The sequence below is a fragment of the Anopheles coustani genome, chromosome 2 (assembly GCF_943734705.1).
Source record: "Anopheles coustani chromosome 2, idAnoCousDA_361_x.2, whole genome shotgun sequence".
In the NCBI taxonomy this organism is placed as follows: domain Eukaryota; kingdom Metazoa; phylum Arthropoda; class Insecta; order Diptera; family Culicidae; genus Anopheles; species Anopheles coustani.
Window position 1 is genome coordinate 61,085,009 of NC_071289.1, and position 70,393 is coordinate 61,155,401.

The window sequence follows — 70,393 nt, forward strand, 5'->3', positions numbered from 1 at the left end:
GAAACCATTCCAGTTCCAATCGTCCGTTCGGGTTCCATTTCCAAATGGTAATAAAATAAAGTTAAAAATTCATTCTCACGGAGATTTTAAGTTTGACAAATTGTACCTTTTCTTTAAATAGTGTACTGCATTATTTTGAGATGACGAATGCTTTCGAACCAAGTTCGTACAGTTCAGTGTCTGTACAATAAAAATTCCCCGCTGATAGCGGAGTGGTCCGTACATCTTCATATACATATATATAGATATATATATACATATACAAACCGACACTCTCTAATAAAGAATATAATTCTATCCTTTTCCTTTATCTAATTCACACACGTAAACAAATGTTGTCCTCACGCAAAATGTTCAATCAAAATTCTCTTGATGAACATAAGGGGCAGAAAAATAATTAAAAATCGTACTAAAAACGGTGTGTAAACTAACGAAACGGTTAGCGAGCTGCATATATGTGCCGAATATAACAAATGCTCCCAGATACATTCGTCCTATGGAGCCCTATGACCCTATGGGATACATCCTGTCACACATTAATTGTAAAAGCCCCCCCCAATTTGACCACAGTCGACGATGTGGCGGAGAGGAGTACAATGAACAAACCTTTGGAACTTTGCTACAAAAATACAGCTGGAAAGTTGATTTTAGGATTAAATAAATAGGATTAATAGCGCCCTCCTAAACACTTTAAGCTATCCCCCCTAGGAAATACACCTCCCCCCCCCCCCCCAACACCCCACCCCACTACACTATTCCATACTTTCCCGCCGTTCGTCTTAATCCCATCCCATTCGTCTGCACCTCAAATTTACCAATCACGTTCCTGCTTAATCTGAATGCTTAAGATTTCCATGGGTGGGTACTTTTCTTCCTCCTGCTTCATTCGAGCCAACGTACGCATCGTCCGCTTGCTGTCACCGTAGTACGCGTAGTTGGTACACTGACGTTTGGGGCGATTTTCGAGCTCTTCGTAACACGATATTTCTCTCCGCCGTTTGGTAATGCGTTCCGGCAGCTGTGGTTGCCGTTTTCGCCGTTTCCCATGCTTGATCGCTAACTCCCATTCGTAGTAGCCAAAGAATCGATAGCACTCTTCTTCACTGAAGCCAGCAAACGGGCCGTCGGCCTCCCACTCGTCGAAGCCTAGCAGCATTCCGGCGGCGTCATCGTTAGGGTCATCGCTGGGGCCGGGGCTACCGTCCGGTCGAGGAAGCCGACGTTCGGTATCGTAGCAGACAAAGGCGAACATCTCGTAGTCTCGACAGGACCGAAATTCTGGCTCCTTCTTAACCATGCCTTCGGGCGATAGGTCCACTAAACGCCTCCAATCCCGCACGCCATCGGCTGCTGCTCCGTAGCGAGGTGGCGAAGTGTTTTTCGATCGCCGTCGACTGACCGATTTTCGAGCATCCTCGAAGCGAACTTTCATGCGTGGCCGCTGGTTGACGATCTTCTCCTGGGGCACGTGCAACGATATCACGTACGGGCCTACGACTATCTCACCCTCGCCTTGTGTTTCCAGTGGTATGCTAATGCCGTTTTCCTCCGAAGGTTCCGCGGCACTCAACGTTTCACCTTCGGTAATATCCGCATTATCATTTGCAACCATCGTCCTTTCGTCGCTACATTCCTCGGTGAGGTTATGTTGATACTCCATTTCCATTTGGCTAGATACCAGTGTACACGCCTCCATTTCCTCCTCTGGTATCCGGTATTTTTGCTCCTTTTCCGTCGTGACCTCCTCCATCACTACAACCACCTCATTATTGTTGCTTTCCTCTGTGGCGGTCAATTCTTCCGTACTGCTACTTTCTGTAACCAGCTCGTCCGGTTGTTGCGTTTCTTCATTGGTCGTTCGAACGTTTGCTTCGTCGTCCTCAACGTCCACCACGATTTCGTCAGTCTCCTCCTGTTCCTCTGGTAGTGCGGTCACCTCCTCACCCGATTCCTTGTGTGTCTTCAGGTTCTGGCTGTGGGATTGTTGCTGCTCCGGCTGAGACGTTAAAACCGCGTCCGCTGAAACCTTCGGGAGTGGCGTAACCACCAAATCACAAATTGGGGTAACAACATCTGTCGTCGGAGTTTTGATTTCGACGTGTACCGGCGATTGCTCTTCCTCATCTTCATCATCAAGAATGACCACGCATGAGCCATTGGACAAATTCCGGTCACGCATTGGGCTGCCGGAGAGCGATAGCGAGCTTTTACTGCTCTTACTCCGACCGATCCCGCTCGAAGTGCTCTCCTCAATCGAGCTGCTGTACTGTGATTCGATCGATTTTGTCGATGACACCTCCGGAACGGTGGTCGTCCGCTTGCCCGAGACGGCAGTGGTGGAGGGTTGGTGGTGTGTTTTAGTTGCTGGTCGATCGCCGTTTTTCCGATTGCTGCTGCTGCTGCTGCTATGGTTAGGCACTGTGGTGGTGGTCATCGGTTTGTAGCTGTTGTTCTCCGGGGCCGTCGTCGCAAGCTTTAACCGGGGCGGTACTTCTCCCTGCAGCCGGAAGCCCTTCTCCTCCGCCTTCTTAAATGCGTCGAACGTGTTACGCACGGCCTGGCGTAGTTGTTCGAACGGTTTTCTCGTTCCGTGTCGTTGCGACGAGCTCGACACGGGAATGATGTCCGAGGCGTCTTTCTGCTGTAGCAACCAGTTGTGGTCCTGTAGCTCCTGCATCGTGATACGTCGTTCGGGGTTAACCGTCAGCAGAGAGCGCACGAGATCCTGCGCACCGTCACTGACGCCGTGCCACGTGCTGGTGCTGAGGTCGAACAAGCCGCGTCGAATGTTGCTGGTAATGATTTCGGTCTGCTTCGCCGTCGACGCCAGATTGTCGTGCCCAACAAAGTTCTGCGGAATGAAAGGTGGCTGACCGGAGAGCATCGTATAGAGGATGACACCGAGTGACCATAGATCGGCGGCCTCTAGCGCATACGGCTGCACGGACGACGAAGCCGAAGACTGCACCACTTCCGGCGCAACGTACCCTAGTGTTCCGGCTGGTTCCCACGATGCTATCCGGTCCGATGCCTCGCCGTTCAATGCCTGGGCAAAGCCAAAATCTATCACTCGTAACCGCACCGAACCTCGCTTTCCGCCCCGTTCCAGGAGGACGTTCTCAGGCTTCAGGTCCCGGTGGGCAAACCCGCATCGATGGATGAACGCAACTGCGTCGACTAGCTGATGGAAGAGTGGCCGCACCTGGGCCTCGGTCAGACGCTCCGGACAGTCGTTAATGTACTGCAGCAGCTCGCCTCCGTCGACCAGCTCGAGCACGATGTAGACGTAGTGCCGATCCTCGATCAGTTCGACGAACCGCACTACGTTCGGGTGACCCTGGCAAAGGCGCAGTGCAACTGCTTCGCGCTGTGCGTATCCCGCCGTTTCCGCGTGATTGAACAGCACCTTCACGGCGTAGATGGTTCCCTGCTGGTCGAAGCTTCCGAGGCGCACCGGCCGGCACTTGAGGCAGACTGAGTACGTGCCGACACCGATCGCTTGATCCCCCGTCAGTTCGTACTTCTTGAAGAATTCCGAGTATAGCTGCGCGAAAGACAAGAAGTAGTGTGGTTTACAGCAATGGGTACACGAGAGCGGGAAACAATTTATAGACCTCTTACCTTCGAGGCATTTTTTCGAATTAAATTCTCCTGCGGCCGCGTGTTGTGAATTGGCACAAACTTGTTGCGATCGTAAACTTTACATGACAACAGCTTGGGCGAAACAAATGAGTATCCTAAAAGAAATAATCAAACAGAGAAGATGTGTTAACACCATTGTGGTTTGAAAAGTACTGATGATTTTAACTTCAACAATCTACACGCTGTCCAATATATTGTCAAACAAATTGTTTCATAACACAACGTCGGATTTTTTGGTACTAAAAACAATGAAAGCAAATAATTTTATAGTTCAATTACAGCACATATCGTTTTGAAATAATACTCCAGTCAATGTTTTACCAAGTTCAAACGTTTTTCAAACCCGTTTCATGCGACACACAAGGCTTCCATCGACATTTTGTCTCACATTCGAAGGATTATGGCATTAGAATAAGAAAAAATATGGCCACCTAAAATAATTCATTGGATTGAGGTCTAGTAAATTGGGAGGACAGAGTCTGGATTAAAAAGTCAGTTAAATTATTTTCGATTTTTGACAATTTAGATCCCTGACGTCTTTCACAGGACTACATGAACGACTTCGGGGTGGACCTGTTTTGGTCATCAATCCAGTAAATCCTACTATACATTTTAGTGGTTCGATACACAAATTATGTGTTCCAGGATTCTTAAATATTCTTAAAATAGTGTATGATTGCGTTTCTTCTAAGATCTTTTTTTCTTCATCTCAACCTGGAACATTTTCATCTTTCATTATAGACGAACATAGAGTGATAATAATCAAACAAAACTTTCAATTGCATCTGTAAACACAGTAAAATGTTAAGAAAAATATATAGAAAGTATGGTAACTGTACATGGAAATATATTGGACACGGTTCAATTTTTCGCATTTATCTTGCTCGGAAACATGCCCTACGGCGTTACTTAGCAAGCAAAACTCACCTCTAAATAACCGATGGCCGTTCATTGGTGGCGAGCAAGGTTTATCAACCGATTCCTGCTGCGTGAACTCCTCGCTGAAGTACGTCGTGTCGGTTTCGCTTGCGACGACGGGTTTGAACGGTGCCGCCACTTGCTTCGCAACGAGCAGGTCCCACTTGGTCTCCCGCAAGAACGGGTGCATCTTTAGCTCGTTCGCGTCCTGCTTGCCGCTGCCGAGGCGCTTCCTCGGGTCCTTCGTCAGCAGCTTGCGAATGAAGTCGGTCGCTGCATCCGACAAACGGAGCGGGATGTTTGCCTCGTCCTCCATGATGCGCCGGGAGATCTCTTGCTGGCCATCGTCGTTGTGGAACGGCGAGACGCCGGTCAGCAGCTCGTACGTGAGCACGCCAACCGACCACCAGTCGACGGACGTGTCGTGGCCGTCCTTATTGCGCGACTTTACGATTTCCGGCGCCATGTACTCGATCGTGCCGCAGAAGCTGTGCGCACGTTCCTTCTCGTGTAGCAGCTCACGCGAAAGGCCAAAGTCGGTCAGCACGATGTGCCCGTCCGCATCGATCAGTATATTCTCCAGCTTGATATCGCGGTACAGGATTCCCAGCTGTGCATAGATGGAAGAGGGGGGACAAGTTTGTTAGTTGTGAGATTCACTCATTTCGCCTGTTTTTCAAGCTCACCTTGTGCAGCTGCTCGATGGCAACGACGATTTCGGCGATGTAGATCCTTACTTCATCCTCTGTAAAGCTTTCTCGCTTGAAAAGATGCGTGAAAAGCTCACCGCCAATCACGAAGTCGAGCACAACGTACAGCTTCGAGTCGGTCTGGAAGGCGTAGTGCATTGTGGCCAGGAATGGCGCATCTATTATTGCCTCTAATATCTAGAAATAAACAGAGTACAAATTTTAACTTAATATGACGGATTTTATACAAATGCTTAAAGTAAGTATAATATTGTTCGTAAAAACCACACTAACTGTAAGGCCTTCTGCCCGGACCTTCCATCAAATCCATCCTGTTACGTCGTCATCACGATGTACAAGCTCCACCCGATTCACTTTTTAGTTTCCTTCCTTTACTTCATCCGGGAACACTCACGTAACCCATTTTACCAGAGAAAGTTAATCGCACGAAATGTGCGCTCCACAAAAACACATTCCAACCATTCCGATCGGGCAAGTCTACACACGATCACGAAGGTAAACTTGAAGCACTCCAGAGAGAAGAAAAAATACAAAATTTCCATCCAAAAAAAGGCTTCCCACAAAGATGAGGCCTTCGAATGGGACGTGCGATTTTACGCTGGCTCTGTGCGATTGGTTTAAATTGTGTAAGCATTTGTGCACGTTCTTGACGATCTATTTCCCCTTTTGCATATGCACCGGAATGAATAAGACTTCGATGCCTTACCTGACGCTCGGTTCGCGTGTGCTCCGCCGTCTTTTCCTTGAGAATCACGACACACTTCCGAAGCACCTTCATGGCGTAGATTTTATTCCTGTCGATACCGGTAAGCTTTCGCACCAGGAAGACCGTGCCGTATGCTGTGAAAAACCGAGAAAATAACGTTAGAAACGGGGATCCTTCGAGAGGCACAGAGCGGGGAATAAACGCCTCTTACCTCCAGTTCCAAGCACTTTCAGCAGCTGGAAGTCGTTTAGACTAACCTTGTCTTCTTCGCATAGTTGAACTGTGAATGAAAGAGGCAAGGGTAAAAATTCAGGAATTAGTTTGGTTTGATTTGGAAAAAGGTTAGGTTAGTTGAATTGGGTTAGTTGACTCCCTAAAACCATATTGGACAGACAATAGATATTGATTACAATAGTATTGTTTTTCACACACTACAATACAAAACAGTTGGTGCTCGTAACGTTTAACTCTTGTATACATTGTTTTGGAATTTTGCTCGAAAGCTTTTTAACGGTATTTTTGACCGCTCTTCTAACTTCCTAATTTTTAAAGATTTTTTAAATCCGTAATAGACCGGGTCAAGTTTGTTTGATTATAAGAAAACCCCTGTTTTGTTTAAAAAAAAAATTCAGCCATTTTCGAGATAATGAAAACGAAAATGTTAAAATAACCGCTATTTCGATTCTAGTGTTTAATTAAAATACGAGATTTAAAAGTAAATATTAACGAAATTGAGTTTTCAGATCCTCAACAAAGAACGGTATCACGGCACCAATCGATTTCGAACATTTTTTTAAGACAAACGCTAGTGTTCAATAGCCAGCATGACAATTTTCCCGATCAGTTGGAATTCCTCTAACGGACTCGAAAAGTAAACTGGCTGCATGCCGGTGTGGCACATTTTATTGGCCGGCCTACAGTGTGTCAAACGGAACGAAACCGGACAAAATGACTGTGCATTAAAACTGTGATTGAGAGCGAGAGTGTGAGCAAAGGAAGAATTGGATGAATGTTGGCTTTCAGATGTGCTTCGAGAGGCGGGCAACACGATGTTTCGGTGGGCGCAGTGAGAAGAAACATGATTTGATGACCTACTTTTCTGCTCTTCGACCACCTTTGGTGTGTCTCCACCGGCTTTACGGTGGTGCTAGTAACAGTAATGGTAGTAGTAGTAGTAGTAGTAGTAGGAACATTGGTGCACATACAACCACAAAAACGTGCCGTCACACAACCACCCCACACCGCCACAAAACAACACTACAGACCATTAGTTTCATTGAAGGTTGCACTAAATGCACTCAAGGTAACCGAGCTGCGCGCATGTATTATAACAAACCATATTTCGTTACGCAGTATTGGCACACTTATCGGTGCGGGAAAAAGAAAACATTTGGGGAAATGATTACAACATTTTTCGTCAAAACAACCTTTGCCTGTTGCTTTAAACAATACACAATAAAAAGGGGGATTTAAAAAAATGCACTAAATGTTCCGGCTCACAATACGGTAAAAGCAAAACAAAACAGAAAAAATAATCGCTACAATAATCGAATGGAAAATTTAAAGAGACGTTTTCGTTCAAGAACTGTTACTTCCTAGAACTAGAGGAAAATACAGAGCACATGAATGGGAGAGGGGCAGCAGCGTACATGTTTGCGATGGAGCGGTAAAACTCTACCCTCTTTACATAACCTCGCCAACTTCCCTTGCTTCCGCCGATAGAGACGGTTGTTGTTTTCTGTTGGAAAAGCGCCACGCAAAAACATTTTCCGCCGAACGAACGAAGGGAGATAGACATTTTCTCATTGCTTTTCATTGCCCAACGTTGTTGGGTCGCACACCGTCACAGGCGGCAATGTTGCAGTGCAGAGCAGTGTGCGTGCGAGCCGTCGGGGTTGAAGCAAACAAACAAAAAACACCTGTAGCGCCACCCTTCTCAGTGGCAAATACTATATACACCGACCAACCCCCACCCGGCGTTACGAGTGTTTCTGTGTGTATTGACCACACACACACACAACCGCAGGGAATTCCGGTTTGAATTCCTGGAATGCAATGGGGTGGACCAGGCGGCGGGGCGTCGGTGTTCCGTTGTGCGATCAAAACAACTTCGGGGTAGACTAGCCGTCAAAGCAGAACAGACGTTACATGGTGTTACATGAAGAATGATCTGCGCTGGCTGACGGTGGACTACGTTCCAGGAAAATATTATTTAAAGAAGATGGATCACTTGTCATATTCGACCATCTTCGTCTATGCGAATAGTATAAAATGGCGCATCGCAATAGTATAAACTCGGCATCGTTAAACGTTAAGCTCTCTTTTTTCCGTTCCCTCCCATCACAACATTACACAAATTCACCGTTTCGCTATGTCACGTTCTGGTTTTCTCTTTTATTTTTAAACCCCCGTTTTGCGCCCAGCCGTATTATTTGCTTTCCCGTGCCCAGGGGTTCATGAAGGTCGAATAAAAAAGTTAGACAAACAGAAAAGATTCAAACGACCGATGTGTAACCGCCACTACGCCACCTCCTGGGTCGCGATGTTGTGGGTAGTTATGCAAAACTGTGCCTTCATCCAGGCCGCAACGTAAAGAAAACGTATATTTGTGCTTCACAGCGACTTTCGACAGTGGCCGAAAGATTATCCACGGAGAGCGCAAGTGACGGCGGTAAGAAAGTGAAAGTTAGAAGATGACCAACGTTCGCAAAGATAGCAAATACCTTGGACGAAACAAAAATGCAATGGAATGGAAAGAACTGAATGGTGGGATACCTTTAATTTTTTTTTTCATTTTTATAAAAATGTTCTCAAACACATGCGATTTTATCCACAAAAAAAACTTCATTTTTATACAACCAGGAAATGATAAAATAGCACCAGCTTTTTCAACAGTTTCATCTTTTTTAATGCAAAAAAAAGGAAGGAAGAAAATTTTACTTTCATTTGAGGCGAGCCCATACGAAAAGGAGTGGTGAAAGCAACGAGAGTAAAAGCGTTATTTTTTCACAAACCGGAAGGAAGTGTGGTGCATTGACGTGGTGAAATAAGCGGGTTTGTTTTTAATTCCGCACCCATTGCGCACAGCTGTGGATTTCTTTAAATTATATGTCAAAATAGGGGGCTAATAGAGATGGACTTTAAAGCTTGAACGCGTTGTCGTCGTGGAGACAATATGGTCGATTTGTTTTCAATGACGCACTTTAAGATGGACAGAAAACTAGTAGCAACCGGAATGGAATCGTTGTTTTCCTTCTTGAAACGTGTACCAACCCAGCATACTCACTCATCTGCCGCTGATAGGCAGACGAACCTGATAGACGACTTGTAACTGGAGGTGGCAATAATAACTTGTTTTGTTCTGTTCTTGCGTAGAGTATGCAGATGCGGGAGGCCCCTTACCCCGGGAGTAAATAGCTAAGACCGGAAAAATGAACATCGATATTATTCATCACTTATATTTCTCGCTTTGGTATACTTTAATCATAAATATTTTTGGTATACTTTGATAATGCTTTATCATTGTTAATTTCCACTTTTAAAGCCTTGGTAGAATATGTTTTCGATTGTCTTGTTTCCGCCCGACCTTACCGTATGGCTCAAAGTGTCTTCGATTCACGGGCCACCATCAAAAGTATGCATTGCACCTAGTAATTCCACCTAGTCTTATGTATGTTTCATTCATATGAATCTTTGCTAAACCTAAGATTGATTCAGATTGATTCATGATTCTTTTGGAATTCGAAACTCAAAACATTGATGAATCTTTCGAAATCATAATGCATCATCTTCATGAATCTTCCACGAATCTTCATGATTCTTTCATTGACGTGGATCAAGGTAGCAAAAAACGATGTCCCTCTCCTGTTTTTGGTCTTTACTTTTCTGTTCTTTTAACATTATTGGATATTTAGGATTCAGGAATCTCTCTTCACAATATTCGTGAATCTCCAAAACGAAGCAAAGATTCATTCATGAATCTGAATCGAAATTATACAACTCTAATTGCTACCCATTTGAAATTGATCAAAGGATTTAATAATCTTTCTGCTGATATAAGGACGTAAATGTATGTGTAAATAAAAACGCAAGCAATAGCAGTAACAAAAGCTTTCCTTTGTACGTAAACTACTATAAAGAAGAACTGTGTTTGAACTGAACTTGAAAATAAAAATTACTACTACTAATACATTCCCGACATTTCGAATAAAATCTTGCATAGCTGCAAAATCGGCGTTTCTTTATGCGTCTTGCAATTGCTGCGAAAATGCGAAAGCTTCACACACGCATACACAAATGCGGCTGTTTACTACCTCTAGTAAACGACCACTAAGCCACTAAAATACACAAATATGAGTTACAGAGCTGCATCGAAACTCCTGCAATGAACAGAAAAAGGAGGAAACGAAAAAAAAACAACCAAATAAAGCAACCAAAGCAGCAAGTAACGGCGGACTACGGATGCATGGGGCCTCGTATACGCAAACCGCACAAATGGCAGCAGATTTTGTCTGTTCCATCGACGGGATATTTTTAGATACCTTGCGATACCCCACGGTCAGATTTGCACCCTTTATCACAGCTCACTGCGACATGTTTCCAATGGTAAAAGATAATTTCCACCATCTGCATCGAATAAGCGCTCCCTACAGCGAATTTCGCTCCAAACGCATGTAGGGGAGTTGTTCACATTTATAAAATTCAACATTATAAAGACTTCGAGCCAAGGTGGCTTCTCTCGTCTCTAAACGCATGTAGCAGATTCATTGGTAGAAAAAAAAGCAAGCAATTTTCGACAAATTCTATAGAAAGCAAATTATTTCAATTAATATTTTATATACATCCAGTTCCACATATTTTTCCTCCTCTTTGTTGTCTAGGTCCACATGGCTGGGGTGAACTTAAAGGGAACCAACTTAAGAAGAGTACGAAATACTCTTTACCGAATGAGACGTCTATATTCACAGATAGAAAAGCTAAAAACGTCTAGACAAGGTTAGTTTCGAAAGGTAGCAAAGACTTCACAGACGCAAAAAGGCCAGGCCTTTGCCGCACGAGATTCACTTGCCGGTGGTCATGGTTTTCACCGCTGTAGAAAGATGACCTGAAATCGCTCTGATTTTTTCCTTTAATGTTCCTCCCTCGTCGCATTTTAGTTGCCCTTAGGGTAAAGGCTACTTTTTTGGATGGCGATGTGTTGGTGTCTGCCGATCGGGTTGTGCTAATCTTGACCTGGGAGACGACAGAGCACACCGACATTAACCCCTGTGCCCGGTTGCCCACAATCAGACATACCCCGGGTTTAAACGAGCATCCCAACAACCTTGACGAAGGTTGTCTGGCTCATCACCACCACCGTCCACATGCTACTCTCCCAATATCGTACACCTTTAGCTACCACCCTTTATCGAAATGCACCGACACAGCGAGCACTAAGTTTTCCAGACAAGAGAGTAAGCTCTTAAAAAGGTTTCCCTTCGGTGCTGGATGGACTGCTTCGAAGAAATATAATTCTGCAAACCATAACGTCCCTATCGCCTACGACATGCTGTCTAGACGAACGTCTCGAAAGTTTATGTTCCAAAATTGCTACATAACAAAGCGTATAGTCGACTCGGGGTGGATCATATTCTGAAACAACTCAAGTTCTAATTAGTATTAGAACAACTCTGATATTCTGGTTTACAAAATGTGGGAAATAAATGCAATGTAAAATTATTTGATTTTTTTATTTCTATATTAGTAAGTCAATAGCAGATGTTGCCTAAGAGCAAGATTTTATTAAGCTTTTCGAAAAAAAATTTCCGGCAACATAATAAACAATGATATGAGGGGGATTTGTTCTTCTTAATTAAAGTTTCAATATTGATAATGAAAACAGCGAAATGGCGACGGATTAATCGATCGTACAATCTAAATTAAAAAAAAAAAAACATAAAACCTCTTGGTGGGGAATCCCACTACGGTTAAATGGGTTAAACATTATATTCTTTAGCAACCTTAAACCAAACGGATAGTTTCAAACCAAGCAAAGAATTTATCAAATACAATCTGCATAAGCCTTCTTGTCTATCAAAACAAAGCATGGTCACCACTACTTTTATCGTTATCAGTTGCTTGCCACATCCAAAACCGCGATTTCGATTCGACGGCACATTGCCTTACAGTCAACATTTATGATTAAAGGCCACCACAACATACGTTAAACGCGCTGGGTGATGTGCACAATACAATGTTGTAGCCTGGCGATGACCCCAGAGACACCTCGACGGCTTTGGTCGACGGACAAAAACTTCTGCCTGATCGAACCGTTTAGCCGAAGGCCGAAAAACTTAAGGTCAATGAACAACAAAATTATGCACACGAAGGTGACGACTTGAGATCGGTGGTGACAGTTTGCCAAGGGGAAGGGAAGTGTCACCTAATCTATGAACCTTTTACAGTAGTGTTTACTATCATGTACGGGAGTTGGCGCTGATAGTAAGATGTGTGAATCAAAAATGTGTTACTATCGACATTCTTATTTTCTACAGTACTACATTTTTTAAGTAGTATTTCTCTCCTTAGCAAACGTTTGCGTTAATAATTTTACATCGTATTTATTTCCCACATTTTATAAACCAGAATATCAGAGATGTTCTAATACTAATACTTGAGTTGTTTCAGAATATGATCCACCCCGAGTCGTGTTGCACGGAGCACAAAGATCAATAAATTACTATTTCTGATCTATTGTACGGAGGTTGCAAAGATCAAAGACAACACGCCACAATTTTTCCTAACTTGTGTCGCTTTTAAAATAAGCGCAAACTCCTGAGAAAACCTTCGCGATGCTAGCCCATCGAAAAAAAAAATAGATCATCAACGTGTTCGTTGTTTTGCAAAACACGTTGCATTACACTCACAAAACACCTGCAAAGCAAAAGTAAATGGCATACACAAGTTTCTCCTTAGATCTTGCTCCATTTTGTCAAGAAAACGTGAGCCTGAAGAAACAACCAAAACAACTAAAGCAATGTTGAAAGTCAGAAGCACATAAAGAACAAAATAATAAAAATACCGCAACATTGTGTTGGCCCACGGAAACTAGCGGTACCCGTAGGGGTTGGCCACGGACGGGCGGAACGATACAACCGAAGCCATAATCCAACAGAAAGAGGCCACGATGACGGACATCTGGGTAGGCCGGGGGCTTGGAAATGGTGAACATAATTTGCTCCCAAGTGAATTTTAAAGTGAAAATAACTGTTATTTTTATAAATCTTTCCAACCACTTTCTTCTTCTTTGGTTTTGCTCCCGCACACCCATACATTTAGCGGAGGGTGTTGTGAAGGGTTAAGAAACGAATTCCAACGCCAAGAAAACTTGAAAAAGCAAAACCCAGCACAAATTCCCGCAGCTTTCTCACTCACAGCACCGGCTTTACCTCTCGCTCACATGCGCACACATGTACGATTATGTTGGATCCGATGTTGTTTTTCTTTTAAATCACGTTGCAGTGACGCTGCTAGCCCCGCCTGGCGCGATTGTAGTTGTATACGCGCAGCATAAACACTACCGCGAAATGCGTTACTAGATCAATAGTAACGAATCTCTTCTCTCGGAATAACACAACAGGCGTGTGTATGCGTGTATGCTGTCGGTGAAGTTTGACAGCTGGCTGCAGTTTCCAAGAGAAGAAGGCGCCTCTCACGACGAGTGTAGCTGTGTGAAATGTTAGTGCATTTGTTTAGTGCATTTGCGTCGTGTAAACTGTGCTACTAGTAGTATTTGTTGGCAGCAAACATTGCTTGGTGTGCGTTTATCTCTAGTCGAGCTACTATTATGACCTTTTTTCATATTTTCTTATAGGTAGCGAAATGTAAAATGATAAACGATTCACGTGAAACAACTTTTTCTGTAGAATTGTTACAATCAAACATGAATTTGAAATCAACCATCAACCATCAAAGATGAAACAAATTTCAATGTCATAATGCTTAAAAAACTTCCGACAACAATATATTAAACTTAAAAGGCGAAAAGGGACTTGCTTTAAAGTCTCAAAGCCGTATCGTAAATTGCCGATAATTCTGTTCTGTTTAACATGTGGAAATAAGTACACCAAGGCACGGACATTATTTTCTAACCTTCATCACGCGCACAAATACACATCTCATTCTGCAACGATGTGTGGTTTATTTTTATAAAAAAAAAGTCATATCGAGGTCAAAGTCAATTTTATTTCTTCAAACTACCGAGCGAGTAAGTGAGTCAATACTACCGTGGGGGAGTATTCCTCTGAATGGCTTTGAATACTACGAGCCTCCAAGAACATTGTCAGCCTGTTCCCTTTAGCTCGAATCTACACTGCTCGCATCAGCACCTTCATCATCGTTTTGTCCAACCAACACCGCCAGGGGTAATGCGCACTTCCATCCACGGATTCATATGCAGGTTAGAGGACAGGTTCACCGATTTTGGGACGTTGAGCTCATTTCTACTGCGTAAATCATAACTTTTGGGGCCCACTATACAATTACGTTATTTAGACGCGAAGACCAGGAGATCGGACAAATGAAAGGCAAAAATAATGTTTAGCGTTTAAGAACTTTTATGATAGTTTAGCATCGACACCAATTATGCCAAGAATCCCGATTCCTATTTTGCTAGCAAATGGCCATGTACTCGTAAGAATTGGTTTTAAAACCAGTTTGATTTCGACTGAGAAAAATCCAATTAATTTTGAGTATAGTTATAACTTGGAGCCATTCTTGTGAAGTCTAGTGAAAAACATTCCGTTAAGATTGGCGAACGGAAAACTCAAAATAAACCCTCGGCAATTTTCCAAAAAATTTAAAAGATTTGCAAAGAAATGTTGATTGTTTTAAGCATGTGATTGAAATTTATAGTAATTGATTACTGATTAAGAATCAGTACAAATAAAAAACAACTGTTATCAATCGCTCCACAATGCCAGCACCTTCTAACATTAACCTTAAAGCGAAATTACTTTACTCACCTTTGGTATTGATCGTGGTAATTCTGATCATCTCCTGGTCCCGGTCCCGATCGTCTGGCGCGTTGGTTCTGGTGCCGGTGTAGATAACGTCCTGATCTTGCTGCGGAACATGCTTGCCGTTGATTGTATTGTTATTGGTGGCTCCCATGCCGCTGCCACTGGCCGTACCACCGTTCCACTGATGCTGTCTACCCCCTGTCGCATGCTGGTTCATGTATTTTATCTTGAGGAGTTGCGCATCCTCGTGCTCCTCTACATCGATCACCTCCTGCACATCGTCGTCCTCGTCCTCCTCGTCATGTTCAGCAAATTCATTAGCATCTTCTTCATCGTCCACTTCAATAATGCCTTCCTCTTGCTCCTCGTCTTCCTGTTCCATCCCGTTGGTATAGTAGTAGTCATCGTCTTCTTCACCTTCGACCGTTGCATACTCTTCACCTTGTCCTTGCTCGTACTCTTCCTCCTCTACCTCCTCACAGTCCTCCACAACTTCCTCCTCCTCGCCACCATCCTCTCCGTCTTCCTCATCTTCAACTGGCCAGTTATCCAAAGCATCGTCCGGCCCAGCCTCCACACCATCCATGTCATCATCCAGCTCATCCTCCTCGTCTTCATCCTCGTTGGCTTGGAGCGACGATGTGGTGTCGGCCGTTCGGCGTGCCGTTCTTCGCTTCGAGGAAGGATTCACGAGTTCCTCTTCCTCGTCCGCCTCCTCCTCCTCGTCACCCTGCTCTTCCTCCTCATCCACCTCCTCTGCCTGTTCATCATTATGCTCTTCGTCCACGCAGTCAACATCTCCACCGAGCTCTTCATCCTCTTGGACCGACTGTTGTTCTTCCTCGTCACTGCTTCCGTCCGTATCGATCACCAGCTGCGTTGGTCGTACCATGGCCATCGGCCGGTACTTGGTCCCTTGGCTACCACCGGCAGCAGCACCTCGTGCAACCATCGCGGGTTGTTGGGGTTGTCGCTGCAGTTGCTGAATCTTGTCGGCGACAACATGCTCCACCAGCAGCGCCGGATGGATGGATTCCGAGAGCCCTTTGCGCGTAGCTGCTGCCGCACGTACTTTTCCTCCTCCTCCTCGGGCCCTTCCTTCCGGACGCATCGGCACATCGAGGGCACGAAAATTTTCACATAAACTCTTTTCCGGTTCCGCAATCCTACCAGATGGGGCTGGCGGCTTAGTGGCAATGGCACCAGCACGCGTACGACTTTTTGGCCGCATGATGATTCTCAGTTAGTAATCGGGATGTATCGGAATGATCCGCCGTCCGGACAGCGGATATCCGAACACTTCTCGGCAATATGTAACCAATAGCAACCACAACAATTTGGGTACGATTTTTAAATGTTTGTTTCTTCTTTTATGCACGAGATGATCACACTACGGAACACGAAGAAACCAATTTCCCCGCACGCACCGTTTCAGTTTGGCCCCCTCGCGGCGAACGAGGACACACACCACTTTCCCTCACTTCCTCTACTGCTGCTTGCTTCTATCACGAATGGGACGTCGACGGACACTGTTGCGTACGGTTTCTTTCGTCAAGTTGTTTCACGTTCGCGCCACGATGGCAAGGCATTGTGTTCACCAAGCGCGTTTGCTGCCCTTTCCTTTTGCGCACCAAAACCACGTTCGAACAAAGCACCACACAGCGCGCTTTTTCACACTCTATCTGAATATCGGCAAACTAGAGGAAACATACGAAAGATTAGGAGTTATGCCGAATTTCTTACGCACTACACGATCAGCATGACTCGTGACTCAACCACAAGTTTTCTGGTAGGATATTATTTTTTACGTGTGCTGCTACCGACTATCAACTTAAGCCAACCTCTTCTCACAACTGTGATTAAGCAAAGCAAAACAAAAGAACTTTTCTTTTTTTTGGGAAACTAGAGTGTCTTCTACGGGGAAATCCGTCCGTGGCGGTACTGCGCGCATCTACAACTACCGAGCATCGCAGAAATTCCGACCGCTTTCGCTAGTCTCTGACTGAATGGAACATGTTTTCCTGTACCCTCGTCGCACACACATCGCGGTATCGCAGCCGAAGGAGTAAAATCTCGCTTACTACTACTGAAAACTCTTGGCATCCTCTCTCTAGGGGTTCGTTTTTCTCGCTTGCTCGCATACAGTGTGTCGCGAGAACCGCGCGCGGTGTAACGGTATACCTCTCGCGGAATTCCCACAAACACTGATTAAATGGTCTAGGGTTACAAACAGGAACCGGAGGGTGGAAAAACAAAGGTGGGTCCGAGAGGTGGTTGGAAGGCAGCAACAGAGAGGAAACATCCCTCAAACGCGACGAACCGCGAGTGGTGGGCAGTTTTCCGCTGCAGCACCCGAAAACAGCAGGTTGCGCGGAGTGGACATGTGCGGGTTTGCTGTGTGTTAGTCTGGCAGCACACCAATACGGTAGCGCTGTTACCAAGAGACACATATGCTGCTATTTTCGCGCTGATCAAACAACAGAGCATCGCGAGTGAAAGAGTCCTCTTTTTGCACGGCATGCAACCTATTGGGCCGATAGTGGTGAGCATAGAACTGCAACAATTGTGCCATTGTTGGCGTGGGTTAGTAAAGCCGGTCAACCTTTTGATTTTGCATATAATTTCACCCGTCGAAACCGAACGTCCTCTTCGGTGATCAGCGTGTGTGCATTGGAGCATGTATTTTAAATTGCTCCTTTCTTCACCGTTTCAATGAAGCTTCCTTTATTTGCTAAAAATATATAATAAATAATATTATTTGCATCTGCATCCTATAATGATAGCGAGATTTGGAGTATTTTGGAATCTTTTTCATATTCCCGTGAAAATGCTTCTACGGGACGATTGCACTTTATGCATGACATATACCATCGAAATGCATTCACCCATACACCAATGATGTGTTACCTACCACCATATATTCGATATGGCCAAAAGTACCGCGGGTGCAATAAGAGAAATTAACCTGAACGAATGGCATCCGAAAGATCACGTTCAACTCGCATCGGTATTTCATCATCGCAGTTAACCAATTTATTCCATCTAGTGGGATTTCTTTACCTTCGAGGGTTGAAAAAAAATACCTGGCTTGCTATTCTTGTTTGCAGCTAGAAACAATCTACAAGAAAGCAAATTGTATTGTAAGATATATTAAGGCATAAATAGAGCTTATCAATCGGTCAACGATACCAATAAGTTTGAATGAACTAGATAAGTGCACTGGCAAGCTTGACCCGAACGGGTTATGGAAAACCCTTTCCAAAAAGGAGCAGGAGCAAAATAATATTCTACATTTTATCCTGATGCCCCTTCACAAAAGGAAAAATTCAACATTCGCACAATGATTTTCCAGCTCCTAATTCGGCACTATTTTGTCAGCAAATTTTCACTACTTTCTGAAGAAAAACTTAGAAGGTTGCAGATCGATTTCCTCGAACGACCGTTACACACATAAACAAACGTAGCAGAAGATGGCTTCGTTGGCAAATCTTCGGTATCCTAATGGTGTCCCGTACTTCCATTGAATGCACGAAACGGGAGTGAATTTTATCAACATTATTTTCTTCATAGTACACCACGAAACGTTTATTCACTTGATGAATAGTTAACAGACTATAATTGAATGAAAGTTAAACTAATCACTCGCGAGAAGCACTTTACCGAGAATCTATAAAGGTGGAGAGCATTTCGCGTTCAAGAAATCTACCTCCGGGCGATTTCACTTTACAGCGCACATTTTCCTAACCGATCATTACAATAACAAACGATAGGCACAGAAATTATATTCTTTGCTAAAAATTTTCCTGCTTTGTAGTATCAGCGGCGCATTTTAACACTTTCTTTAGAAAACTGAAAACCGAACTGTCCAAGATGGCGTTACAAAGTTCGCTTTGACAACTGACAAGATTTGTGTAAGTTTTTAGAGGCGAGTATACATGTCTCACTCTTGCACAAGGGATATAACGGAAGAGAAAACGAGAGAGACGTACCAGTAGGTATCAAAATATAATTCTGTCGCTCACCTTGTCCTGCTTAGCATTGAGGCATACTACATCCTTTTCGCACACACTGCACGCACACTCTAGTCATACGAATTCGAATAACAACACAGTGCAAGTGTGTGCGTTGTCCTCGTTTATTCTTTGGGAATCTTTTTTGCACCGCGATTGGAAAAGGCCGAGCGAACTTCACAGACAAATCCGCGATATCAAGACGAACTAAGCGCCCATGCCATCACTAACAACTACAGTTTAACCTACCAAGTATTTACGTTTGATGAAATAACTTTTAGTTTAATATGGATTAAAGCACGAATTTTAAACTTGAGAACGAGTGTGAAACCGAACGGTGAACTGACCAAAGTGATCAACATTTCAGGTAGAATAATATACAATTATTTGACGACTCTCGAAACGACCTTGCTGTCATGTACTCACTCAGTTCACTCGTCGTATATACTGTATGTTTTGATTCTTTTTGCTGTGGCGGTGTTCGAAAAAAAGATCACACAGTTTGTCAACCATACAATGCTAAAGATTATTCCACGATGTTTTATCATATTCACAAAAGTTTAGTGGAAATTAATATTCTGATCGTTTGCGCCAGGAATACTCTACATAAGATAGCAGATGGCAGTGCAGGTTGCATTTCGATCTATTACTTTTGCCTTACATAATGCAAATGCATCCAACCAATGGGTGCCTCCGCTCCCTCTCCACCAACCGTTAAACGGTGAATGGGGCTCTGGCAAGATTCAAGAACTACAAATTACTGCGTGTATGCACATGCAAGTCTATCATTTCATTCACCGCCTTCAGTTGCACACGTAGGAATAAAGGTTATGACACCCCCGTACCTCTAGGGCTTGGCCCGCCATGGTCAAACGTGGTACTAACGGTCGTGGCCTTGTCCCAGAGACGCTCTAACTTGGTTCAAGCGCAACCTCTATCACCAAATGCGCGCTGTAAATCCAAACACGAATGGCAGCAGCAAGCGAATAGAAAAAAGATAAGATATTGCAAGCGCAAAAAAGATGCAAAAGCGCGGTGAGGTGTGTGGCATGGATGTGGATGATAATGGTTGGTCTGAGATTCTCGATGGAACTTGCCAGGTACATACATATCAGCAGTCAGTTCGTAAACCGGTGTCGTACAGTTTAGTTTGTTCGCCTAGTAGAGTTCCAAGTTTAAACGAAAATCATGGCTTCCTATCTCGAGGATATGGTGGACTGGTTCCTTAGCACCTCGGCTTTGGTAACCTATTGGAACTACATCTTTCCCGTATTGGTGGGCCTATATTTGGCCATATCGTTGTATGATAAGCATCGTTACGGAAGCAAAAAGCAGCTCAGGATAACATCTTCGCCGAGAGACGGTTCTCCTGCAGTAGGCAATGGGGCCAAACTGGATGGCATGGAATACGTTGGTGGTAAGTTAACGTGGCCAAGTCTATAACTGATCATCAGTCTTGTTTTTGAACGATTGATACGATATTTTTTTCTATAAGAACTTGAGCAGGCCGACTACGATCCCTTGCCGGCTTTGGAAGAAAAGCCGCACGTTCCGTACGTTGGCGCTACCGTTACCCTCGAAAAGGATCCGCTTGAGGCAGCCAACCGTTTTTATGAGATCCTGAATGACCGGCGCAGCGTGCGGCAGTTTAGCCGTCGGCCTGTAGACACAGCCATTGTCGAGCGATGCATCCAGGCCGCAGGGACTGGACCAAGTGGAGCACACACGGAACCGTGGACATTTTGCCTAGTGTCGGACAGTTCGGTTAAGCAAAGCATCCGCGAAATCATCGAAGCGGAGGAACTGATCAACTACACGCAACGTATGGCGAAGCAGTGGGTCACTGACCTGCGGCCAATTCGCACTAATCACATTAAAGAGTATCTTACGGAGGCGCCACATTTGATACTGATCTTCAAGCAAACGTACGGGTACAAGACGGATGGTGGCAAGAAACAGCATTACTACAACGAAATATCGACCTCGATTGCAACCGGAATATTGCTCTGCGCGCTGCAGAGTGCCGGGTTGAGTTCGCTGGTTACAACGCCGTTGAACTGTGGGCCAGCCTTAAGAAACCTTCTGGAACGTCCACCGAACGAGAAACTGCTGGTGTTGCTGCCAGTAGGTTATGCGGCGGAAGATTGCACCGTGCCTGATCTGCACCGGAAACCGAAGGAAGAAATTATCGTTCGATTTTGATTGTTTTTTTTTTCTTGATAAAATATATACCGAACTGGTTAACTCTTGGCTAGTCCAAGTTAGCTGATAACAGTGTACCGGTTAGATAAAGTTTACTAAAACTCGATAACACCGCTACATCTGATAATAGAAATAGAAAAACAAGCAATATGTTGTTAGGCAGACGCGATTTTTTCTTCCAATTTAATACTTTATGAAACTCTAATCAGATAATGTTTGTGAGAACAATTTATTACAAAATAAAAATGCTTTGCATGTATGTTTTTGTGGTTATTGCAACACAAGAAAAAAAACTTTTCTGAACGACCGTGACAGGACTCGAACCTGCAATCTTCGGATCCGAAGTCCGACGCCTTCTCCATTAGGCCACACGGCCCGTTACGAAGACCGGCGCTCAGACACAACGAGCTTCTCTGGGCCCTTCTAGCTTATTTGGAGTCATATCTTTAGCCGTGTACGCTGTGGAACGTGATTCACTTATCGTGATGTATTTTATCGGTGTGCAACCGTGTTGCATTGTTTTCCATTTGAACCGCCATGTACATATATACAAGCGTACCATTAATTAGTGCGCACCAGTCTTCATATCTGAACCATTAACAAGGAAAATTCTAGCTTCTACTACTTCTTAGATCTGCTTTTGCTTCCCTCGCCTTTGCTGGAAGATGCCTTAACGCGCTCCTTTCTGTCCTCCTCCTCATCGTCACTATCGTCGTCCTGAAGCAATTCGTTCAAGTTAACTCCCACCAGCTTATCCGCCTTGGCTTGCGCTTGCGTGAGAAACAGTTCCTTGAGAAATTTTAGTTCCTTTTTTTGGTTGTCGATTTTGTCCTCCAGCAGTTGGTTCTTCACCCGCAACTCGTTCACGCGCTGTTGCGTTTCTTCCGTTTTTTGCTTTGACTTTACTCGGCTTCTTTTGACGGCCTACAAGGAATGGATAACAAATTACTCAGTTAAATGTTGGAGGGAGCTCCCGTTTCAAGTGTGACTAGAAACATTTCAGCACGATGACGAAATCCTTGTGCATGATTACCTGATTATTCCGATCCCGTTTGCGACGATACTCGTCGTCCTCCTCATCGGTAACAGATTTTCGCTTCGGTGGCATTTTGATAATACTCTTGGTACTATGATTCCGAATATTTCTAAACAGTAAACTTTGAAACCTTTTAGGCGGTCTAGAGAACTTATACCTTGGGAAGGTATTTGTAAACACCAGCAAAGATGCGTCTCTCTTGACAGTAGAATGTTTTTTTCAACTGAATGTTTATCTTGACTTCAGCAAGCCTAGTGGTTGAAAAATACTTCGAAAAAGATAGGCAAGTTTGTCTCACCGCTGAGAATAGAAGGAAATGTTACAATAAATTTATTAACAAAAACTTCATTTGTTAATTTTCTGAAGTGTTCGTTAATGATTTTACATTCAATTCTCTATAAAAATAATAAACCAAATCAGTTCGAAAATTCTTTGTACGGGTAGCTCTCTGACCACTAGGCATAACTTCTGTCAATTGTGACATGTAAACTTTACCATGCGGTAGAGAACCGTCCCGGCGTGATCGTGAAAATAAATCGGAATACGGTGGATTAAAAAACCTGTGCTACAATGGCCATCGCGAATGAGAAGGTTAAGAAAAAGTCTGACCAAAAGTCCGAGAAAAAGGAAGCAAAGTCGAGTAAAAACACAACGACAGAAAAGGATACCGTTGAAAAGAAGCCGACCAAAATTGTGTTCACCGATGATGGTGAGCAACGTGTGGTTCCAGTAGACTACAGTGAGAAATCCGCTGACACCAAAAGTGGCAAAGGGAAGAATAAAAAAGGTGGAAACAGCAGTATCCTTAGTCGCCTCACTCAGGATGATGGCGACATTCCCAAACGTTGGTACCAGTTGTACGAAATGTTTAACACGCAGGGCGAGCTGATCGAACTGAAGGATGCCGAAATAACGGAGCTGAAAGGTCTCTGTCGGGCAGCTTTCGATGCTGAATGTCACGCACGGCTTAAGGACAATCCGTCCGATGCCAAATGGTTGCAGAGTGCCATGGAGAAGGGAACAACACGCGATCGAGCCAGCTCCGGTGCACTGCTGGTACAGACGAACCCATTCTGCAACCTGCCAGCGCTGGAAACAGTCATAGGGATGGTGAAAACTTCCAACAAGGGCCATTTGGACGTACTGGACGTGCTGACGGAGCTGATGATAAAATCGATGATGCCATCGCACCGAAAGTTGATCCCCATCCAGCAGCGCGGTGCAGATTGGAAGAACCTCAAGAAGCAGGAAATCAGCAAGGATCTTCGCGATAAAGTTTACGCACACTGGCACTTTGAGGAACAGCTCTACGAGCTGTATTTCAGCTTCCTCACCAACATCTCCATGGTACTGCACAGTGCCCAAGAAGCCAGCAAATGTAAAGCGGTCGTTCACTCGGCGAAACTTTTCGAACAGATACCGGAAAAGGAGGCCTTCCTACTGACCATGCTGGTGAACAAGATGGGCGATCCAATGAAGACGGTTGCGGTAAAGGCACTGTATCACCTTACGAACGTGGTCAGAACACACCCGGCCATGGCGTTGGTGGTGACGACCGAGACGGAAAAGCTGCTGTTCCGTAACAACGTGTCCGCCAAGGCGCAGCACTACGGTCTCTCCTTCCTGTCGACGATCAGCGTGTACGGTGATTTCGCCACCTGCCAGAAGATGATCAACGTGTGTTTTTCGTTCTTCAAAATTCTCACCGAAAAGGGAGAGGTCAATTCGCGCATGATGCAGTCGATCCTTAACTGCCTGCGTCGAGCGATCGGGAACATCAAGCGTGACGTCAACCTGTCGGATATCGTCAAACCGGAGCTGCTGAATGTTATGTTCCGGTTGATTCATCTGTCGGATATTTCTATCGCGTGCCAGGGTCTTTCGCTGCTGCTCGAGGTGACTGAAGCGGAGGGTATTGCGCAAAACCGGTTCTACAATGCACTCTACCGGAAGCTGATTGATCCGCATTTGTTCATGGTGGGGCCGCGTATTGCAAACGTCTTGTTCCACATCCTGCACCGGGCCATACAGAACGATCCGCGCCCGGAGCGTGCGCAGGCTTTCGTCAAACGTCTGCTGCAGGTGGCGTTCTACTTCCCACCGGCACTCGTCTGTGCTGCATTGATCATAATCAACAAAATCCTACGTAAACGTAGACAGTTGCTGTTGGATGGGCTGCCAGCGGAAGAACCAATTGGCAGGGAGGAACCAGAAGCCGACGCGCAAAGTGATGATGGCGGGCAAGATGGCGAAAAGGAAGCAAAGCCGGCGGTAGTACGTAATGTGAAACGGTATGATGGGTTCCACCGGGCGTCGGAGTTTGCCGGTGCGCAGTACACGTTGAAGTATGAGCTTACGCGATACTTGTACTACTTCCATCCAACGGTACAAAAATTCGCCGCGTCCATCATCAGCAGTAAGTATTATAGGAAGAAAATTATCCTACATGGGAAGAAAGATTGTTGCTGCTCTATCTGTTGGATTTTTTTTTTATTTTTGGAGCATTCGACTTTAAATCATCATATTTGCAATTCATTATCCACATAAACGCTTTCTGTTTCTCAAACTAGCTCTTGTAAACTAAAATTACCATGCCAACGGATTAAATAGTTCCCCTGGGCAGGAATGAGTCCGCAAAAGAACACATCTGAAAATTGTTTCCCGTTTTCTCAACTACTAGATACCGCCTTGACCTACTACGGTGACCCGCTGCGTGATTTTGCGTTAAGCCATTTCCTCGAGCGATTTGCCTTTAAGAATCCGAAGAAACCCAAACCGGTGACCCTTGACGAAAACGGGCAATCGAAACGGGTGATGGTGAAGAAACGGAGCGACTACGTGGCGGTGGGTTCCCGGGCCCTGCCGGTCGATATGCTTACGAAGGACCAGTGTACCGAGGATGATCAGTACATTTTCCAGTAAGTAGAAGTTTACGGAATGATTTTTTTTAAATTTTTTTGTTTGAGATTGAGACTTTGCTGACATGTTTTTTGACTTCGTTGTGTGTTTCGTTTAAAGTTTCCTGGAGCAAAAAAGGGAACGGATGCAGCAAGCCCAGGTGAGAAAGAAGGCTCGCGAGGAGCTCAAGAAGCAGAGAAAGAAGAAAAAGGGTAAAGGCATCGATGACGACGATGACGATGAGGAGCTGGATTCCGATGTGGAATCGATCGACGACGATGAGTTCGATGCGTACCTGGATCGGTTGGGTGTTCCTGGTGGACAGGACGACGGTGCGAACCTGGACCGGGAGGAGCTCGATTTCATGCAGGAGCTAGAAAAAGATCTTGCATCGAGTAAAAAGAAGGGAGGCAAAAAGGGTGCGGAGGACGACGATGACGATGACGAGGACGAGGACGGACTGGATGATTGGGATGAGGTTGAGGGTGATGAGGAGGACGATAATGTTGGTGACTCGGATGACGAGTTTGGCGCCGGCGGTGACGACGAGTTTAGTGACGGTGGAAGTATTTCACTGGATGAAGATGGCGAACAGATGGATGATGATGAAGACGATGAGGATGATGATGAGGAGGAAGCACCGGTGGCGAAGAAGCGCAAGAAGTCGGCGTCCTCGGTGGCGCACGTTAGCGATCGTGCATTTGCCAAGAAACTGAAAACGGCCGACATGAACTCGCTATTTGCGGCTGCGGACGACTTTTCCGAAATGCTGGAGGGCAACGCTGATGAGAGTCTTTCGGCGAAGGGAGCAGAAGGTAAACGAAAGAAGCGCTCCAAGAACGCGATCGCAGGCGCGCACGGTACGGAGATGGAGGTGTTCAATCAGGACAAATCATCCGTCAAGCAGATGGCCTGGGAACAGACGAGGTTCAGTGGCTCGAACAGCAAACACTATAGTGGTGCCGGAAAGAAAAATTTTAAAGCGAAAAACTTTGCTGGCGCTAAGAAACCATTCAAAGGCGCCAGTAAGGGCAAGGCGAAAAATCGAAAGTAAAAACTATACCATTGAAAAACTTGGAATGATGCCTGACGCTGAGGAAATATGTCACACACAATAAAAATAAGGCTTCTACATAAATCTGTCCCTGACTTAAATGGATTGATTTTCTCGTTGATGATAGTTTGAGAAAAATGTGATCGATTACTAAAAACAATCGATCAATCAGTACAACAAATCTGTTTCAAGCTGAGTTGTTTGTTGATATATTAATTTAGTATTAACAAATCCCATTGTTTCTCCGTCTACGTAAATTATGTAAAGTTCCCGTTCAGTTATTACAGATACAAACAGGTGTGTAAGCTAACAATATTGTATTTTCAAACATTTTATTAAGTCTCAGGGGGCATTCAACCATAAATCCTTATTCCATTTCTTAAAAAATAAAAATAAAGACTTTTTCGTTAGGGTGAAGTTGATTTAACTACCAAGATTCCTTAAATGTTTGCTGTTCTGGATGTGTCAGAAACGAGCCGTTAAGATAGATCATGAATTAGAAAGTAATAAAAAGGTGATAGCAATCGATTTACTACTAAACAAACAGCTCATCAAAATAAAAATTTTGTAGCTCTCGCTAATACAAAAAGAGTCTTTGCATCGGCCGGGAATCGAACCCGGGCCGCCCGCGTGGCAGGCGAGCATTCTACCACTGAACCACCGATGCTTCTTGGAACTGGGTATTGTAAGGCTAAATATAAATATAGTATAGACACAAGGAAATGTCCACGGTGCGTGTAGGTACTTATAGTTTACTTGTGTAGCAAGAGGAGTTCAAAGGTTCAAATACGAAAAGATTGAGACAAACCCTATCCTTTTCACCCTTTCAGAGGTAACTCCAGACAGCTAGGGACTCAATCCGTTGATGAATAATGTAAATAAACAGTAGAGATATTTCTTTCTTCAGGAAAGCAAAAAATTCAATATAAACGAACCCCATCGAATATCAGAATAAGGAAACCAGTGACGTATTATTTGTTCATTAATATATATATATATCATTTATTGATTGATGCCTATATAAGAAGGGTTTAAGTAATCGTCAATCTATTTTTAAATGAATGCACTCTCCACTCTTCGCATCCACTCACCACGCATATATACGCACAGTATCTATTTCAATGTTTTTGTTCATGCATTGTGTGTTTTAATTGTTTTTTTTTGTTCATTATTAATTCAAATCCCGACTTTTCGTGTTGTGTTGTATATCTTCACTCCTTACATTTCTTTGATATTGCGCTTTTGTAAGATTTTAAATTTGTTTTATCGCTTTCAGCACAATTATTTCGTGCGAAAGAGTGTTCGATGGTTTTATTGATTTTTTTTCGCCCCTATTTCCCATCATTGCGTGCCGCACTTTCACAGCTCGCGTTTGCTAAAATTTTGATTTTGATTGAGTTGAGATGATGCGTTTGTTTTTCATAAACAGTTTTTATCGTCTGAAAGCAGCGTGTGTGTGTTGTGTTTACTATCTTTTTCTAGTTTTGTTTTTGCTCCATTTTTCATTTGCATGATCTATCGTTTGTTTGCTTGTGTTAGGTTTTGCAATATTTTATATTTCGTGTTAGCTTATGCGCAAGCTGTCTAGTTTGTCAATTTGGTTGCGTGTTCTCGGGTTTGTTAGCGTTTAGTAACCACTTTCGGTCGTTTTGAATCAGCTTTCTATCGTTTTGATTTCGTTTCGTCTATTTCTATCTTGAGGGTAGTATACTATAATTGAATGCACTCGTCGTGTGCACGTTTGTGTACATGATTTCCGTAGGTTTTTTCGTTTCGTGCTTTTCCACGGCTCGGGCAGTTGCTGTGTAGAGTAGAATGTGGTGTGAATAATCGGTTAGTTTCTTCAGTAAGCAAACATGTTTGGTTCACTTGTTGTGATACGCGAAGTTTGGGATCTGAGCATGCAACCCTTCCGTTTCTCTTCCGGTTTAGTGGTGAACGAGTGGTGAAAAGACCAAGTAGGTAAGAAAAGTGGAAAGAAAGTGATCTAGCGTGTTCTCTAAGCTCAGCCTACGGAAAATTGGGTTTAGGGCGGCTTTCCGCCACCGAGATTGAACGAACACCGCACGCGTCAAACACTAGAAGGGTGCTGCTAAACGCTAGGAAAACAGTAGGCGCTTCTTTCGCGGTTTTGGTCGGTTATTACAATCCGTTACAGTAGTCATATATGTATCTATGCATGTATGTATGATTCGTTGATTATTGAAATGTGAACGAGGATCTTCTTTTAGGGTGTTGTTTAGGTGCACAAAGAAATTCCCTTTCGATCGCGGATGAAAATTCCATTGGCTTGTACGAGTCCCCACCGTTCGCTATGTGTATATATGGACGTCTTATTGTATCATGTATGATTGAGTAGGATTTTGCTAGTGTATATGCTTTTGTAATCATCGTCTTTCATCGAAGATGGCGGTAAACTGTTTCAGTTACGGTTCGCTTCTATTGCTTAGGTTACGGGTCGAGAGATGAAGTTCTCATTGAATTGGATTTTTGCGGCTTAGTTATACGCTTTGAGCTGCTGTTGGCGCAATTGAATTACTTTGGTTCGTACGCTCCTACATTTTACGAGGGGCCAAGAGTACATTTTTACCTTACACGATTTCAGACCTCCGCAATCGATTGTCTACAACGATTTATGTTCCCGTCTTTAACTCTCGCTCCTTTTTACCGTTCCGTTGGTTCGATTCCCTCCATCTAAAGCGCGAAACGGATGTGTCAGTTTGCATTAGAGTTTTGAATTATTTGTATTGAAGTTTTGTAGCGCTCTACCGATCGTTTCCCAAATCTGCTGTTCGAGTGATCGTAGTAGGTGGATTAGGTTTTCCTTGTGTGATTTTTATGCGTGGGGTTTTGATTCTGTTTTCCTTAAATACATTTCCCTATCCCGCTAAGATTAGACTAGAAAACAGTATTTTCCGTTCGCTGGTGGTTTTATCCTACAGAGTAACGACTAACAGACTCTCTAGATGAGTAAATGTGTTTGTGGTTTTTCCCTATTCAAATTTGCAACTGATCTCTTTTCTTTTTATCTCGGGTATCGTTCAAAGTGTTTCATTGTTATGTTGACTCTCTTCTTCGGTTCACAGAAGGAAACTGTGCTTAGTTCAGTGGTTGTGAGATTCTAAGAAGTTCTTTTACGTTTGTCTTTCGTTCTTATGATTTCCTCTTTGCCGGATTTTATTTCCATCTTTAAGCTTTTCCTGTATTGCATGTTGCCGAGTCGGTAGTGTTCAGTTTGCAGTACTGGAAGTATTCGTGGCCGAGGCTTACTGTCTAGAACTTGAGTGATACAAAAACATTATAAAAACGTGTCTTTTCGGGGGAATTTTCCTCTACGATGGTCGCTTGGGTTTCCCGACTTCTCGAGATTTTCGCTCTTTCTCTCTCTCTCTCTCTCTCTCTCTCTCTCTCTCTCTCTCTCTCTCTCTCTCTCTCTCTCTCTCTCTCTCTCTCTCTCTCTCTCTCTCTTCTCTCGCTTTCTTTCCCGATCGAAGATTGTATCGTACAAGTTGAAAGAACGAACAGTGAAATTGACGAGTTATCTGTAAGTCTCCCACAAAACACACTATCAGATATTCTGAAGAGAAGCAAGTCCTACACTACCTTTCGTTCTGTTTTCCTTTGCTTTACTCTCGTTATACTTTCTTAGTTTATGTTTCACTTCTGTTGTCTCATCAGCGCTATACGTTGTTTATCGTTTTGCTACAATTGTGCCCACCGTTTTGCTTCTTGATTCTTGAAGCTCACGAACGTTTGTGGTAAGAAATTGGTTAGTTTAAATCATCTTTTCAATTTACTTTTCTTTTTGCAATTACTCATACAACAAAAACCAGAGTGAAACACAAAGGAAAAATTCTGTTAAGTCACATGTTGACTAACATTCACACGCTTTGGGAAGCAACTGAGCGTTAGAACTCCTTACCCTCAGTAGCTAAAACCACTCCCGATTTCCCGTTCCCTATGTCCGTCCAGTCAGTCTTCATCGCTCAGTGTAAAACCATTCGGGGGCCGAACACACATCTTTTAAAATGGTATTCAATCGCTCCTGTACCCCCTATGCCCAAGGTGTCTGTTTACTTTTATAAAATCACAAACAGTGAAGGAAGAATGCAAATAATAAAATTCGTTCAACCTTCTGCCGCATTTGCCTTCATCAGATCGACCCTGCTTTTATCCTTGTTTAGTGCGGAAATTTGCTAAGTGTTGTAGAGCTATGCTACCGTTAAATGTTTCTCCGCTCACGCTCCGTTTGGTTGTTCTAATCTAATTAACTACTTTATCATTTACATCGCTAGGAGAATTCGTTTCATTGATTACACACGTACACGAGAAGTTTTGTTTATCGAAATCGAACAAGTATTTTGTGTTTTATCCTTCCGTTCCGGTTCTGGAGAATCGGCGAACGAAATGAAAACACCTTTTTTCGTGGTTCTATCGCACCGCAAGATATTTGACTGCTCTCGTGTTGCCTTGTCCATTTCGACAGTGTTCGCGTGGCGTACGGGCAATGTGTTCTTATTAAATGCTAGTCCCTAAATTGTGAATATTTTATGTAATTTTTTTCCGTCACAGCGCATCCAAAACAGCATCCTAGGAGCTCAACTTCTACAGGGTGCTATCAACTGTTTGCCTCAACTAAGTGAACTGATGGGGGAGGTGGACTCTCCTCCTCAGGATAGTCGCAGTCCCGGGGGGAGATGTCCATCATCCAGACCATCGTGTCTTTGGTTCTTGGTTGAATGTTTATGTTGTTTTGCGCTTCTCAAGACGCGAACGAAACGCGAAGGACGCACGCGAATTTACGCGCATCCTGTTCTATGTATGGTTCGGTGTCACAGCTCATCAGTTCCGTCGGCGCCGGTGGTAGTCGTCGTCGTGGTGGCGATGGCGTCGATCGATCGTACCACCACCACCACCACCACCATCGTACGAAGCCACCGGCCCGTCCGGAGAGGACCATCGCGGCTGCTGCGGCCGCCTCCGGGCCCGTCCCTAGGTTAGCTGCATCTTCTTGCAGTTGCACAGCCACTTAATGATGCGCGCGTTGCGCTCGATGATCGACGGTGGTTCGCTGGTGCGGTAGAGCGGTGCCCCGCCTACACCACCACCACCGCCGAGTAGTGGACCTCCGGCTTCCGGACCGCCAACTCCAGTCGGACCACCAACCACGACAGTCGCACCGACGACAGCTTGCGGCACACTAGCCGCAACACCCGCGCCCGCCGTTTCCGTACTATCGGGCAGCTTGGTCGAGTCGATCGTCGATACGTCGGAGAAGAACACGGCACTGGACTCATCCGAGTCGGCTCCGGCGCCGCCGACCGGCGAGCAGTCATCCGACAGGCGGTGGATGTCGGAGGAGGTGGAATTGCTGTGGTGATAGTTTCCACCACCGGATGTTCGCCGGTGGTCGCGCAGGTTGTTCTTCGGTCCGCTGGGCGCGATGTAGCGATCGTACGTTTCCTCGTCCAGCCCGAGCCGATCGAAGAACCGTTCCAGCTGCGTCAGACTGTCCGAGCGCGATCGTTGCTTCTCCTGGTGCGGATGGTGATCCCGATCGCGATCCCGCTCGCGCTCCCGATCACGGTCACGGTGATCCCGGTCACGCTCACGCTCCCGACGCTCCCGATGATGATCTCGTCCATCCGGTGCACCACCACCACCCGCACTGCCGACCCCACGATCGGGTGGGGGTTGACTACGGTTCCAGTAGCGATCGCTAATGTCACTCTTCGAGCGCAGGATTGGCCGTCGATCGTCCTCCATCGTGCCGCCACCTCCTGCACCGGCGCTTGCACTCGAGCCTCCTCCCCCCGGTCCGAACCGCGCACCGGCCGACGGTGACGGGTTGCTGACGGCCGACTGGCGACCACTGCGGTTCTTAAACCGCAGACACTTTTGCCTCTTGAACGTACCCAACGGTGGGCTGAGATCGAGCTGCTGCTGCTGCTGTTGGGGTAGCGGTTGCTGCTGATCCGGCGGGGAAAGGGGCGAAACGGGCGACAGAGGCGACATGGGTGGTGCTGCAGCACTTTTGTAGTACTTTCGACTGCCCGCACTACCGCCACTCCGATCGTCGTAGTACTTCTGTTGCTGACTCTTTTGCTGCTGATGCTGCTGCTGCTGTTGTTGTTGGAGGATCTGGTGCTGCTTCTCGCTGTAGCCATCCTGGAAGGCTTCCGGCACCTCCGGGGTGGTGAAGTTCAGCAAACAGTCGGCCGCCTCCTCGCGGATCTTTGCCCGACACTCGATGCAATCGTACCGGAGCGGAGGAATGCCGTACGCGTAGTACGAGTTGCCACTGTGCTGCGTTGAGGATCCGCTATCGCGTCGGTAATCACCCAGCATCATCATGGAGTCGTTCGACTGCTGCTGCAGCGGGTGCTGGTGTTGATAGTGTTGCTGCTGCTGCTGCTGCGTAGAGTGCGAGTGTTGCAAATGCTGCTGCTGCTGCTGGTGTTGCATCATCATTTGCGAGTGAGAATGATGCGACTGCTGATGCTGCTGCTGCTGATGCGGGTGATGCTGTTGCTGGTGCTGCTGCTGCTGCTGTTGCTGTTGTTGCTGCTTGCAGCAAGGTTCGCTGTGGTGCGTATAGTGCCCGGAGGAACCACCCGAGTCCCGGTTAAACGAGCTGCCGGAGCGGTTCGAACGGTTGCCCCGGCTGCAGCAGCTGAGCGCCTCGGAGTGCGGCGAATGGCGACTGCTTTGGGAGTGCAGATCTGGCAGCGATTTGTGGCTGTTGATGTTGTAGGACTGTGTCGGCGAGTAGTCCGACTCGTCGGTCGGATGGTGTCCCGAGCCGGTGACCACAGCCTGTGAGTGCGAGTACGATCGTTGATAGTTGTAGCGACTGCTGGAAGGAAAAAATTAGTAGCAATGATTAGTATAACGAAAACCAATTATGAACGATCGCAAAGGGACCCCGGGATGAAACCCCACGACCATGTTAGAAGCAAATGATTTGTTGTTTATATTTCTTTCTTTTTATGTATCAGTTGTGTCCTTGCGGAACCTGCGATTTAAGGTGCCACCAGTTAAAGTGTGTGCAGTAGTACATACACAATTATTTTCCTCATTGTAGTCGAAATTTTCCAAAGCATTTAACAACCATTGACCATGTTGCAAACTTGTCGAAAGAATTACAAGCTCTTATAAAACAAATTAGTCTAATTTTGGTTGGAATGGATTGATCCGCCTGTGCAGAACAAAACGTACCTATGACCACCGCCGATGGGATGCTTGCCCTCTGGCGAACCTCCATGTTGTTGCTGCTGCTGCTGTTGTTGCTGTTGCTGCTGTTGCTGTTCGGCGTACTCGGCCGGTGGGCTGATGGCGTGGTAGTCATCGGTCAGCACCAAACTGTCGTGCAGTCCGCCGTACAGGTAGAGATCGTCGTCGCCGCCCGGATGTGGCGGCAACGACTGGGGCGACAGGAACGCACTCGGGAAGAACACGGACACGTCGCTCGGCTGCTCCGGGTGCACGGTCAGCTGCTGCTGGTAGTTTTTCGGCGGCTGAATATACCCGATATCGTCCAGCCCACCGCCACCGACCATTCCAGTGCCGATGTAGCTCGTCTCCAGCGGTTGGCCGAATTTAGAATTGATTATGCCCACATCGGTGGGTGGTATTATTGTCTCTTTGCTGTCGGCGGCGTTGAGCAGCTTGCGCAGCTTGGTCTGCAGCAGATCGGATCCGGATGAGGCGCTCCGGCGGCTGGCCGGCCGTTGCTGTTGTTGATGCTGCTGCTGTTGCTGTTGCTGTTGAACTTGCTGCTGTAATGCCTGCGCTACGGCTGATGAGGAAAGCGTCCGCGAGGGTGATACCATATCTGTATGGAAAAGGAAGAAGGAAGATTAGTAGACAAAACAAAAAGAAATATGTTCCATTGCATCGGCCGGGAATCGAACCCGGGCCGCCCGCGTGGCAGGCGAGCATTCTACCACTGAACCACCGATGCTTGATGCGTTAAGGACGATACAGAACGAGCGGGCCTAATCATAGGTTGAAGAGCCAAACACGATCGATTGATAAAAATACGATATGATTGAAAAAAAAAAATTACCATCAGATTCAGCCGACTGCTGTTAGATTCAGGTAAATATAAATCTTCATTAATATCAACGCAATAACGTTCTTGTGCCTTTCGAAAACATTGTTCTTCGAGTCAAACGGTATATCTTCTAACGAATAATGACTTGTTTTGTTCATATTCAAAAGAGACGCTTCACTGCTTCACAACACCTACCACCAATGTGGTCAAAACTGGGTTCCAAGGCCGGATCTTATTCCCATGGGCGTTGTTCAGTAGCCGGTAACAGGTATGAATAAAAAAAGGGTGTTGATAGGTACAAACTTCAGTGTAGACATCAGCGTATTCGCGATGCATCTACATTTCCTGCTCGTCCTGTTCTTCGCCATCCAGGCGGTGGTGTGTGGTTTGCGGAGGGCAACGTCGACAACAACAACCTGTGGGTTGCCACTGGTGGACACGACGGTCGATCAGTATACCACAGTCGGCCTAAGGTACTTATGGGATGATTAGTTACTAAAGTTTAAATAACTCTGCACCCAACAACGGCAACGAGGAGGTGGCAAATAACCTTATGTTCATCATAACAGGTAAAAATGTCATTTCATCATTTCAAATGTTCCAAAGCGTATCTGAATTTTTGAGAGGATCAAACGGATCATAGTAGATGCGTCTCCCTCATCTTTTTAGTGTTTTATTCGAGTTCTGTGAAAATAAAGATCCCATTGTGTGTAGTCCATATTTTCGAGAAGAAAACATCCGTGTTTGAAAGAGGTTGTTGTTGAGTTTGCGCACAACACGCAGCTTAAGTTCAAATTTGGCTCTTCCTCTTGGTAAGTATATAAAGATGGCAGTAAATTCTTGCGATCAGTCATTTCCGTAACGTACATCTGACAAAGCCGTGTATTTGAGATGAAGCTACAGTTGGTGCTTTGCCCTTTATTTGCCGTGCTGGCGTTGGTCTCGGGCGGTGCGATACAGCAGTCGTTTGTCGATTCATCACTTTCCGGATCTATTCCTGGCAAGCCAAGCGTTTCCGAACAAACCGCTCTAAGGCATCGGTATGATTAGATGACATGCAGACATGATCGGCCGTATGAATAACCGAAATAAAATGAGTACGCGCAAATAAAGTACACGCCGTTGTTCTAGGCTTTTTAGCATTGACTTGTCCTTGACTTCCACCTCGGGAGAAAAGATTCCCTAAAACTTACATGATCCACTAAGCGTTCCGGTACTGCCGCATCCACCGTCGACTCCTCCTCTGCTCTGCTGGGAACCAGATCCTCCACCACCACCACCGCCTCCACCACTACTACCACCGCTCCCACCGCCACTACCACCGCTGGACCGTTTGTTGAGTAGTTGCTGCTGCCGGTCTAGAACCGTTTCCGATTTCACGTAGAATGGCTTGCTTTCGGCGAGCAGCTCCACGGCGGACTTCCGCTTCGAGCTGCGCAGCTGATGGTAGTTGCTGAGCGTTTGGGAATGCTGCGGTGGGAGTGACACCGACTGCGAGTGATGGTGGTGATAGTAGGATGCTTGCTGCTGTTGCTGTTGTTGCTGCTGCTGCTGCGAAACGGACTGCTGCGAGGAGATGGCGGTCGTAGCAGACGAAAGGTAGGATGTCGGCGGGGTGATGATCTGCGATGGCGGGGAAACGGACACCGACGACGAGGAGTGATGGTGACCGACCGGTGGCGGAGGCAGTGAGTGATGCTGAGCCGACACGACACTTTGTTGCACCACCGCCGATGGCGTGTGGTAAGGTGAATGCTGCGACAGCAGGTGACCCTGGCGAGAGGAGATCAAGTAACGTTAATGCGTTACCATTATCACTCGTAACGCTTGTGTGAGACGGAGGCTCGTGCTACTCACCTGATGGTGGCGACTGCTGTGTCGCGGACTATTGCCATAAACAACCGCAGCCATGATTGAAATGGGACTCTAGAACTTCTCAACACCGACTTCTACCGTTACTGACTACTTTGCGGCCCGCGAACCAGGCCACTTGTTCGTGCGTGTCCTTTGCCTTCGACAACACACTCCTGTATCACTGTTTGTTTGAAGGCGTGGATGGCCACAGTTTTGCTAGGATTATCTACCGTCCGGTGGTCCTTCATGAAAATCGATTCGTGTTTCAGTTCCAGACGAGCGTTGCGATGCCCGTAATGGTCCTAATAGCTGGGACTTTTCTAGTGTTTATTATTCTGAAAATATAAAAAAAATAGACAAGAAATTTAGACAATTATCACTTTACCGATACATTGATAATGTACAGAAAATTTACACAAATAAAAAACTTCTGTTGCATCGGCCGGGAATCGAACCCGGGCCGCCCGCGTGGCAGGCGAGCATTCTACCACTGAACCACCGATGCTTGTTGAAAGGGGAGCATCTAATTTAGATTGCGCGCTATAATGCCAAGCATCAGTCTAACGATCAACCATTAATCGAATATTCTCCATTCGTTTTCCTATTTCATCAATAAGATTCAGAACGTTTAGAAACTGGATAGATTTTTGAAAAATTGACGTGCACCTGGGCTACCACATATTCTGCCCTTAATATGAAACTGACACTATAGCACACTCGGAACAAAATATCAAACAAACCTACCTAAACACGGGTGGCCTGGATAAGTAACGGAACGAACTAAAATTCGTCTGTACTATTTTTAGCTATCCACAAACGGTACGTGGTTTGTTTAAAGCTGCCTTCTGGTTCACTTCTCGATGGCCAAGAAAAGCCAAAATAGTTCCATTCCGCATGGCGTTTGGGCAATGACTTCGTCGTCTACAAGCTCCGACGTAACCTAAATCGTTTGCCGGTGCTATAAAATTATTTTGGCAACATACTGAGCAAAGCAATCCCAGAGTAGTTATTTTTCCATCGTACGATCATTTTGGCATGTGTTTGATTTATTTTGCAAAAAAGGGGGTGACACTTTTGCTGCCAGCATAGTTTTTTATTTAATTTTTTCTTTTGTACTGCACTCCCTCCCCACGAAATCGGACCTTCCGGAAGGGGCGAAGGGGCCATTCTGATGTATGTTCACCGACCTGGCGGCTTTCCTTTACAGCCGACGCCTTTTATAGTTGTCCAGTCAGCCCTACTTTGGACGGACGCTGTTTTTTCGTGCTTCCTCCAAAAGGTGTTGGAAAGTTTCCGTTGGGGCAGCACCCCGTTGTTTATGATCGTACGATTGTACACTGTTAGAATCGGTTCCTCAAATTTCCCTGAGACTAGCAAAATCGGAGGATCGCAATATATTGCTTGCTAATCAAATCCAGGCACCTTAATGCAACACGTTACACGATCGTACGATATTACAAAACGGCATCGATCACCGAAGCTGAATTTTGCCAACAATAAGTACCTTAAATCCACGCTTCTGTTTCCTGTAAACATGCTTCAAGGGAGCCAGGTGTGTTGGCCCCCAAAACACAAGTAGCCAAATTTGAAAACAAATTACAAAAAAAAAACACATTTAGTAGATTATCACAATATAAACACCTCGTGCCATTGGAAGAGGAACACACAACATTAGAATTATTAGATTAGAACAGCAAACGTTGGCGATAGTAAACGATGAGCTTTAAACGTAATCGTTTAATTCTTTTTCCGACTTTGTTCACTCAAACGAATGAATCTATTAATACTAAGTTGATCAACATCAGTATTTGCTTTGAGATTACAATTTAATTATATTTGTTCATACGACATACGAGTATTTTATGGAGATTAAAGTCCGACCCATTACGCCACTATCAGTTCCTTGTCGGATGACCTTTCAAATGATCTTCATTGATTTATAACTGAATAATGTTACATTTCCAGCCTCTATTTGCTCTATTCCCATATGGATTTATGTGTCACTAAACAGATACCCGATTGCACAATATGAAAGCAATCGAACTGCTCGTCCGTGAAAACAAAGTAGGAAAAAAGGCGCGAGTCAACCAAAGGCGGAGTAAACCTTTTTCCTCCGCATCGACCATTGTTCGTACGTGGAAGGAAGACAGTTACAACATCATCATGGCAGCCCGGTGGGGTTGTGTTAATTTAATTCTATTGGATCACTAGCCCAATGATGGAATCGATCTTGATCTGACAGCGATGTTAGGAAAGATATTGGTTTTAAGTAGCTAAAATAAATTAAAAATGTACAGCTAACGGGACAGAAAATTCGTGAACGTTTTTTTCCAATACAATTGTGAAATTGTTACATCCGGAAATGGATTAAGGTTTGCTGGGCATCGTGAAACGGTAGAAGAAATATGTCACCGAGGGGAAAAGTGACAACCGGTTCCGTCGTGATAGTTTCTCAATAAAGGGGCAAACGGCCCTAAAACGTCACCTTCTGTGTTTAGCAATGGCGATAATGCTGCCATTTTGCCAACGTAATGGCGGACCCCACCACGTCGTGCGATACTACAGTATACTGTCGATCATGTCCCCAACATTTTCACCGACACGCACAGAACCTGCGTCGGCTCGTTCAAGTCGATGAGCAGCAACAAAACAGCTGCAAAGGAAAACAATAAAATATCGCACTTTTCCCTCGCCCTTGCGCATGGTGACACAATGTCCAATGTGTTCATACGGCCAGGTTTGTCGTGTAGTTGATAGGCGAAGCAACGGTGAGGTAAAGAAAACAACATTCATTTATTAAAAAAATAATGCGAACCATCAACTACCCGTCCGAGGGCAAACGTATGGCAAATTCCTAACCAGCTTGACATTCTCATTGATTTTGTTCGTTTCAATGATGATTGACACATTTTAATTCTCACCTCTTGCAAAATAAACAATGCCCCAGACCAGAAATGGATGTAATTTTGTGGCGTCAAAAACGAAAACTGGGCAACGTCGATCGAAAGTGGAAACAAATGAATGACACACCTTCGAAACCACACTGGGGAGTCGACCCTGAGCTGGTCGGCAGAACCATACCCGACTGCTTCCGGGTTCACGGATGGAAACTGTCAGAACAGTTGAATTTGGGTTGCACGGTTAACGAACTTGACCGCACATCGAGGTCATACCGGTAGCGTTTCGATGGCCAGGTCGAGTAGAACAATAAAGTATCAAAATCAACCGGCCATAATCGGCACAAAGATTCTTCTCTATCGGACACCGCCTAAAAAGAGAAGCCAAAAAGTGAAAACAATCACAGTAAAGTACAATAAATTAAACCATTACAATAAAGTAAACCGGGTCGCGAAAGAACTTGAAACCCTCCTTTGGAATGACTTAGTTTTAGTAAATAGTAAAAAGCTTAACCTAGCCTGGCCGTTAAAACTAATCTTAATAATAGTAAAATTCTTAACCCAGGTGAACTCTTCGTGTTTCATGTTTCGTAAATGTGTTACTAAATAAAATCTCCCTTTCAAATAATTGTTAAACTGTTTAGTTTAGCCTCAACATAAAAGATTATCATCCGCTATGCTAAAAGAAGCAATTTTATTCTTTCAGAACAGCAAAAGCAGCCATTTTTTGACATATAATTTGAATGGGAAGTACCATCATCAACACAGGAAGTGGATCATCTAATTGTATGTGGCATGTGTTATGCATACAAACTCTGGAATTTCAGGCAACATTATGCTATGAAAAAGTTGTAACCGGAAGTTGGATCATAGCTTTCGTAGTTACGAAACATATCCTCATTCCAAAGGACTTTCCCCCCAGCACGTAGAAAAGAAAGTCCCCCCTAAATGAGTTTGTGTTTTAAAGACCAGCAATGGTGCAGCATTAATTAAAAAAAAAACACAAATTCATGAACAGCACGTGACCGCGCTCGTTGCAATAAAACATTACGGCCCTTCTGGAAGCAAAAGGCAGCTAAGCGAACCAACACACATTAGAACATAGATAAATAACTGTACAACAAATTATATAGCAACAAAACAAAAAATACAGTAGCCCAACCTGCGGCCGCTTCAGGCTCTTGCCGGAAGCGGATAGCTTCATGTACCGCTGAGACATACGGCCAGTGGTAAGAACCGGAAAAAGAGCTACCGAACATCACACACACAAACACACACAGGGTCCAATCACGTAGGCCGCCGCGGCCGGGGCTTGTCTTTCGCACGAGAAAAAGTTGCTCCCGGAGGTGGATCATCTCGCAGCGACATAAGAGTTGCCATCGCTCGGAGCACAACCCGCCGGTAGGAGGCGAAGCGGGGCCAGGAAGCGCGCACAGGAAGGAGACATTTCCAGCACCACTTGGCGACACTCCAAACCGGATCAGCGGGAAGTGGAGAGGCATCGCAAAAAGGGGGTTCATTAAAGTTTTAAAAGGTATGGAAGAAAGAATGGGACGGAGGAGAACCTAGAGAGGACCTAGAGAGTCATCGAACCGTCCACCGCCAACCGGCTACGGCCGGTGCCGTACGGTGGACCACTTTACGGACCATCGCTTCTTATCGTGGAGTTTCCACGGAATTACACACACACACCCACATACACATCGATGCAAAGAATGGCCAGGAACGGCAACGCCAGCGTAAATGTTTCTACGTGTCATGAATTAATAATCGATTCACTTGTCTCTGCTCACCCACATTTGGCAACACCGTCCATATTATGTCTCGTCGGCGGGCCTGGCCGGTTGGTTGGGATGTGCGGCCTAGAGGCCATTTTCCGCCCGATTGTGCCCTAGTCTCCGAGTCCACCACGGACGTTTGGAGGATATCATCAACATAGCGAGAGAGACGGAGAGAAGGCGAGACCGAGCTAGCATTTGCAAACACGGAAGATGCCAGCGCAAAAAAAAAAGTTGCACCTCTCAGTGCCCCAAATTGGGAACCAAAGTTGTCCATCGAGCCGGCGACGTGATACGGAGACTCCCAGGACATTCGCACCGTAGTGGTCCCGTGGCACCGGGCGGCGAAGTAAACAATAAATTTAATAACGGTTTGATAAATCGACAAATGGTCAACTCCCGGGGCAGGTTAATGGGGGAAAAACAAAGTTTGGAGAGGATTTCCTTGCCTGCCTGGGAACTAACGAGGTAGAAAACTGGATTTTATGTATGAGCCTTTGTTGTGGCTCCTCGTACTCACGAGCATGGGTGGCCTCTTCTGTGGGTCGGTGGTGTCGATAATGACATGTTATGCTCGTGTTATGGTATTCGGTAATTCAGAAAAGATAATGAAGATAAAAAAGGACTAGGTCCACCATGGAAATATTTTACTTCCTTGGAGAATACCAACGGAATCAAAAATGAGGATTTGGACAGAAGATCCAGTGCATGAACAGCCTACATCTAAGTTGGTCCTTAAATTTAGATTATAGACTTTAGAAACAATAAGCCGACATTACTTTGCAACTTAGTATTTGAGGCTGAGCATTTGGATCGACTTTAATTCAAAATTTTCGTACGAAACGTTTTGGATGCTTCAAAGCATTCCAGTACCCTCATCTGCAATTGTTCTTACCAAACGAAAGGAATTCTTACCCAACTTACTGATTTCCAAAACGGGTTTTGTGGTGACAAGTGAAATTGTGGCCTATCAGATATTGAGTAATTCTTCTTGCCCTAGCGAGTTGTTTAATCTGAAGAATCGAATCGAATGACCGCTGGCAGGATGTTGTATGCGACCCCACAAATTCGATGGCGCAGGTCGTGACGGGGAAAATTATACATTTGGTGTTAATTAAACGCCGGCACATCGTTGTCGACGCGTTCCGAGGGAAAGTACCGAGTGGGATGTGTAATAATATTATTAGTTGTTTATAGCACTCCGTATGCGCGCCGCACGAGCCACAGCGGCTGTTATGTGATAGGGTGTGAATTGGAAACATCAACCCCATAAGGAGAAGCCGGTAGGTAAGGGAAGGCTTGAATCGGACCTGGAACTATCAAACACTGTTCTACGCTGGAGGAAGAAGTTACGGGCGGATTGCAGGGCAAGGAACGTACCATAGGCAGGGCGGTGTTTAAAACATGAAATTGGAACGGGCACAGCTAAAACCAAGGGCTTAAGTAACTCTCGCACTCTCCAGTAGGTCCCCTAGAACTAGGTCACAGTCAATGCTAGACGGGTCTTCTGGGGCCGGAAAAAAATGGTGCCACTAGAGATGGGGGATTTCCATGGCCTCTCCAAAAACAAAAAAAGTGGTAGCCAGGAAGGTCTCGCTACTCCTCAGCGCATGGAACGGGGTTTGCTACCAGGGGCCCAAGAAGGAAACTTAATTTTGACACGTTCAGCACGTTTCGGGTTTTGTTTTCCCCCCTTCGCCCTGGCGGCCGAAAATCGTCGCCGGGAAAGCCCATATCGTCGGGAGAAAATGCTGTATAAACAGAGAGCGTAAGAAAAACAGACCGCAACGGAGTTCTCGTCTCGGCGGTGCGTGTCTTTTAATGCCGGGGTATTTCAATTTCGTGGTTTTGTGCTTACGTGCGGCTTGAAATGTACGGAAGTAGTGAAACTCACTAGCGGTTTGAATGCTATAAAATGTTCAAGGTTCTTGATTACGCACAGTCTTCCTGTGGTCGTTGCTAGCGTTCCTGTTTCTTTACATATCTGTTGGAGCTTCTGAGCGTATGCAATTCATTTGAGGTAAGATCTGAAAACTTGTGGTTCTTTAGTCTACGCTTTCTGGTCACGAACATTCTGCGCAAAACCACCGAAACGAAGCGATCGATATTTTTATTACAAAATATTACAGATCGATCAATGATTGATGCCTCGTTTGAGGCTCTTCCTCCCACACTGTCGAGCTTTTTATTAGCGGCGTGAAGAAAATTGCGATCTTCAATGACTTTCGTTCTGCCAAGCTCTTACACTTCCTCATGTTTTCCCATTTTAACCATAACCACAACAACACCTTAGGATCCTACCGCATTCTCAGGATCCCGGCGGGCAAAACAAATCTTTAATCAACGCAAACTCTGTCGAGCTGTCTATTCTTTGATGGGTACAAAAACGCCGCCCATGTCGGCATTAGGTAGCACCCGTTTGTCGTTACCTCTATTTGTTCAGCTCATTTCCGATTCGATTGATTTATTTAGCAAAACACGAACGTATGTATGCTTGGCCGGCCGAACGGACAGGGTTGTTTTGTTCCGAGAGCCGTGCAATTTCCGCGCGGAACTGGAGCTCATGGGAGAAATTGTTCTTGGTTGTACTGCAAGTGGCAGCTTAATGACACGCGAACTAACAGAAGTCGAAAAGGTGAAAGATAAGCGGTCGGACCAAAGCAATCTTTACAGGAGCACTCCACAAGCAGGTCGGTCAGGTCGGCTTGTACAGACGAATTTCTTTTAGGGCAGAGTTGGCAAAAGATTCTTTGGATTTCTAAACGAGAGCTGGCCATTATGAAGTTTAGTGGTTCGTAAAGCTTTTGAATGTTTTAATTTCTTCAGAACATTGTACTAGAACTTAATGGCCCTAGGAAAGTGGAGGGGTTTGTTGAACTCTCTCGTACCATTGCAGCTCAGGTTCGCCACCGCTGGCCGTTAGAGTTTAATCATCCATCCATCTATAATTTTCTTGGCAGAAAGTGGAGGTAAGAAGCTTGGTTGTTTTTGTTTTGCTCCTGGGTTGGGTTGCAGTTAATGCCATTACAGTATGCCTCATTTTCTCGCTTCTCTCTCGCTCTCTCCCTTTGTTGACCCACGCCTTATCCCTGGAGGCTCTCAAGACTGAGGGATGCCACATAATAACAACAGTTAATTCATGGTCACGAATGAGAGGTTTATTTTTTTCCTCGTCCAAGTATGATTCTGCCGGAGCCTGTCGCTCCAAACATGGGACACCACTACCATCGCAGATGGACGATGGCCTGTAGTAGATTGCTGCAGTCTGATGGAAGGAAAGTTTTTTTTCCCCCCCATCTTGCTGCCATAATCGCTTGGTCTCTTAAAGACAGCTGCCGACTTGCTGTCTGCGCAGTTGCCAGCCTTTTTTCTTGAATGGTCCATATTTAGTGGGATCAGAGTCAGGGTGTGGATGCAGTGTGACTGATGGACCCCGTGTGAGATGCGACCCGATCGGGTGTCGTGACGTGAAGCAGGAACAGGATGGCATCGGGAAGATAACACCCAACTCCTGACGCTGTAACTGTAGCTTGTAAAATCCTTTTTCCGGTTCAGCCCGTTCGTTGCCCTCACCGTGTGAGAGATTATTGTGTGTTAACTGTGTTTTATTTCAAGATCTTCTTCCTCTGAATTTCTGCCTTGTTTGCTCGAAGGTAGTCAAATGACAAAAAAAACCCTTTGACCATGGACACAACTCCTTGCCGTGTATGAGGCTGAAGTACTGAAGTACAAATCCTCCGGCTCGCAGTGTGGCGAGTCCGTAATTAATTGTCCCCCATGACCTTCTGAAACCGACGCAGACGACGTGGCTCCTCTTCGGCCGGAAGTGAAAATCAAATGGCACTTCCCGAAGTTTAAGTGATAATAATTTCGCAGACAATTATGTCCGGCAGCTGCGAAGCGAACGGATAGGCCCAGCTCGTGCCCATGTAAGGAGAGATGGCCATTACGGTTCGGAAGAAAAATGTATGACAGCAGCGATCAGCTCCACCGCGGACCGGTTGGATGATACCGGAAGCCGGCGAGACGGTTATTAAAGCGGGAAGGGAAAAATATAAGAACTGCTTTTCCTGATCGATCGCGGAGGAACGGGCCAGCAGCATCGATATTCGAAAGGAGTCGAAGGGTAGGGCAGTAATAACGACAATAAGGCTCCCTGATGATGGGATCAGTTTTATGAGGGTTTATCGAAAGTGACTCAATCGAGTACAATATGCGTCGGAATCACAGTCATGCCGTTGGGAAACGTTCATTAAAACGGTTAATCAATGTCAAATAATCAATTTCTGGTCCCCCGTCCCCTACCATCGAAGTCGTAAGTGGTTGGAATTTAGACATGGTTGCCGAGAATACGGAGGGCCTGGTTAAGAATAGAAGGAACCATATGCAAACACACACAAAAATACATGTTTTCTTTGCCCAAGAACCCTTACGATGGAGCTCTAATGAACATGTTGCCCTGGTACAGATTATGCAAACACTGGATAGAGTAGAAAGAATTGAAAGAAGGAAAAACCAGGGCCACATGAAACACTACAGTCGCTGCAACCGCGCGCGTTAAGTGCTGTACAAATAAATTCCGTTCCGAAAGGGAGTTTACTTTTCGCTTACAAGCCGGGGGCCAAACCTAGCACGGGCTGATGAATTAAACGTGCACGGGGGACAGCTGTGTGAATGGTTAATCCTACGATCTTGTAAACTAATCCATTTGCAACGGATTTGGACTGCTTAGGACCGATGAACATCGATGTGGGCGATTTGTGGATCGGTTTAGTTAAGCATTCCTTTCCGACGTGCTTAATGAGCTTATGTTAGTAATTTAGCTTATTTAGCTTTAGCAACTGAATGTTGTGTTTTTGATCATTTTCACGAATCTTCTGTTACTTAAATTTTCCAAGATCTCTTTTTATTCGTCCTTAAAAGAATGATCTTCAAAAATTGTTAAAACCGACAAGAAACCAAAAACTGCCGAGTTGCAAACTTTCGGCCATGGCTCGGGCCCCATTTGGAGGTTGTCATGCAAAAATGACTCACAGACTAAAAAACTGGCCACCAGCACCATCACCAGGCGCGCGCCTCGTCGTTGCTAATCTAACGGAAAATGGGCATCATCAGCACACCTCTTCATGTGTTCACGGGCAAGTAAATAAATAAATAAGTGAAAAAAAGCATCAACCCAAGATCGCGTTGGCGTTTCGACTTTGGTTGGCCGGGTCGAGGAATACTGATTAAGTTTATTTAGCTGTCACCCGCGGTGGGACAGGATCAGGCGATGGAGTTCTCGGATGGCGAGAGGCTTGGCGTCTTGTGATGGAAATTGAGGAAAGAAAAAAAAAAGACACATAATCCCGTTCCGTTCGCTTGCAGCACGATCTGCACGAAAACGCGCGGCGGGGCCGTATTCTAGAGAGCGTGTATCTTCATCTTCGCTTCCTTTTTTGGGGTCAGTATGTGTGGGAGTTGGCTCTTGAAGGCTGGTAGTAATTTGCCTTCGAAAGATGAGGGAGCGTTTTGTTGTTTTTTTTTATAGCTCTCGCCATCAGGAAAATTCGTCTTGAAGCAAGATAGTTTTAATTACGACCAGTTGCGTATGTTGGGTATCTAATGGGTTCCTGAAAGTGTAATACCAAACCGAAATAACAAGCACTAAATATCCCATCATAGATAAGATTTTTGGAAGAAACAGTTTCTAACCAATGGGAAGCAGACCGTTTTTGTTTAACTCTGTCGGAGCTGGGAACTATTCTATAATTCGTTTTACTGTTGTGGAGTGTAACCGATTTTAATCCCCAGAATTGACCAGCTGCGCTAGCAAGTTCCAACCTACATACTCTACTACCTAAGGCGTTTGACTTCTAGAGCTGGTAGTCAATAATTCAGCCAACATAAAAATCAAATTTTTTTATAATTTAAATTTGAATGTGAAACAGCCTGACCCAAGATCCAGATAGCTCCACTTCTCTGCCAGGTGTCAATTTCACTCCCACTGGAAAGTTCTTTTAGCTTGCCAGCGAGAAAAGAAAGTCTTCTCGAAAATCACGCAAAGCCGCATCCCGGGCAGGAGTCCGAACGAACAAGCACGCTTACACGCAAAAACATGCTGACAAAACGGCACACATACGCCGTATGCCCGCAGGGTTGGCGCATGTTCAACCACGAGACGACGTCGACAACAACCACATTCACCTTCCCTCACAGGGCGGCTCACGGGCGAAGAACGATTGCCGTACCAAAACAGGTTTAGTTGCCTCCTACGGCGGAACGGCGCACACAACACACGGCAGGTCTGCGCAGTCGGCTCCGGTCGGCTCCCCCAAAGCCAAAGGAGTTGTTGGCACATTCGTTAGGGGGTTCGCGATGCTGCTACCCCTCCGGTGGTTGGACCGGGGGAGGGAGATTTTTCCCGTGTTGTTGTCGTTCGGCAAAGATACTTCATCCCGTTAGTTCTTCCTCTTCTTGTCTAATGCCGCTGCCTGATTTCTCGTTGCTCGATCGACCAACTTCACCTCGTCCACGCTGCGTGCGTGTCCCAACAATCCCTTCGGTGAATGGTCGCATCGGGGTCGGGAGCGGGAGATCGATCGGGAACCAACCGTATCTTCGGTCCGGGGGAGCCTCTAAGAGGTGGTGGACACGGACCTCGTCAAGCGCAACCCCGTACGTCATCAACCATGGCCCGGGAAGCGGGTCCGTGATCCGTTCATTCATTAAAAGAAAAAGGAGACGCGAAACCAACCTGAACCGAATCAACAGCAACGGATCGCCGAGATTCAAAAGCAGACCGGGAGAGCGCAGAGAATCAACCTCCGGACCGCCGCCTTTTAAGCCCTTACGCGATCGGTTCTTTTGAAGCCCGACTTCCAACCCTCGGCGGGAGGTGCGCGGACGTTGGACGTCGTGCTCAACTGCGGTGGTCAGTGCAAACAGTGCGCCATCGCCTATTACGGGGCGAGCGGACACGAGATGGGTTTTTCGTTGAACCTTCCTTCTTCCATACCTGCAAGGGCAGGGTGGAAGTACACCGCCTTGTACTCAGGAGGGGGGTTCGATTATTGAGGGTCTCGTTTCGTATGACTGATTTTCTGGTAGTTGTGAGCGTCGATTCGATGGTCCGTTTTTGAGGGTTTTGCTCTATGGATCGTTAGGAAATGCGTAGACTAAGCGATCCCTGCCTGCGGAAGACTACTTTTTAGATCTCAGATGGAGGGGTATTTGGAGAGTACAGTAATAAGAGTTATAATGCTACATAAGAAACGATGTGCCGACAATTGGATAATGCCTAGTTTTTTTTTAACCCATTAAAGTGCCTTCAGGAGAACACACATTTTTATAACATGGAGACGCCTGAAAGAAAACATATTGGAGGATCCCATGGAAGTAACACTAGTTTAATAGACGTAAAAATCAAATGTAAAATCTTCAAACAATAATTTTATAAGAATTCCCTAAAATAAAAACAAAAAAACACAACTTGTTTTAAAAGTGAACTGTTACATCAAGGAAGTGCTTCAGAAGTAAACTAAGATTTTACAAAGGTCTCTTAGACATTAAATAATAAAATCAACATTTCGTTAGATATAGATTGCAAAACATGATGAAACAAGGTACCGACGAAGAAGCTGAATCTATTCTCCCACGAAATGCATTTAAAGTCTGCTACTGGCGATGAGATACCGGTCCGTTTCATGATCGTGCCATTTTTGTTGCCTTAATGGGTGGCGATGTACATGATAGGTTTCATTTTTTGATTTCATGTGCTTTTCTGTCGGGCAGACGCTTGATCGCTTCCGTGGGAAGGGAAGTGAAAGATGATAAGTGTGGTCCACCGTCGGTCAAGTGCACTAAAGAAAAAAATGAAACGAGACGATCAGCGGGACAACTTTCATAGTTTAGTGCGCGTTTAGTGCGTTTTTCTTTTGTGATCCGACGTCAACTCTAGGATTTGCAAGCGTCACGAAAAGCAATAGAAAAGAAATGACGAAACAATTCCAATGCTGCATTAAATTCAACCATCTGTGGTTATAAAAAAAAACTAGCAGTCTGTTCATGTTCCTTAAATGCTTAGTCGGATTCACCCTTCTAATCTTGTGTCGTTCTGTGACTATATTTAAGAGTGAGTGGTCAGAGGGAGAGCGAGTAATTGAAAATGAAATTGATACTTTCTCTGGAATGGTTTGAAGATAATCTTAATTTTGTTTAACGCGCCTAGGTAGCTGTTCCCACACTGGTCGTAACGCTGCCATGCGGAAGATGGATCGTATTTACTTAACCGCCGTATAAGACATTCCCAGCATGAAGTAGAAAGCGACAAAAAGGTTCCCGAAGAAACCCCATTGATTGTATGGGAAAGAGAACGTTGTGATCTATGCAAACGTTGACTGGCGTGATAAGAATGGCTTCACACCATTTTATATAAGCATGTAGAGCGTTTGTTCGAACATCGAACAAGCTACGCGGAATCGAGCAATGCGGAAGAAAGTGCATCAAACTGGCCGATTTTTGCGGCACCATAAAATTGGCCCCGAACCGGCACTCGAGCAGCTGTGTGCAACGAAGATGACGTTATTCTAGGGAAATGGCGCCTCCCAAGGAGCTTAATCACTTCACCGTCACATAACGACAACTGGAGCGGGACACAATACCGTACTGTGCGAGGCCGCCCTCCCGTCGCGTGGTAATTGGAGGAAAATTGAGCCCGACTCCCGCCGTGTCGCGTTTCGCAGCTGGCGCATCATTATTGGCATCGTTATCGACGTCATTTTCCACTGTGGGGCGCGAAGAGTTTCCCTTCCCCGCCGAGATGTGTGGTGATGCAAATTTAGTTTTGTCTTCCAACCGAACAAACAAGACGCATGGACATAATCGGGGCTATTGTGCACCGCGCCATAATCTGGACTGCGATTTGGAGTGAGTCGTGGATTCAGATCAAACGTAAACGCGTTTCGGAAATTATCGAAGCTCCAAAACATGGGCTTTGCCACTGGAGAATAATTGGTGGTAATTTTTCTTTATAATTTCGGCACGCGAAGTAAGCTAACGAGCGAATTAAAATTGATTAGATTCTTATGTAATTTTTTGTATGTGAAGAAAAAGTACCAAGTTGAGAGTGCAGTTTTTCTAAGCTTCTGGTATAAAACACATGCATTTTTGAAACATACGTCATGTTACTCAAATTATTTTTAACGATTATTGTACGACCAATGTGGACTATAGTATTGATAGTTTGTACAAAATTAAATTAATATACAGTGACCGGCACGGAAAAGTGCCCACCTCGAAATTTTTTGATTTTCGTTCAATATTTTTTTCTTTATCCAACTAAATACACTGCAAATATTTTTTGTATCTCGTTTTATATGTTCTTTATGAGATTCACCTATGAGCTAGCGACAATAAACATATGTTAATATTGAGAAAAAAATTATTAAAAACTTGTACCCAAAAAAGCAGTGACAAGAAAAAGTGCCCACTTTGAAATTTCGAGTTTTGCATAAACTTTTCAATTGAGGGCTAACCAATTTATTGCGTTTTAATATTTTTTAGGTTTGTTAGCACCATTTCTGATATTTATACATGTATGATCACGTGTTTAATTCATGTTTGGTTGTAGATATACAATTTGTTAATATTAGGTTTTGGTATCTCTTTATTTTGAGTGTTACAATAAATTACATTGCATAAAATATGTTTTATGACACTCATTTACATTAAAGCAATTCATTCAAAGCACGAAATCCACAAGGCAGCGGTAGGAAAAATCACAATGAAATTTTAAACGTAGGCGGATCGCCCTGGTAGGGGAGACATGTGCAAAACAGATGCACGCATGGACCCTAAGATCATTCGTGAAATCTAAAAAATTCAAAAGTTACTGTCAGAGAGGTCATGGAAACACTTCACTAATCAGTTTTCGAAAGAACTATCCGTCGTCGGCTTGTTGCATACGGGTTACAGAGCAGACTTGCTAGGAGGCTTCTTTATATGGACATGACCAATAAGGCCAAGCGTCTTAAGCTCGCTGAGGAACATGCTGCTATGCCTCTAGAATACTGGAAAACGGTTCTGTGGTCTAACGAATCAAAATTTGAACTTTTTAATCGAAGATGGCATGAACGTATACAGCGCAGATCGAAGGAGGCAATCTTGCAGGTTCGCCACATACAGGGCACAGTATGCCATGAAGGAGGCAATATGGTGGTCTGGTGTTGTTTTTCGTCCAGTGGAGTGGGAAGCCTTGGGAACATTAACGGTGTTAAGACTGCACATTACAACATAAACATAAACATCCTGCAACAAAATCTGGAGATTTCACTGATCCTCACGGGCCTTGAAGAGCAGTTCGTTCTCCCGGCGGGGGCAAGTTTCACGCAGCCCGGCGGGGCCAAATTCGACATACTGCCAAGAAGACGAAGTCTTTCTTCCCGTCTTGTCGGACAAAACTGTTGAAATGGCCTCCTCAGAGCCCGGAGGTTAAGAATTTGTGGGCAATTCTCGATGCCAGGGTGGACAAAACTGATGTATCGAATAAAAACGACAATTTTGAAGCTCTAATGCGCGCTTGAGAAGAATAAAATCCCCAAAAACTAAAAATCCTAGTAGAAAGCATGCCAAAACGCCTTCAGCTGGTTCTAAAAGCTAAAAGAGAACACTAAAAAATATCAAAATGCATTTATTATTACTTATTTTTATGTATATTAATGAATAACTGAAGTGGGCACTTTTTCTTGTCACTGCTTTTTTGGGTACAAGTTTTTAATAAATTTTTTCTCAAAATTAACATATGTTTATTGTCGCTAACTCATAGGTGAATCTCATAAAGAACATATAAAACGAGATACAAAAAATATTTGCAGTGTATTTAGTTGGATTAAGAAAAAGATATTGAGCAAAAATGAAAAAAAATCGAGGTGGGCACTTTTCCGTGCCGGTCACTGTAAATAAACATACAAACGGATCAAACGATTATTTTTAAGCTTTTCTTTGTTTGTTTTTTTAACATTGTGTTTCTTTGTATTCGAAAACAGTAGGTGGAATCGCATGCGGATTTGCTTAATTTTAACAATAGTTAAAAATAAGCGATCGCTCATTTTCATAGACGTAGGATCTTGAAATTACCCTGCGTGAGTAACGACGGTTCGTTCTGATTTTAACGACCATTTATTTTCATGAAAATGACTAACGAATCCAGCCAAACAATGGAAAGATGGCAGAATAAACGATCGTTAAATAAACAAACCAGTATCCGATATCACGTCGTGTCTTATTTAAAATAATACAAACTTGTTAAAGCCAAGGAATAATAAAAATAAATAAAAAGTACTGAAACAGCAAATAATTTGTTTCACAGTAAAGTATGAACAGATTGTAGACAACAACAAAACCTAAACATAAAACAATTTCTCTGTACTTTTTGAACAAAAAAAGTTCAATGTTAACCGATTGATGAGATAGCACAAAAAACCAACAATCGATAAAAGTGAAACCTCCATTGAAGCCGTTGCGACAGGGTTGAGTGGCCGGATGCGTCCCAAACTCTCATTTTCCGACCGGCTGTAATGAGTTTCGGACTACATATCTCCCCTTCCCCTCCCCCTTAGTGCTCCAGCCCATAGCCCAGTTGGCACGTTTATGTACGCACGCGAGCGGCGAACTGAGGCCGAGGCCAACACGGGTTCAATCAACCGGCGGCTAGCCCCTATGCTGAAGCCCCGATCGGCACGAGGATCGGATATGCGCGCTTGGCAAAAACTGCAGTGGCAAGGACATGCAGCCGGCAGGGGACGGCGTGTTTCCGAGGGAGGCAGGTGGTCCAGCCGAATGATGAGTGAAATGAAATTTAACCGAAAAGAAAGTGAACGTTGCAGTTTGCTGCCATAAGGCGCTGCCATCATAATCTTACCCCCAGTGGCAAGGGGTAGGGAAAGAGAGTAGAACCGAAGGAAAACGAACAGAGGAGAAGAGGGTGGTAGAGTTCGGTGTTCCCATGCCCGTGCCTTCGCTTGCCGAGAGTTATGTAAAACATCAAATTGAAGCATAGCAGCTCGATTGATTTCGATTGATCGATTTTGATCGATTTCGGTTTGCGCTCATGTTCGGTAGATCGATTAAGGTGTATGGAAAGTGCTGGCTGGGTGCGGTGGGAGGGGTGGAAAATGCGGAGGGACTGGTACCGGTGCGAAGCCGCACCGAGTCGCCAAACTTGTGGCACGCGTGAACATTTTTGACGCCGCACCAGCGAGAAGAGACTGGTGGATGCGTGAAAATGAGTGGAAAATTGTGGTTCAAGTTTTTGTTTTGCTTTGTTGATTGTTTCTGCTTTCTGCTTTTTTTTTATAACCCACCCCTGGGTATGCCTAAATTTTCCACAGCTCGCCGGGACTCGCCGTGAACCGTCAATTATCGCTGATTTATCGATAAAATTTAAGAAATTGAAAAATTCTGGACGAGGTTTTAGTCGGTCTTGTTAAATATATTGTAATAAAACGAAACTCTTGTTCATTTACATCATTGTTTCCCAAATTGTTGTTAAACAATTATTTGGTTACAGAAATAATTTCCTCGATGATTTTTTAATGCTAGCTTATTCCCATCTTAAATTGTTAAGAGGTGGATAATATGCTATCAAGATCAAAAACAAACTGTAATTATTTGGTAAATCGAAAAAAAGGTATGTTGCAACATCAATCTAGTTGATACGAAACTGCTTCTCATCGGAGCAAAACGCTGCAAAACGGTCATGAGACGCTGGCGACCTTTCGCTAAACACTTGCGATCGCGAAGCTATAAGATCTGGATCACCGCCCGGAGAGGGCAACGGTACGATCGGCAATCAACCAGAACAGAACGTTCAGTCACGATTTGAACCTTCCCGATCGAAGCTCGATACCAGCGACCGTGTTTTTTTTACGAAACATGATTATCTGCATGGCTCGCAAAACGGGTGTGATTCCATGCGGTTCCCTCCGAACAAGTTTCACACCAATCTGAGCACATGATGAGTGTTTTCCGCCCATCGACATTAGCGCATTTGCACACCGTTCTATCTCTCCGTTGGTAGCAACAATGTGGTACACTTTTCAAACAGATCCTAAGATATTGAAGTACGTGGGGAACGTAGCTCGTTCTGCTCGATGAGTTAAAAATAAATCTTCTCGAACTTTGATCGACAACACTAAAAGCACAATTCTGGATTCAATTGAATAATGTGCGACCAATAAAAACAAAACGCTCGCTTCTGCAGTTATACCTTCCCGAACGAGCCTCCCTCATCGGCTTTCTTCTTCCATCGCAAAAACTATAGGACGTTCGGAAACAGCGACGATTGTGGACAAATTGTCCAAGACATGATGATTGGCGACAACCGCAGCCAATTGATTTATGACACTTGATCGTTAGACCGCAAGCCGGCGCACATCGCAGGGCACGGGCTTTGTCTCTAGAGATACAATTTGTGCTACATGTGCCAAACACATCCTCCGATGCGCACATCGTTTCCAGGGCATACACTTGTGTGTGAGAACATCACTGCGCAGTCTTACGACGATGGATATGTGAAAACCTCACGTGAAGATTTCCTTCATTAGCACCCCTGCCGTTGGTGAGCCGATTTCAAGTTGCGGTTGGGTAAATTGTTAATGAAAGATGATCATCCGAACCACCGGCAGAAGATTTTGTGCTGGTGCAGAACTAATGAAGGACACGAACTCGCAGTAGAGGTAGAGAGATCGGTGTGATCATCTTCCGCAAGCCTGGCAGGTTGCCCAGGTAAGTACTCTCGGTCACTTCCTCCTGACTAGCTCCCCCACAACTCTTTCGCAAACGGTAGAGAACTTCCTTTCTGCAAATCTCTGATGTGTACGTGCTCGATCCGCCGGCGCGGATATGGCCTAGACTCCGAATGAGTACGAGCGAACCCAGCTCAAAGGAGTGAGCAGGACCTGCTGGACCAAAACAAAAAAAGCAAAACGCTCTCCGAAAGACAAACGAGAAAAGAATAAAACCAAACCGGATCGGCATAAGTATTCCACGTAAACCGGACCGTGAGAAAAGAACCCCCGCAGTAGAGTGGCTTGCCGTACCGTGCCGGTCGCAATTTCGTAACATTCATTCGAAAGGAGAATCACTCCGACGACCCTCGGCATCCGAGCCAGATCGAGGTTTTTGGGCCCGTTCGATCGGAGTTGGTGTTTTAAATTTGCCCATTTGTTCTCGGTTGTTCAGACTCCCTCCCTGGAGGAACGATCGTGCGGTGTCTTCAATATCTTGACTCGGTTGGCGACGGCGCTGTTTGCAGTTGCTCCAAATATGGTGCAGAACTTAAGAACCGGTAGGAAAGTTCCAGTACAACTGACGTGTTTTATGCTCCATCGACTGCCTACAACTTTCACAGCCCGTTATCATTCCGGTACGTGAAAGCATTCTGTCCACTTTTTGGGTAGAATGTTTTTTAACGAGTTCCAGAGTTGTGGCCTCGGTTAAAAGATGTTTTGCTACCCTTCGCTAGATACTATTCGGTACGGTCACTGGGTAGTAATTTAAGGGCACATTTTAAATTTACCTCTAATTTAATTCTTACCTTTATGAAACCTACAAAATTATCTTTGTCACGTAATCACTTCTTGTTGATTGGACGCTTATAGCAAGTGCAACCCTCTTTGCAGGTTGCAGGTGAACTTTATACGCCCGGCAGTAAACATATGAGCGCACTTGGTACCTCAGGGGAATTTCTCTTACACCGGTTCGGAGGGACCTTTTAAACTTCAACTAGCAGACACTGAATAACTTCTACCACGCGTTTGATAGGTCAAACGGCACCATTGCGAACACTGTGCAGTAAAAAGGGGTTGTTAAAGCACGTAGAAAATTCACAAAGCTGCACCTCTTGATTTCACCTCCGCAGAAATGGGGAATTCACCGAACACCTACGGACGGCACAAACGACGTTGTTTGGCGTGAATGTTGGCAAGTTCCCTTCTCCAACGTTTAAGATCATATCAGGGACCTACTTCGCAAGCTTCTGAGGCATCAGGACGGCCGAAACGAAGCTCTAGCTACTAGATCGATCCGTTGCCTGGGATTTCCCTTTCGTTGCGCGTTCGAAGCACCGGTGAGCTAGATGTTAGAAGACAGAGCTAGGAGGGTCCGGTACCACATACACTAGAGAGGACACGGCTGGCACTGGGATTTGGCACTTGACATTTGGCACACACTCTGGGCAGAAAGACACCAGACGTACGAAGATACAACATTCGAAATCCTAGATGGACATGGGCCTGCAGGCGATAAGCAGCTCCAGGAGCGGGTTGCTGGTTTGAAGTATCCTCCAGTATGGGCGTTTCGATTTCTTCACTTTCCCAATTACATCAGAACCGGTACACAGGTCCCCACAAACAACACGTCTCCAGTGTGCAACCTTCCGTAGTACTCCTGTCCCTCGCGAGTGATTCAGGGAGATGCAGATTGTGTGTGGAGTAATAATCGTAACTAACACGTAGGAAAAGGGGTTGGATGACGTTCAAACTCACGAATCGTTCAGCGCGCACGTTCCTCTCGAACCGACTACTAGCGAAAGACTGACTGGCTCAATGGTTGAGGAGTCCGCGAAGTTGCGCGGAGATTTGACGTGTTCGGAGAAACCGCGAGAGCGAGCGCGAAAGGAATAGCGATTGGGTGTGAGCATAAGGGACACGTATAGTCTGGCAAGGCCTGCTGTTTGGAAGCATAAAAAACACATAACCGACTGGTGGTTGTGCCGTGTGTTGTCTTCCACAGGCTGCTTTCTCTTTCTGCGATCCATTTCATTGCTCTTTCTTTCCCCCGGTGTTCACCGGTCTATATGTGAAGGTATGAGTGCTAGTGGTTCAAATGCAAAACAAAAGAAAAAAAAACATAAAAATACACACATCAGCACGAAGCGCCATGCATGCATGCACACCCACACGTAAGCACACGGCGCTGCATGCAGCGCCGTGGAGGAAGATGTTATGCTATGCTAATTCCCTCACTTTATGCTGCTGTTGCTGCTGCAATTCCGCACCGCACGGTTCTTGTCCCGAGCCTTACCATTAAAAAAAACTCATTGCCCGAGAGCAGGGATACGCCGGCTTCCCTAAGCTTGCTCCCTTTCGTTTTTGTTTTTGTTGTTACCCCATGTGGTGGAGGGCGGAGAAAGGGGAAGGTGTAAAATAATACTTTTTAATATGCCGATCGACTTGGCTTATGGGGCCCCCGGTGAAGATAATGAGGGCCGCACGTGAGCATGGAAGATGGATGACTCTACACAGGAAGGGAAAGTGAGATGACACGGTTATTCTTCAATGGATCTTGTGACAGTTTCTAGGCCTACGATTTGTTTTATTAAGCGTGAATTTATGAGAAGATTTATTCATTTAGTTTACTTGCATTGTTATTCTTCCAAGATATCATCTTGAAGAAGGCAACATCACCTTAAACCTTATAAATCAATCGTACAAAATTAATAAGTCACGGCGTTTGCTAAAAATACTTTAAATTAGGTGTGACGCGATATTTATGTTAAAGCTGGAAAGAATACTTCTTTATAGTTGTGTTTAAAATCGTTAACCTAAAATAATAGAAAACAGACATATTAAACAAAAATAGCGTAAGGCAAATGCAATTGCATTGCATATATGCATCATGGTTAATAACTGACAGATTCGTTCGTTCATTGGTTGTTAACTGATAAATTTGACACATTTTTGTTGTTGAAACATTCTCTTATGTACCCTTTTGTAAGGTCCTGGTAACCCATGTCAAATTTGTTGTTGTGGTTTATGCTCTCGTGAACCTCCACGGATAGACGCATTTTGGTGTAATCTTGAACTGAAATGTGTATATTACCCGTTGATGCTGGTTTTTGCTCGTGTTCAGAAATGTGACCATACATAGGAACGAAGCGATAGCCCCGATGGACGCAAGTTCGGAGTTCAACAATAGTGTTGTTCTTCACTTCCACTATGTATTACGCTGGCGTATCAGTCTCGTGACCGGTAGGCCTTAACATAATAGTATGATGACCACGGGAAACGTTACCATGGGCCATGATGTTGATAACAAGTCGGCTGCGCGCTGCTACCCATATCTCATTATTGAAGTGCAGCATGTTTCGTTCGCTGGTTTGTATGTACTCCAGTTCCTATACGGGATACCCCTTTTTTCTTCTTCTTTTTTTTCATCCCGCTTGATAACTGTCTGTTTGTTCTGTGTTTTTATTTACTTGTTCACTTTCAGTACCTCTCTCTGTTTTCGTTTCTTGCCGTTTTCTATGTTTCTTTCGCCGTTCTATGATTTTTCGAGTTTTATATTCTGTTTTGTATTTTCATAATCGGTACTCCGGTACGTAGTTAGCAGCGTGCGTTTGTTATTACTCTTGTTTGTTTCACTTTACCCCTTTTTTACGTTTCCCCTGCCCGCGGTTGCCCTTTTTTCTTCCCGTGGTACCTTTTGTAACGAAGCCGTGGCGAACGGTCGGTTCCATGTTCATACTTTTTCTTCTCATCGCTGAGGCGCACTTTACCCGTGATTGCGCTCCTCCTTACGGTTATGTCAGTCGGATGTCTGGTAGGGTAATAATAAAAACAGGGCCGGTAGTGGTGCAAAGCTGCGAGAGTATGGGAAACGAAATCATCTCGCAGCATCATAACAACAGAACGACATGGCGCAGACCGGGCCGATGTCGAGAAGCACATCGAGAGCCCGTCATCCGAAAAGGCGATGCCTTAGAATCCATAGGGGAGAAGGCAAGCCCTGTGGAGCTTTGGGCCGCGGCAGGGAGCCCATGTCTGTCGGCATGCCAGCAGCCCGTGCCGTATTTTAGCCCCGGTGAGGTCACCGTAAAGGTGATGGGATGCGCACCCATACTTGGATCGGCAGGCGAGCTGAGCAAAATATGAAAAAGGTACCCAGCTGTCCACCGTCGCACGGTTGCTGCTCATTTCAGGACAGTCTTGTACCATTTTCTTGCATTTTTTTGTTTTGTTTGTAGGCTTCGTTCGGTTCAACAAACACCTCGGAGACGGCTGGAAGGAGCCAGGATCGAGCCTGGTCACAGGCCAGGCACAAACATAGCAAATGGAGCGCAGCTGCCGGGTTTTCTGTTTGTCCTTTATTAGGTTTATCACAGGGATCGAGTAGAGACATTTTTTCCACTCTTCAAGTGAGTCTCCCGAGCCATGGTTTTCTTTTTTGCTTCATTACCGTATTGTCTTTTCTAGACAAGTTTATGCTAGCACATAAATAACACATACTCGTTTCAGAGAAAAACCTATTAACTTTCCCGGCGAATAAACAACTGCCACCGAGATTAATTTGTCTATGAACATTTTGTATCAGCGTAAATGTTTTACAAGAAATATAATAACCATTTACTAGTAGAAAACAATTCGAACAGCTCTTTTTTGTATGATTATTAAAAACCCTTCAATCTCAACTGTTTTGTTGTAGGTCGTTTTGTTTATTTGAATTTATTTTTTTTTAAATATACAGAGGGCGTGACTAGTGTTGGGTCAAGTAACACTTTTCGATGTGCCGTACTGTGGTACCACACACAATTTACTGTGTTGTGCATTTGTGGTAGCACATTTGTGTCATACAGTCATACAACGTCTCTATTGATTCAGCAACACCTTTTAGATTCAAAATGGTCGGTGTGGTCTAAATGTTCGATTCAAAAAGTGTATGCCTCTTTTGTTGTACCTCTACGCGTAAAAAAATCACAAACGGATGCAAAAGTATCCCAGAATTGAACAATACAAAATTAGTACACAGTTTCTAAGGAACAACACGAATAAGGTGCATAATTTTGCTTGATATAAGGAATGCTCGATGAGGGCTGTAGCTTAAACTTAATATATAATCTATAAGCAAGCCAAGTTTTGAAATGTGTTCCTTATAAAAAATTATTAGTTGCTAAAAGTTGATCTATTCGAAAATCCTGTTTTTGGAATTTTAGATTCTTGTCGTTTTTATTTCAAGTATTTGTGTGCCTATCGCGCTTCAATTGAAGCCTTTTTTCGTATGGTGGCAGTTTTTTTATACAAATAATAATGTTTGGATTATGTAATAACGATGTTCAAAATTAGAAATACTGGAAAATTTATTCCTATGGTAGTTATGGAATTGGTACACCAAGGAACCAAAGAACGGTTAAAACAAATTATTGGTATAACGTTATGACTGTATTATTTGGTAAAACTTTACTGTGGTACCACAATTTTTTTCTGTGTCGTGTGTGATGCCACACTTTACTGTGCTGTGTGTGTTGGGTAGCACAGTAGCACACGACCCAACACTAGGCGTGACGAGTTTGAACAGTAAATTTAAGAAAATGATTTCTCATTTCATAAATCTGGTGATCAGTGAAAAAGTTATTTTGTCAAGTATAAGTATAAGAAAGTAAAAAAATTGAAAAGAATCGTTAAACCCGACGGGGGCTCAATTGAGCCCTTCAAAGCATCGTTAAACTTCGATACAGACTCTACAAATACGAATAGTGTATTTTTGAACTCCATCAGCGAATTATCAGATTTACAATCGTTTTTTTTTTGTTATTAAAGGGACCCAAAAATAACAAAACCAACCGGCATTTGGTCAAACAAATTTTCTAAAATTCGTTTTGAGATACCCGATCGACGTTATCGTTTTTTTTTTACCGAAGTTTGACGATATCCTGATTTACAAGTAAAAGGGTTCACCCGTTGAGGTTTATGCTATTATTTAAAAGCCTTCATGCATCTTACAAATTTATCGATCTCACAACATCCTTTATGATTCAAAACCCGGGGTAAGATAAAAGCACGGTGGTCGGAAGCACCATGTATTTGGAATTCTAATATTTACCTAATTCTAATAATTAAAAAGCTAACTCTTAAACACGAATTGTAAACCGGGCATTTTGTCGCATCTAACATTAAATTTAAATTTGATTTGTTATTAAGTAAAGAATAAAAGCATGTATTAAACTACGTCGTTATGTAATACCAAACGTGAACTTATTTGTTAATAACAAGTTTTTTTGGCCATTATTGTCCAAACATTGATAGTGTCTAGTGAATAAAAACCATACTAAAATTTGGTTCACTAACCCTGATACAAGAAAACGGATAACTTAGGATCCGATATAAAATGTATCATGTTACATTGGCCCCCATTAATGTGAAGCAGGCTAAAATTATCATTACTCATCGGATACAAGCATTTCGCTCCAACGTGCCACAGATCACCCGGACGAACGTGACGATAAATCGGTAATTTTGCTTAAGAACTTGTGCCATCCCTCCTAATGCCGGCAAACGGTTCTCGGGACTGCGGGAAAGTGTCGTAACAAATGGTCGATCGCGCCCAAGCGGTTTGCCCTAGTTTACGGCCAGCGCTAGACGACTTTTTTAACGTGCCGCCATCGGGGAAAACTAAATTATTCCCGGTGTCTGTCATTCGGCTGCTCCGTTCCAGCCTAGCGGTTGCTGCCGTTGTCGTCAAAAACCCGGCATCACGCGGCAACCGATGGGTCGGGCACGTGTTTCTAACCGCTGCCAGTAACGGAGTGTGCATCCGACACAACGCAAATCCCTAACGCCGGCTAGGGCTCGGTTGTTGAGTAGGATGCCGCCTTTCGGTTCAGCTTTCGTTCAATATATGGATATCCATAGGCCACAATCGGGAAGATCGGCACACGAGTGCAGAAAAATGACTGTGCAACGTGTCACCGAAGCGGCAGCAGCAGCAGCAACAACGGAAGCAGCACCCGGCCGGCTCATGTGATTGATTTACGCACCACCAATGACGCTACACTCGAGCAGGCACATGTTCCAACAGCGAAGAGAAACAACACAATCTGTAACTATAACTGGCTGTCACAAACGAGGTCAGTCCGGCTCGAAACCGCAACCGAAAGACAGTTACAATTTTTTACGTTAAATTTAAACGGCAGCAGCATCGTTTCGGTTCGGTGGTTCAGTTAAAGATGACCGAATTCGGTTGTCATTATTTAACCACCGGGAAAAACAGGTTTATTTGTTGAAGAACGTACCTTCGAGGAAAAGCTTTGATTCGTGATACGTGCACTTTAATGTCTTCCGTAAAATACTCCTATATGTCGTAAAAGAATGGTTTATCATTTTTCTCAACGATTAATCCATTTAAGCGGAAGCAGTGGAAAACAGCACACATTCCCCGTTGAGGTGTGATGAAGAGAAAATGCAGCTCACTACAAACAAAACTCCACCTCATTTCCTAAGCCAACTTAAACCAATTAGTTAATTACCATTTAACTTCACCCCGACGCGAAAAACAAAACCCATCGGGTGCGGTAGGATCGTTTATCGTGGAGTTTAGGAAAAGCGCCTTGCGAAAGAACACCTTGAGCTAGTTGCAGGCCAAATGAACTGAACGGTTGGCAAGCGGCAACCCATTCCATCTATCTGCACTAAAACATCCTACGATCCAATGTTTACACCTGGACCGTTGGAAGGTTAACGCCGCCCGTTCCGTCGCGGACAGTTTTACGACTTCGGCGAGAGCGAAGAAGATCGCGACCGGCGAAGGTTTCGCAGCCATGCAGGGAGAATCGCGCACGGTTCGCAGCGGGTCGAAAAAGAAAAACAGGTTCCCTCCGCATCGTTTCGCTCACATTTCCCGGGCGATGGGATTGGGCTTCGATTGATGGCAAATCGGCACGAACAAGCCACAGCAGACCGCGGAAGGTGAAAGGATAAAACATACTTGGTTGGAAGGTTTTCGATCGCGTTATGCAACGCAAATGGGAACCATTAGGGCGCACCTGCAAACGGAGCCGATGGGAGGTCCCATCAATGCTCGCAGTTAAAACAAACGTGCAAATCCAGCCTCATTAGGTCTAGCTAAAGGTTTTATGAACGTTATTAAAGTCAGACATGCTTTGTTTTATCGGCTTTGTTCAAGTGCAAATTGAGAAAATGTGGTTTGCGAAAATTTCTCTTAAGCATAAGGCGTACTTCCTTGCTTTGCAATCGGTCTCTAAGAGAAGAATAACCATTTCGACTAGTTTAACCAAACTTCTTTAATGATTTTGATGTGCCAAATAGACCGAGAGCCGTTTGTCACTTTGTTAAAATCGTCCGCAGATATTATCGGAGCAAATCCAGGACCAGAGAGAGAATGACCCACATTCTTCTTCCCCTCAAGGGCGTTCATTATAAAACCCTCACGAATATTTTAAACATTCAGACATTGGACAGAAACTAGGACGAATAAACCTTGGTTAGTTATTTGGAAGTGCTGTGAACAAGGAACGCCCTGCCCGAAAGGGTGTTCCGTAAAAGAGCTTGAAACAACAAACCAAACGCAACTGGACAAACACACGAAACTTCCTTCCCTCGGATGTCCGATGATCAAAGATCAGCAAATTCCTCGCTCGACGATCGGCTGGTTTATTTAGTTTAAGGTTCAGTGCACAGCGGACCACCGGGAAACGGAGGCGTTGTGTGGACAAAACAGGGCGAAGTAGGTCAGCCATAGGTTTAAGGGAACGGCTTGGGATGGATTTCATATTTGCACAACCACTGCGCGGGAGATGAGCTGCGAACGATCCTGCAATTGTGTACACAAAAGTTAAGAACACACAAGAAGTCAACGTTAGACCATTATATCTGGAATGTTATAGCCAGGTCAGGTCCACGGTTAACGAAAACCATCTCCGTATTGAAAGCCATTGATTTGACCCGATTTTTGGCTAGCTATTGCTGTCCAAACTTGGTCGTGTTTATTTTATCAGCGTCCTCACTCAACTCGGAGACTTCTGAAGTGGTTCTAGACGGCAAAGTATCACCCAAATGGAGACGTTGGAAGAACGTAACCCGAACACACCAACGAAGCATTCTGCCCCACGGGAAGCTAGCTAAAGGCTGCCAAACTGTGTACTTTTGGTGTTCCTATCAGCTCCGAAGAGAAACATATGCAATGTCTGCCCTGCATGTGATCGATCCTCTTGGAATGTTTGAAAATATCGAAAGGAGACCCTCGATCGAGCCAACGTGGTCGTTTGTCAACAACAGAAGGGACGCACATGTGCGACCCATTCGATGACCAGTTCCATTTCGGTTCCATCCGTATGCTAAACGCTCGCAAGCTCTCGTCTGCGGTTCCATATGGGAACATTATGTTGTGGATGTGATAAAAGTGACATCATTTCAGGCTATCATAAGCAGCACTAGGTCCAGAGGATCAAAACCTCCCGTTGTGTGTCTGCAGGGGTATGTCCTGGGTGAAAAAAACATGTTTCCCAACGGTGAACCAATCGACAAACAGATACTACAACCAGAAACCTTTATTCCTCTTTTAAGTCCTAAACACGATTGGTAGGGTCGGGAAAATCTTATATCTCCAATGAGCGCCCCGGCAACGACAGCGAAAGCTAGCCTCTTACGCGGAAGGTTCGTCCCTCATCAGATCGATCGGGATTACAACATCAACAGCTGGTCGATTGACGCCGCAGATTCGTCGGCACGTTCAGGAATCAATTTTGCAATCAGTGAACGTGATCTGCCAAACGATTGATCCTCTCCGATCCTCTTCACTCCGTTCGTGATGTCTACAATCGATTGGAATTGCGCACCGATTCCGGAAGGTAAGCGAAGGCAATAATTTAGCTAGATTATAGTGTACTTAACAGAAGGTCTTTTCTGGTATTAAATTATTTGGAAATCAAGGAACTGTTTCGGTGCAAATATCTCAAATGTTCCACAACAAAAGACAAGGTAAAAAATAAGATATTGAAAACGAAATTAATCCTAAGCAATTATGCTACAACTAACAAAACCAACTACGGGTAAAGCAGGAAACCAGCCAAACGGTGAAAGCTCTCCACCAGGAGGTCGATGCCGGCTCGTTTCCATGAGTTTGCCTCCATTTCCGAGTTCGCCAACACCTTGGCCGTGATCAAGGTATCGGCCGTGTGTGGCGTGCCGCACCTTCCTGATGAACCTGTTCCGAGTGCAGCATAGAGGAGCAGCGAAGCGCAGCGCAAAACTTCACTCAAGCGACCATCACAATCTTCACCCGAAAAGGGTTAGGCAACTTTAGCGCCATTTAAGGGCTCACACAGCGCCGTTCCGTCCCGCTGAAGGTTAGCGCAGAGAAATTATTAAACAAATTGCATCGAAATCCGACCGGCCTCACTAACCTGTTCCCCTACACCGGCACCCGCCCCTTACGAGGGTCTTTGAACGACCCCCTTTTGGGGCGGGAGAAAAGCATCACCGACCAGGTTACGTAAGCGCTGTTAGACGGTCGGAAGACGCTCCATCGGGTAAGGGGCACTAAAAAGGTTTATCAAAAGGGTGGAAAAACCAACACGAGGTCGATAAAGTCAGGTTGATGGATCCGATGGAAGTCATTGAATAATAGAGGGAAATGAACAAGCAACCTATCGGCGAATCAAGTTTAATTGCTCGGGTGGCGACTGTTCCCGGACTTTAGTGATACTGTCGTACACCCGCCAGGGGGTCCGTCCTTCAAAGGTCAAAGTTGAAATCGATTGGAAATAGTGTGCTTTTCGTTCCTAAATTTCATCGCAGCGAAATACCCGAAGAAGAAAATAAAAATTAACGCCCTGATGGCGCCGATAAGGACAGCAGAGAGCAAATGAGTCGGACAAACTAAGCGCTCCGGCAGTGTCGGAAAGGACATACGAATCCTCGCGACACGCGAATGGTAGCATTTCAATTGTGTCTGTGTGCGCCACACGGTTGCATACCTTTCAGGCGCCATACGCTCGTAACCTTTGACCTTTGCCAGCAAACCGACGGGTACTGTTGCAGAGTTCCGTTCCAAAACCCCGACACTGTGCGAATGTTTCCTAACAAACGCACATCCACAGCGAACACGAAGCAGATGAAGTTTGTGAGTTAAATGATAATTTGTGGCACACAGTTTTAATGATATTTTTTAGTCTTTCTTTTCTGTTTCTACCGTTTCCATTATGGAAGTTGCTTCCGCTGCTCGTTGCTGCTGGTTGGTGCTTTTCCACGTACCACACTTTTCCACCATTGGAGTGGGTTTGCATGTATAGTCCTCCTCCTCTCCTCCCCCTCCTTCATGACTAGCGCCAATGCATAAACCATTGCTCCACTGCTCGTTGCAACTCAAGGTCGAGAATGTGTGTTTTATGTGGGCGAGTTTTCCGGGGAAATGTATGATTTATTATTACAAACTTTTGGCAGCCCTTTTCCGGCTCGCTCTGCTACCCGGGAAGGTAGAACGGTGGATTTCGTAATGGTTACGAGTTGCCTTATTCTAAATCCTTGCTGGTTACAGCCAGGATACAGCCTTCTCCAATGTCGAAATGAAATGTTTGCGTTTGGTGCGTTTTCCCACGATTGATTTTCAGCGATTCTATTGAAAGAGCAAAACTAAATCACTGTAATGAATAGCTTCCAAGACTAATAACTCTACTACAACTTCCATCGTGTGCGAGAAGACTACCGGGCGACATAGGCTAAGGCTCCTTTTCTCTTCCATGCCATCTTCCGTTCTCCAGCCGAGCTACCACCAAAAGGAAAAATCTACGGTTCAACCTTGCAAAGGCCAAAGGTGAACTTTCCTTAAGCCGGGAAGAAAATGGCCGGTCAGGTCCTTTTACCTCGCGACCCGTTACCGCTACCCTCGGGAACCGTAAATCAACGTCCTTTTCCCCCCGCTTGCTTTCGATCGATGTGGTTTATGGAAAACGGATGCTTCCACAATCACGAAAGGGAGCGAAAAAAAGGTTCCCTCTTTCGCCTAATGTCAAGCATCCATCATTCCAACGCCCACGTTGTCGTCGTCGTCGCTGTGGGTGGAATGGAACGAATTGATTATTCTATTTTTGGCGCCAAACTTGTCGATTTTCCGCGTGGCTTCCGACCGAGCCGGTGCGTGCGGTTCGCCTTTATTTTTCATCGTTTTCATCGCTTCATTTTGTAGCTGCCGGAACCACTCAAAACGTAACCGACGTAACACCCACAGCCAAGGTTAGGGCGAATGTTTTCCGATTTGATTGATGACGATGGGCAGGTTAAGGTAACGGAGGTGTGCGAACCATTGGCAACCCGTTTTTCCATTTCCCAAACCGATCCTTCGGCGACGAAACTCGATTTCGTTGAGAGCATACTTTAAATCGTTGGATACCTTGAACGCTGAATCAGTTTTGTCTTTTGATTTGAACGTTATGAAATAGATACCAGAGAAATATTGAAGACCCATCACGGTCTTCAAAGGATATGCAAATAAGCGGCCCATAAATCAATTACAAGAAGCACTAAATTGAACCGCTTCAATTAAGATCAGGTGATCCCCCGAGGGAGTACTTCGACACATCTTTTGCCCGAGGATTGGATTTTAGAAGTGGGTTCATTCGGCAGCTTTTTAAAACACACTCACATTTTCCGACTGCACAACTGCAGCATAGATCGATTGCATCGCGACATCGCGGCTCTCGTCGCCGGGTGCAACAAACCCACCGGAAGTTCACCGCAGGCAGACCCGATGTTTAGGCGTCAGAAATTAATGGTCGCCCTGGGGCCACTTTATCGCGTTTGCTTTGTCGATACACTGATACTCAGACGCCGTTTCGCCGATGGCAACAAAGCCACAATTACCGACACGCGACTCCTAACGAGTACTTGCACCGAAAAATCAAAACCGCCGTGTGCCATTGCGGTCGCTGGCTGTACACTCCGTTGGCGGGTTCGCGTGTTGGCTAGGGCTATGAAAACAACACAAGAACCTATCAAATAAAAGGGAAATGCACTTACATCGTAGTTCCACTCGGAAGCTTGCTGCTCCAATGCACTCGCCCTGCCTGGTTGCTGCTTTCCGTCCGTTTTCCCGACGAGCTTACTTTTCCCGGCCGGCCGTTTTATTCCGATACCGTTTCGTTCCCTCTGAGGCTACGATCCTTTGGCGTTCGAGATTCCGTGCCACACTGTTGTGTTCGGCATCGGGTGCAAGGTGGCTTCGTTTGTTGGCTTCGTGCAGTGTCTCAGAGTTGATTGCATGACCGACGGTTGCACATGACTTCACGTCCAATTGTTGACGGACGTTCTGGAATGAAGCGGTGTACGCGAGGAGAGGAGATGAAAACGTTATCGGACATCTTGTATCGGACAAAACTTGTATCATGATGGGAATGTGTATTATGATCGAAGAATGGGGAAGAAACGGGTTGAAAAGTACGTAGTTTTATGTCAATATCATTAAGCAATGTTAAAAAATGGTCTAAAAGTTAATCTTCTTAATCTACTTTATACTACTATCTACTCTCTTTATAATCTAAAATTTGAAGATCTATTCAACACAATACAAACAGTTAAGCGAAGTACAGAAGATAAAATCTTCAAATACATTTTATTCGGAAGGAAGATTCTAATTAAATTTAAAAACCGATTAATATTCTAAACATATTTAAACATCGTTTTCTACGGAAGAACCGACGTTACCGACTGTTCACATTACGCTGTATGGTGCCTATAACAAATATAATAGCCTTTTCTGAACATTGTAAGCGGATTCGAAAGCAGAAGTGTGCAACACTCGCGAAAATAAAAAGCCAAACGAAAAAGTTCTCGAAGGGTCGTTATAGCAGTATTTCACCACCTGTCGGAAGGAGCGAGTCGTGGAAAAAGAAAGCAAAAGGGAAAAACTTTCTTGCAAGGCTTTTCCTGTTCTAAAATCGACCGAAGACCTAGTCGTTCCACACAACACGACAAGTATGCATAATCGAAGGGAGGGACTTCGAGCAACAGGAATTAAATCTGGAACCGGACCTAGGCCAACGTTAGGTGGAAAGGAACTACGCTCGGCTAAACCCCAGCTGGTGGCGCGGGCGGTAGGGCCAGGATCAACCAATAAATACAATTTTCCTGCCAGTGCCGGGGGAGGTAAAGGTAGGTGGTACCGTCGTTTGTCCGTTCCTTGGCACACTTTTCGCGATGGAACATGTTGCCGTTATCGCGATCGCGAAGGTCCACACGGAAATAACTTGACGCTTGTTGGAAAACGTGCCGGTGGAAAAGTTAGAAGCCCTGGGATACCTTCCTTTTTCTGTAAAGCCCCACTTACGCCACACTGGCGCCCTTGGAGACGACGAGTATTTCTGTTACTTATGGTGTTACGCTGTGAATTTGTCAGTTTCTGTAATGCCTTTTTTCATGCGTCGTATGTAGTCGGTTGCCATTATGAATCTGTTGCTGGTGCTACCCTTGTGTGGCGTGTGAAAACGCACCGATTTGCGCAACAAGCCACGAAGGGTACGTCACTTTAGCAAAATGGATTAATGTTCGTGCTACTACCCTATTTTTGTTCTGTTATGGATGGAGTTTAAGTATACCAAATGGCTATTTATTGGTGTGCTTTTCACATATATCAATTATTTTTGTTTCAGATGTTTGCTCGATATTTTTATTTTATAACGTTGTCGATATTTTTACGAAACTACTGCACAAATGACATGTTGGAGGAATGTAAGAAGGAAACAGAGCTAGGTTCCATGTACCAATCACCGAGCAAAGTCGGATTGGAGAGATGGGGTACGAACTAACGACGAGCACTTCACGGTTTTTAATTTTTATAAAGTTGTGCCTTAAAAGTAAACAGTTAAACTTAACATTTTTTATCAAATGATATTTGTAAGAAAAGAACCGCGAAAGAAATAATAAATGAAAACATAGTAAAAAACGGTATTTGTTAAAATAAAACGTTGCTATACATCTTCACTAGAACCTTGTGCTACAATTTTTTAAATAAATATTATCATTTTATTAACATCATTAGCAAACATTATCCAAACATGAAACTTACACAAATATTTGTGATTGTTAAACATTTTTGATTTCGAGCCGAAATCTTTTGTTTGGTAAATGAAAATAATTGAAATTCTTTTATATCAGCAGTAAATTGTTTAAAAAAATGGGCTCCAATAATCTCAGCAAGAATCTTAATAGATGTAAACTGATCTGAAGATATCCAAACTGTCAGCTGGCAAATATGTGTCTAATGGAAACCGTCAAATTCTTTTCTTCTCGAACGGCAACGTGCAAGGGTTTTGTTGATAGCATCTCGTCAGCGTGTCTTGACAAGTGCTTAAAGTGCCGTTGACAGGATTTTCAAAATATTTAGATCACCAAAAATGTTCATCCACGAACAGCCAGGGCATCTTTTTTAATCACGTTGCAAGGCGAGCTGCATCGATCCTTCACGTAAACAATCCTTCTGGGTTGCTCGCAAGTGATTGACGATTGACTCAACGCCGGTTCCCCGTCGGAGAGGGATATGGAAAAGGTCATCAACAGCATCGCTTTTTCCGCCGGACCGTGGAATGCCGCTACTTGCGCAAACTTCTTGCGATCGGTAACATCGTTCAGAGGTGATGTTTAATGATGTTTATTCTACGCGAACCCCCGGAGCAGATGGGCCAACAAGCAATGGGTGATGCTAAACCACACAACAGGCATGCCCAGCGTGTAGTAGAAGTAGCTGACCGTGTTTAACCACCCTCTATTTGATGACTTTTGATGAGGAGGGAGGAACCGAGGAGGTAAGGTCGTACTTTCCCGGATGGGCGTGAATGAAAAAAAAAAACGAAAAACAAAACTCCAACGGGA

General features: G+C 44.8%; 5 protein-coding genes and 4 non-coding genes across 10 annotated transcripts; 2 read left to right on the forward strand and 7 right to left on the reverse strand.

Moving 5' to 3' along the window:
* Positions 1-760: 760 nt before the first annotated feature.
* Positions 761-19,333, reverse strand: LOC131266609 (uncharacterized). Its single transcript, XM_058269200.1, has 8 exons — positions 19,235-19,333; positions 14,979-16,672; positions 6,188-6,256; positions 5,977-6,110; positions 5,247-5,447; positions 4,570-5,170; positions 3,622-3,737; positions 761-3,544 (listed from the first exon to the last, which is right to left on the reverse strand). The coding sequence occupies exons 2-8, from the start codon at positions 16,204-16,206 to the stop codon at positions 812-814; spliced, it is 5,082 nt and encodes a 1,693-aa protein (XP_058125183.1). The 5' UTR covers positions 16,207-16,672; positions 19,235-19,333; the 3' UTR covers positions 761-811.
* An 840-nt stretch (positions 19,334-20,173) lies between these two features.
* On the forward strand, positions 20,174-21,187 carry LOC131266621 (iodotyrosine deiodinase). The gene is made up of 2 exons (XM_058269217.1): positions 20,174-20,402; positions 20,481-21,187. The coding sequence occupies exons 1-2, from the start codon at positions 20,174-20,176 to the stop codon at positions 21,185-21,187; spliced, it is 936 nt and encodes a 311-aa protein (XP_058125200.1).
* A 303-nt stretch (positions 21,188-21,490) lies between these two features.
* Trnar-ucg (transfer RNA arginine (anticodon UCG)) lies at positions 21,491-21,563 on the reverse strand. Its single transcript has one exon. It is a non-coding gene; the product is annotated as a tRNA-Arg (tRNA).
* A 2-nt stretch (positions 21,564-21,565) lies between these two features.
* Positions 21,566-22,379, reverse strand: LOC131266635 (CCAAT/enhancer-binding protein gamma). The gene is made up of 2 exons (XM_058269233.1): positions 22,221-22,379; positions 21,566-22,111 (listed from the first exon to the last, which is right to left on the reverse strand). Exons 1-2 carry the CDS (start codon positions 22,293-22,295, stop codon positions 21,809-21,811), a joined length of 378 nt encoding a protein of 125 aa, XP_058125216.1. The 5' UTR covers positions 22,296-22,379; the 3' UTR covers positions 21,566-21,808.
* Positions 22,380-22,735: 356 nt separating this feature from the next.
* LOC131266612 (CCAAT/enhancer-binding protein zeta) lies at positions 22,736-26,495 on the forward strand. 2 transcript variants are annotated; one of them, XM_058269205.1, is made up of 4 exons: positions 22,736-24,639; positions 24,904-25,141; positions 25,242-25,912; positions 25,973-26,495. In XM_058269205.1, exons 1-4 carry the CDS (start codon positions 22,794-22,796, stop codon positions 26,173-26,175), a joined length of 2,958 nt encoding a protein of 985 aa, XP_058125188.1. In that variant the 5' UTR covers positions 22,736-22,793; the 3' UTR covers positions 26,176-26,495. The 2 variants fall into 2 exon arrangements, with proteins under 2 accessions (XP_058125188.1, XP_058125187.1); XM_058269204.1 differs by having other exon boundaries at positions 25,242-26,484.
* Positions 26,496-26,771: 276 nt separating this feature from the next.
* Positions 26,772-26,842, reverse strand: Trnag-gcc (transfer RNA glycine (anticodon GCC)). The gene has a single exon. It is a non-coding gene; the product is annotated as a tRNA-Gly (tRNA).
* A 4,325-nt stretch (positions 26,843-31,167) lies between these two features.
* Positions 31,168-36,142, reverse strand: LOC131266611 (hormone receptor 4). Its single transcript, XM_058269202.1, has 4 exons — positions 36,089-36,142; positions 35,425-36,004; positions 33,394-34,009; positions 31,168-33,028 (listed from the first exon to the last, which is right to left on the reverse strand). The coding sequence occupies exons 1-4, from the start codon at positions 36,140-36,142 to the stop codon at positions 31,168-31,170; spliced, it is 3,111 nt and encodes a 1,036-aa protein (XP_058125185.1).
* Trnag-gcc (transfer RNA glycine (anticodon GCC)) lies at positions 34,068-34,138 on the reverse strand. The gene has a single exon. It is a non-coding gene; the product is annotated as a tRNA-Gly (tRNA).
* A 377-nt stretch (positions 36,143-36,519) lies between the features above and the next one.
* Positions 36,520-36,590, reverse strand: Trnag-gcc (transfer RNA glycine (anticodon GCC)). The gene has a single exon. It is a non-coding gene; the product is annotated as a tRNA-Gly (tRNA).
* Between the last annotated feature and the right edge of the window lie 33,803 nt (positions 36,591-70,393).

Bases quoted from the DNA above. Each gene is read 5' to 3' on its own strand.
- LOC131266621 (XM_058269217.1), top strand. From the start codon at position 20,174: ATGGCTTCCTATCTCGAGGATATGGTGGACTGGTTCCTTAGCACCTCG. The intron at 20,403-20,480 runs GTAAGTTAACGT...TTTTTCTATAAG, and splicing joins TGGCATGGAATACGTTGGTG to AACTTGAGCAGGCCGACTAC.
- LOC131266612 (XM_058269204.1), top strand. From the start codon at position 22,794: ATGGCCATCGCGAATGAGAAGGTTAAGAAAAAGTCTGACCAAAAGTCC. The intron at 24,640-24,903 runs GTAAGTATTATA...CTCAACTACTAG, and splicing joins CGCCGCGTCCATCATCAGCA to ATACCGCCTTGACCTACTAC. The intron at 25,142-25,241 runs GTAAGTAGAAGT...TTTCGTTTAAAG, and splicing joins GATGATCAGTACATTTTCCA to TTTCCTGGAGCAAAAAAGGG.
- LOC131266611 (XM_058269202.1), bottom strand. From the start codon at position 36,142: ATGGCTGCGGTTGTTTATGGCAATAGTCCGCGACACAGCAGTCGCCAC. The intron at 34,010-35,424 runs GTAAGTTTTAGG...TTTTCCATACAG, and splicing joins CGGAACGCTTAGTGGATCAT to ATATGGTATCACCCTCGCGG. The intron at 33,029-33,393 runs GTACGTTTTGTT...TCCTTCCAGCAG, and splicing joins CCCATCGGCGGTGGTCATAG to TCGCTACAACTATCAACGAT.
- LOC131266609 (XM_058269200.1), bottom strand. From the start codon at position 16,206: ATGCGGCCAAAAAGTCGTACGCGTGCTGGTGCCATTGCCACTAAGCCG. The intron at 5,448-5,976 runs GTAAGGCATCGA...GTTTATTTCTAG, and splicing joins ACACGCGAACCGAGCGTCAG to ATATTAGAGGCAATAATAGA. The intron at 3,545-3,621 runs GTAAGAGGTCTA...TCTTTCGCGCAG, and splicing joins TTCGAAAAAATGCCTCGAAG to CTATACTCGGAATTCTTCAA.
- LOC131266635 (XM_058269233.1), bottom strand. From the start codon at position 22,295: ATGCCACCGAAGCGAAAATCTGTTACCGATGAGGAGGACGACGAGTAT. The intron at 22,112-22,220 runs GTAATCATGCAC...CATTCCTTGTAG, and splicing joins AACGGGATCGGAATAATCAG to GCCGTCAAAAGAAGCCGAGT.